Below are 72,089 nucleotides of genomic sequence, written 5' to 3'. Positions count from 1 at the left end.
AGGTTGTGGTGGATGGATGAATACGACACAGGAGAGCGGTGTGTTCGATTCCCATGTGAAAGTAGCAGCTCATGTTGTGTTTTTTATCCATGACCGTTCGATAAAAGCTAACCATGTTGTTATTATTGTAACCGTGGCAACAAAGATCGCGTAATGTTGAGGAAGGACTTATTTTGACCCAAATAACGATCTTTTCCTAAACCTGACCAAGTCATGACCGTTATTATAGAAACCATGGCGACGAAGGTATACGTACACCGCTCTCTGTACAGTCAACATTTTTACTATTGTAACCGTGACAACCAAGGTCCTGTATGCCTGCTGCCATTGGGGCGCTATTTCAGGAGACACTCTGTGGTTGTTCAGGTTGGAGGAGTAATACATATGTTCCTTATTATTAAGGCTGGCTCATTACACATATACTGGTATCAACATGATGGCTGAAAAAGAAACATGTTTCTTTAACAGAAAATATCTTTATACATATTTAAGGGAAAATCTTTGTTTGTGCCATGTTTTTATGTTGAAAAATAAATGTAGGCCAATGTTTTGTCAGGTCAAATAATGACATTTCTATCAGCCTCAAAAATACAGTCGAATATGAAATTTTAATTGTATAAGATTCTTTTAAGAGACATTTTAGCTTTGAATGTCGTCAGCTGATGATTATAAAAAAGCATATAATGGCTGTGAGAAAATGTTAAATCAGAGCTAGATCTAATGATGGTGTACCCAGAAGCACACCATCCACATGAAGTTATAAAACAACCGAGAGGAGCTGAGAGAATAATTACCCAGAGGTCTTTTCTTCACAGATGGAGGCAGAGGTGTTCTAATAACAGGTAATCTAACCTCTCTCCCTTAAAGCTGAAATCTGAAAGTCATGAAATTGCTTTAATACGGACAAAAAACTTTATTAAAGCAGGCTTCATGTACATAAGTGTTAAAATGAAACAAGAACATTAGGAATGATGTATTTATTTGTGTTATCCAGCTTTCTTTCTGTCTGCATCCCAGACCTCTACCTCAGTTACTAATCTGTTTTATTTTTTAAATGACTTTTGACAATGGCCGGAGAATAGAAAAGAAACAGCAATGCTGAGAAAAACACTGAGCTCGTGACAAAAATCCATGTAAAATCTCACAAATAGCCTTTTGTCCTTTCTCCAATAATTGATTGCCAGCTAACCTTTCAAATAGCCCACTTGTGTTTCTTACTTTTCGTACTTTCGTTCTGATGGCGTTGATCCCCAACATACACCTATGTGGATGAACACTGATGGAAAAGCACCTCAACACTGCTGCTTTCAGCAAAGGTAACTCTACTAACTCATATTATAGGAAAGAAGCCTAGTATTTCACATCTAACTCATTTTGGAGCTAATACCAAAGCATCAAATTTCATCAACTGCAACTCTTCATCCCCTGACAAGAGAAGATGGATAAGAGAAGAACTTAAGAATATAAGAGTTGGGGGTGCAACAGAGCCACAGAGATGGTGAACAAGACGGTGGCTGGATGTGGAAGCACTCACTTTAAAACCCCTAAGTTAACAATACCAACCACCATCGTAGCTTAGCGTGTTAGCAGGCTAACATTTGATCATTAGCACAAAGTTGAAATTAGAGTCGAGGCTGAGGGCAATGTCGTTACATTTGCAGGTATTTGGTTATAAAACCAACGTGTACATACCACATAACATACCATCATCAGATTTATTACAATTCATCCTGAAGGGGTCTCTCTCAAATTCAGCATCAAGACATTCCTGTTAAATTCACAAACGGTAACCTCATGATGGCGCTACAGAAAATGTCCAAAGCACCATCAAGTTTCAAATCAAATCATTTGAAATAATTTAAGTCTGCACCAAAGTGGTGTACTGACTGACACGCAAGAGCTGGTGAAAACTTTAGTAGATATATTTAGCCATCCCTGCCCCCCCCCCGTATACGATGCATGTTCAGATTTGTGGATCCGTTGCATCTCATCCTGCTATATTTGCTTGATCTTATGCTGTTACATACACCGTCAGCCAAGTGACTAAAAGCTAGAGGTTAGAGTTGTCTTGGTAATACTAAATAATGTATTGCGGGGGTTTGACCTCTATTCTCCCATATCCTCTCCACTTGTAATCTTAATGCTGGTAGTGATGGGCAGTTAGAAGCAAGCATCAGTAGCAATGTGCGACAGATGCAGCTAATTGGGTTCATAGAGAGCATGCTAATTAGTGAGTGGTAGTTTTTCGGCTTCTTTGACGGAGGGTGTGAACCATAAATATTATTTCAATGCATAAAATGGTGTAATAACAGAGGGAGGTGGGGAGGTGTGCGGGTGATACGATCCAAGAGAGATTTTCAGGAGTAATGAAAGAAGACTCAATTCAGACAAATAGTCGTTGTCCTGAGTGGAATTTCGACAAGCTTCATTATGTTTTGTTATTTCTTTTTTTTGTTGAATTTGTGATGGCCAAGTTTACTTTGTAGCTTGAGGTCATACACAAAAAGGGCAGTCAGCGGAGCAAACAACCAGAGAAGCAGCAGCCAGAAAGGCAGAGTTCAAAAACACGTCCATAAGTCAAAACGTACACCGAGCATGAGACTTGTAGTGGATGAGGCAAGAATCAAAATCCAGAAACAGCCAGAGGTTATACACTAGGAAACAATAACAGCTGAAAAGCTCGTCTGCGAGAAGAACTAAGACAAACAGAAAACGAACAGCTGAAAGGACTACTAGGTTCTAGGAGGACTGACTGGATAATTGAGAACAGGTGATGAGTAAAACTGGCAGGAAGTAAAACTAACTGGAATGCCTGAAGGTAAGTAAATCCAAAATAAAACAGGAAGTGAAGTTAATTACGGTCCATACTACGTCTATTAAAACTCACAAATACAAGTCGCTGGTAGATGAGCAAGCAGCAGCTTAAATTACTTACTTAGATTTTACTTAAATTTTTTTTAAAATAGATGAAACACTGCACAAAAAGGACGCAGCACTGTCCAACAGTAAATGTTCTAGCTCACTAAACAAGTGCCAAACGCCTCCTCAGCTGTATCTTTCATGAAAGTTAATCATTTTATATTTATAAGACCTCTGTTTTGCTCTGATCGGTGTTGGTCTTTAACAGTTTCTGTTTGTCCTTGTCCTTAACTTACTTGTGTACATATCTGCTGTGATGCAGAAGGTGTTGATGAGGATGTAATCAAGTAAAGGGAAATGATCAGCAGCTTATATTGTGCTGGCTTGCTACTATACGTGTAAAGATAGAATTGCTACAGCTAAGCACAGGACAAATCCTTTGTCTTAGGAGGAGGAGGAGGAGGAGGAGGAGGAGGAGGGAAGCCAAATGCTCCCCTCCCCCTCCTCCTCTGTCCCCATCTCCCTCTTCCCTTCAACGCACGTTGTTATTTTTGCAGGTGCATCTGCAGTGATCTATTTTTCTCTTCACATCTTTTAATGATTCATGCTTTGGGGTTTCTCGCCCCCTCATTCTAAAAGCTTAGTGAACAGAGAGAGCGAGGTAGAACGAGGGAGGGACTGATCAGAAGAATAAGCGAGCGATCATAAGGATATGAAGAAAGCCTCGGATTAGAAACACAAAGAATAAAGAGGAGCAAAATATTATTTTAAAGGGAGACTTGTAGAGGGAATGATGAAACGTGTGTTCAATAGCGAGGTGTTTCCCTGTAAATAGTTGCTGAGCAGTGAAGTATTTGCTGGATGTGGTCGGAGTCTCTGTGTCATCCAGCGAGGGGGAAACAAAATTGTAATTTCAGCATAAATGACAGATTGAACACATATGCTCTTCATGTCTGTGTGACAGCACATCGATTAGGAGACGGGCGCTCTGTCCGGTGGCTTTGTGCTTTCACAGTGCAGATAGATCACTAGAAAGAAGGCATAAAGTATTATTCACTGTAGAACCAACATTATGTTTTTTTTTGGACAAACTCAAAAACAGATTCTAGATGAAGTCTGTTCTCGTGCTCTGTGTCTTCCGTTTATTAAAACCTTTCTGGTCGAGACTCTCTCTTCTCCCCTGCGCATTGTTGTTTTTGTTTTTGTTTTCAGCCATCCGACATCTCTTCCTCGCACGACAACGTTGCACGCACGCACCCTCACCACTGACTTCACCCATGAACATATCTCATAGGTTTATTTTGTGTTTTACTGTTTTTATGGTTCAGCCTGCGTCTCCCTGTTTTTTTGTCATGATTCCAGAGCCAGAGTCTTGACACAAGTATTTTAGGGTCTTTATGTAAAAACGACACATTTAAAATCAGTGAGGAAGACACTGGAGATTTACTATGGCAAGGAGGTCTTCAGATACAGAATTAAAAATAGTTTTTAAAAGGGAGGTTGGAACTGGGTCAAGGGAACACGTGGAGGCCTCCAGTTCTTTTACTTCCTGAGAGTTTCAGCATCAACCAGGTCAAAATGTTCCAACTTCACATCACTCTGTACACAGGATACAGGTAACTAAACACAGCATGCTCGTCCTGCTGGTTGTTTCCACATCTGATGTCGACTATTTATTTGAAGTAGCCGGCAAACTCTTTAACATGCGGAACAGGAAGCTCGATGCTTGTGTGGTTTATCAGAGAATGTGTTGTACTAGGAAGCAGATTGTGAATGTCTGTGTTTATCAGGTTTGGAGAGATATGCTTGCCACGATGTTTGAATTGTCTTGTAATGTTACGGTGAGTATATTTTTGATGGACCTGACAGGACTCCATCAGTGCGGCAGGTGCATCTGCGTCGGGCCAGGTCTCAAAAAAATTACTTACTTACTTGTAACGGCATGTTGATTTCTGGCATGGCAGCGGTCAGTGTTGGCCGGTCCACACCATCGGTCCTGGACCAACGCAAGGAGCGCCAAGTTCTGTGCCCCCATGCCAGCTGATCCACTTACAACCATGGAATTAAAAGTGTCCTATAAATCTCGACGTTTCTTTTAAAACAGTGTTCAGCATTTAACTTTCATTTGACGGCGTTTCATATGCAAGTCAATCATCAATCATCTCCTCCAGCCGTGCTTTTATTTTATTGCATCATAGACATCCACAGAAGAGCTCGGTTCACAGAGACCTTAAATGTTTTGGTCGTCGGTTTTCGAATAATATTAAAACAGGTTAAAATAATTCAAGCAAAACTCACGAAAGTGATAAAACAATCAAAAACTCAAGAGTCAAAACAGAGGCAGCCATCTTGGATTGCATCCCTTGTCAAACCTTTTTCAAAGATTAAAAGAAAGATGCCTTCTTGACGTTTTAAGTAAACTGAATCACGACAGAAGGAAACAGTCAGACTCCCACCTTCATTTCTCCTCTCTCCACAGTGTTCACTACAAGTGAGCGTTTCCCCTGATGTGAGGGTGCCGTTGCAGAACCATGAACATGATTGCTTAGATAATGAGCACTTAAATTGTATTGTCATCTGATAGGCCTGCATAAGCTTTCATCATGATTGTTTTTTCCACCATTACTCCATCTATCATTGCACCAATTAATCCAACAACGCAGAACAATGTAGCTTGAAAGTGTAACGCAGCAGCAGGATGCTGGTGGATATGAAACATGACATGACAACCAATACTCAGAGAAAAAAGACTTTTATTTTTCCTTCTCACAACCAGCTTGAAGGATTTTTTTCCCAAATGCCTGGACAACATTCAGTGATGTTTATAACATATACTGTTTTGGGGTCTCATGTGGAGCACAGCACTAAAGACAAGCGTGGCTAGTGCTTATTGCTCCATGTCCCGTTTGTTATTTTTGATATTGAATACAGTAATTAGTTGCACCCAAGACGCTCGGTTAGATTAGGTTTAGCGTAGCCTGTTTCGCCCTGAGAAATTAGCCTTGAACATAGCCATGGGCCATCTCGCAAAAAGATCATATATACAACTATATACAACACCTCAGCCAAAGGAGGTGGACTTATTTAATCATAATTGTTTATTTATTATTAACTGTTATTATTATTAGCAATGAGCTACTGGACACATGAATTTCCCCTATAAATAAAATTATCTATCTATTTATCGTGATGATCTCGGTCCAGGGAAACTCTGTGTTTGGTCTCCACCAGCTCCTGAGGGAAATCTGTCTCTTCAGCTGCTCCACTATGTTCAGCAGCTGCTCTCTGACTGTGTCTGTCTGCTGTCTGCTGCTGAGGAGGTCGTGATCAGGGGCTTTTTACAGCTGTCTCTGCCCGCTACGGCCCAAAAAGTATATATATTCTATTACCTATGCTGATGCCGGTGTGGAACATTAAGCTCGGGATGTCCAGCACTGCTAAATATCTAATGACGGCTTGACTGGAGAGCAGTCTGCAGGCCTCAGTCTGAGAGGACGACAACAGCTCATCACATGTGTGTCATACATACAGCTCAGAACCATCATTAAACACCGTGTTCTTATGGTTAACAAAAATATTAAATTCACATATATGCATACAGTATGGAATACATATAGTACATGCTGTATGTAGATAAAGTGTTAACAGAAATGAGAAACAGGACGACGGTGTCTCGCTCCGCAGGACACCACCGCTGCCGATCTGTGATCTGACTGGTTGGATGAAGACGAGGTGAAAGTGTTCCTCAGTCATTTTGGTTGTGTTAAGCTGCGCAACAACCGCTGAACCTTTTATGTTCCAACCATATATCAAACCGACCCCCCACACCTCTCTTTCTCCCCACCACCTTTATAAAGAAGAATGAACGCTAACCTGCACACAGCAACTAAGTGTGAGTGTGAGTGTGTGTGTGTGTGTGTGTGTGTGTGTGTGACACACGTGTGCTGTATACATTTATATAGCCTTTAATGTTCACCCAACAGGTTAAGTAACTTTAACTCAATAGAAAGAGTTACATTACGCCATTAGCTGCACACCACTCTCTCCTCTGCTCTCATGGTGCGTTCCATTTACCTCGGAAGTCGGAAGTCGGTGGTGGGAATGACGTCACACCCGAGTTATCAGCGTTTCAGTTACCAAATCGGAAAAAAATAGCCAACGGCTTAAAACGGAAGCGGAAACAAGATGGCTACATCTACGAAAGTTATTCTCGGGCTTGCCTTGTCCGGATATAAACAACTTCTGGACAAATATGCGGTCCTTCTGCAACCTGCGAACACGGTGGATGAAGAGGAAACACATACGCACAGAAGGTAGTCTATTTTTTCTTTCTAAGTATTTCATTGTTTACAAAAAGTATCGATCGCCGTTTGATCAGCCATCACTTAATAACTGCAAGTGCTCTTAACAACTGCATACACGCATTTTATCAATTATATATTGATAAAATTGATTTTTCTCAATGTAATATCAGCAGTTGTCTGAAAAATAGGATATGTGGGATATTTGATATAGGTGAGAGAGTTTATATGTCCTATCTCTGTCTTTCTTTTGTAATCCATAATCCAGAGGTCATTCACTACATTTTGGGCCACTATTTATAACCCTTCTCCGCATAAACAGGTCACTGAAAAAACACAAATAAAAAAACACCGGCTGAAACTACCAGGCTACGGTTAGCCGTTGTTAGCACAGCCTGCTTTGTAGTTCGCATATACACATGAAAAATGTAAATTACACTATGACAGCATTCCATATATATACATCTAATAATACTATGTATACACATATAGTGTATTGCATTATTTCTGTGATCATCTTGATTTTATTTGTGTGAAATATAAACATTCCTACAACGGCTCCCAGTTTTCTGTGGAAAAAAAAAAACTATCCATGGATTTTAACACAGCATAATGTTGTAATCTCCTAACAATCCCTAACATCGGGAACGCAAATGACCACTAATCCCATACATTTCATCTGTCCGAAAAAACACAAGTGCCTCCCTTTTCTTTGACCTCTCTCACAACTTAAACAGTGACCCTGAGTGAGCTGCAGGTCTCTCTCAGAAGTCATGTATCACAGCAGGTGGAACAAATGACTGGGTGGAACTACACAGTTCACATGAAGACAGTGTAGTAGCAGTGATTCTGTAAGTAGATGGTAATATATTGTTATATAGGTACTGGCAATAATAATGATAATAATAATAATAAGTGGTACAATCCAGGAAATAATTATGTGCCATTTCTGATGGTCAAGTGTAATGTGATTGTAACTCAGGCCTTGGTAAGAACTTCAACTCATGATGTATCTTTAAAATTATTTAATGCAATAGAGCATGTAGCATTCAAGGTCAGTTACCTAGCTTTGAAAAGCATGCCCACTGTACACATGGCTTCACCATCCTTTGACAGCGTTGCCTTTTAAGCTTTTATTTTAAAGCAAAGAGGTTGCCTGTGCCTGTGTGGACGAGAGCGACGTACAGTTCTTCGGCTGTACCCTTTTTCAGAACAGTCATAACCGTTGTGAAAGTTAAGAGCCAATTGGTTACACTTGGGGGAGCAATTTATTTCAAGGTTCATATGAGGAGGTTAAGCTAGTTCTGTGTATGAATAAGCAGCCCAGTCAGCCAGACTCAAGCTTGGATGCACTTTACTGAGGAGCCATTTTCGTTTTCTATCTTTCATACAGCCTCTTGCCAGGCATAAATACACTGTGTGTCTCTCTCTCTCTCTCTCACACACACAGTGGTTCTATAATGTTAGCTAGACCTCCTTTGTCTCCCTTCTCCTTCATATCTCTTCTCCCTTCATCTATTCATGACTGATGTTGAAAGAATGTACAATGTGAAGCTATATGTGCCAGAATGATTTAGTTCCTTTATTAATGGAAAGTACAGCATCAAAGTGAAAGATGAAATGCCTTGTATGTAAATGATTTCATATGAAAAACAAACATTTTCTTTTCCCCTTAAGCTCATTGCATATGTACGTTTTATCATATGAAATTAGGTCAAGCACATTGGAAAAGAATCCCAATCACAAAGAACTGCGTTTTATATGAGTATGAGCCTATATACAGTATCATCCTTATAATAATAAGGAGAAGCAGCTGTGGAAAGGACAGTATTTGCACAGTGGTATATTACATTGTTGGTTTGTCTGGACAAATATAGACACAGATATTTGTGATGGACTGAATTCTGACATGCACCATTTCCTCCCTGCTCCGTGAGTCATTGGTCAGTTTCTGTTCCAGCCCAGAGTGCAAGAAAACATCAGCCCTGATGAGGGATGACAGGAATGAAAAAGCAAAAGCAACACCACCGTCACTATGATATTTACAGTAAGAGTAAAAATCGTTTCTTGCTCAGCTGATATGTCTTCACATACTCTTGAACTTATTCCTCGGCAGCGTGTACAGTACGTTACATACTGCCGTGCCACTAAACGGCTCCAGGCTTCAAGGCCAAAAAGCGAGTCGTGGGCTGAGGCCATGAGGCGAAACAGGAACATGACCCACAGTGTTAGCAGGCACCCTTTGACCGAACATGCATTTGACCCATGTCTGACCCGTGGTTGACAGCTGAGTCGCAGAGTCACAGCACCGATAGTAAGTGTATGTGTGTAAGTTCTTCCTTCTAGTATGTCAGCTACAACATTGTTTATGGTTTTTTCAACTCTTAATATTATCTAAATGAACTCAGACCCGTCCAAAATTTTTCCATAATACTATAAAAAAAAACCTAATTTTACTCTTCCAGCTCTTTCCGGTGGAAAAACTGAAGGTGTGAGGTCTGTGGCCTCCTCCTCCGCTCGAGAGGTATACGATAGAAAGACGGAGGCGTGGAGGACAGAATGTCTCTGCCCCTACGACCTCCCTGACCACGCAGTTCCAGAAGTTGTCCAACATTTATTTGCCTGCACATCCTACAGCTACATAAAAGTGGGCTGTTGTCATGAACTTTTTGCTGATGATGAGCTGAGAGGATGGGGGGGGGGGGGGGGGGGGGGGGGGGCTACAGCTCCAGAGAGAGGAGAGAAGAGGGGGGGTATAGCTCCGGAGAGGAGAGGATAGGAGGGGCGTGCTGCTCCAGAGAGAGGAAGGGGGGGGGGGGGGTGCAGCACCAGAGAGAGGATAGGAGGGGGGGTGCTCCTGCAAGAGGAAAGGCGGGGGGGGGGTGCTGCTCCAGAGAGAGGAGAGGAAAGGGGGGGGGGTGCTGCTCCAGAGAGGGGGGGGGGGGGGGGGGGGGGGGGGCTGCTCCAGAGAGAGGAAAGGGGGGGGGGGGTGCTGCTCCAGAGAGAGGAGAGGAAGAAGCTGCAGCTGCAATGGTAGGAATCATCACCATGACATCATGTGGCGTGAATGAGCTTCTTTAATCTACCCGACAGTGCTGTAACTGGTGTTAAGCAGGGCAAATTTAAAACACCCCTCTCCCTGAGAACCTACTGATCATGAGGATCATATGTTGTAAATTAGGTGTGGTTGTAAATATAATGTGATTAAGAAAGACTTTAAGGATATTAGTATCAACTAGCTGGTAAACAAAATGTGTTCCTCATTGTGGATTGTCATGAAATCCCATTGCTAGGCAATTGTGTGTCCAGCAGTTGAACACATTTGGTAAGAAGAGGAGGTTGTCAGGAGGTGTGTAAACAACAGCACTAATTAGCGGTGATGGAGTGGCTTGAGACGCAGGCACTATCCTGCTGAAGGACACTACTGTAAACCAGATGATTCCTCTTGTAAGACATGTCATACCGTCATGCAGAAGGCACGAGCCAGTGGGATCACAATGTCTCTCCTTTTTTTTTTTTGGTTCTTTTTATTTGCTAGGTTCGGGTTAATAACCTAACCCTGCTCTTGGTGCAATATCCATCCTGATGTAGAAGTCTTCTCAGTGAGGAAATTGGGAAAACAGAGAACCGGAGAGGTCATTATGCAAGAACAGTGGAGTAACCTCAAGTCCCCTGCAATGCAACTGAGAGAGTCACTATACCACACTACACAACACTACACAACACTACACGACACTGCACGACACTGCACAACACTACACAACATTGCACAACACTGCACGACACTACACAACACTGCACAAAACGGCACAACACTGCACAAAACTGCACAACGCTGCACAACGCTGCACAACACTGCACAACACAACACTGCACAACACAACACTGCACAACACAACGCTGCACAACGCTGCACAACACAACACTACACAACACTGCACAACGCTGCACAACGCTGCACAACACTGCACAACACTGCACAACACAACACTGCACAACGCTGCACAACGCTGCACAACGCTGCACAACACTGCACAACACAACACTGCACAACGCTGCACAACACTGCGCAACACTGCACAAAACGGCACAACACTGCACAAAACTGCACAACGCTGCACAACGCTGCACAACACTGCACAACACAACACTGCACAACACAACACAACGCTGCACAACACAACACTACACAACACTGCACAACGCTGCACAACGCTGCACAACACTACACAACACTGCACAAGCCAAGTAAAGGTGCTAGGCCTGGCTCAGTGAAAGGCCAAAGCAGGTGAAGTGATCTATATTCAAATACATTAATACATTTGTCCTCAATAAATTGTACATATGGACAACTTTTAAATGTTGCACCTAATTACTTTGCCACTGTGTACACATAAACATATATATATTTTTTATCTATACATATGTATACTACATATTTAATCAAGCAATCACACTGAGATCGCGATCTTGCTTACAAGTGAGACCTGAGTACAGTAAACATATTCATATAAACAAGCAGACAAGTATTTATATAAACAACGATCAGAGTATATAGGTAAATGCATTTAAACATACATTCAAATACACAACCAGACAATTAGATGACAACAGGGCATTCTGTAATAGTAGTTAAAAAAGAGTTTAAAAGGTTTTAAAAAAAAAAAAAAGAATAGTTAGAAAAGTTTCTGATTTCTGAATGTAACAGAAGGATCTACGATCTGCTAAGTAAGTACACAACTGAAATACTCATATTTGTAATAATCAGGATTGCAGCTCATCTCGATGCCAAAGGATTAAAAGCAAAGGATAAAAAAATCCCTTTGTGTTCTAAAAGACACTCACAGGCCTTTTGTCAAATCAGGACTTAGCAGAGACTCATTCACGCTTCTATATCCAGTAGAGCTGACTGCTGCTGTGGTTCGCAGACAGCTTCCGTTTGTACAAAACGCAGCCACGAGTTGTGTTAAAGTTCAGCTGCCAGAGAACTGACCACATTACCGCAACACTTACATTCTTACACCGGCTGAGAGTCACACAATTGACTTCAAAGCACTGCTGCTTGTTTTGAAATCAGTAAATGGAGCAGGGCCAAAACGCCTCTCAAGATATGTTTCAGGAGCACACACCCTCTAGACCTCAGGTCACTGAGGAGAAATCTGTCGGTGATACCTCCCGAAGCAGCTTTCAGATACCATGCTGCTCATTTGTAAAGCACTTTGAATTACCGTTGTGTATGAATTTGTGCCATATAAACACACTTGCCTCGCCAAGCAGCGACTGAGCGGTCGCATTAAACTGACACCCAAAGTAATGACATGTTACTTCATTCATTTCTACAGGAAGTGGCGCAGGTTCAAGTCTTTCGGTCATCCTTGTCATGCATGGTGTCTATCTTAGTATTTATTATAATTCAGTTCTGGTGCTTCTTTAATCATAACATCATACGGCATTGCATAGATAGAGACTCTGTGATACAAGTTGTGAAATATTGCTGTTATTTAGCAACCTTTCAACCTCTTCTTGTGTTAAATTACGAAACCATAATTAACGAATGGTGAATTCAAAGGGTGTCAAGGGCATGGAACAGGCAATGTCATCAAAATTGGGTTTATTACAGAAGTGAATATATGTGCTGTGTGGTCCAAAGGTTTGAGACCAAAAATATGGATTATGCTATATGGTTGTGCATTCTCTGAACTGCTCTAATATATCCCTCCACCATTATCATCACATGCTGACTGTTCTTCACATGAATCAGATCCACTGACAAAAAAGGGCTCTGGCAGGAAGACTGAACACATGGATTTGTGCAGAAAAGGTCACAGCATCATGACACAATATACTGTAAGTCAGTAGAGAGCGAATGGAATGAAATGACGTGCAAAAAATGTGTAGTGATCACTCGCAAAATGAATTGAGAAATTGGCATGTTTTTCATTCACCATTCGTTGATTCCAGGCTGGATGGACATGTGACTGTACGGCACTTAGACATCAGTGTGAAAATGTCAGCGTCAAAAGAACCCTTGGCAATTATATACCCATTTTCTTTATGCCACTTTTGGAAAAATCAAGCATTTAAATCACATTTTAGTTGAGAGTTCTCCACATAGATTCTCTAAAACTGACATTTAAGCTGAAGCTGCGAGATGGTCATGGTGAGTGGTGTTGAAACAGTTTGATGTGCCACTTAACGCCCTGAGCTTGCCTGCAGCCATTGACAACAACAGGTGAGTGCGTTGACAGCAGCATCTGGCACATTCTGTCTGTTCTTGGGCTGAATGAATTGACAATGTAGATGTGTGGATGGCGTTTTTTCTTTCAACCTGTCAAAGATGATGCAGCAGTGGACAGAGACAACAACTTACATACTATTACAAACATCTGATCGTATTTAGAAACATGACAGCCTGTATAATTATTTTGTTGTCTGGTAGAGTCACTTTTAGAATATTTCACTTTGGCAACTCAAATACATCTAATAACGATAAAATCTGATATATTGATAATCTAAAACCAAGATGTACAACCTGGATCTTTCACCTGACACACAGAGTATTGAACATTCAGTATTTGTTGAAAAATGTAGTGGTTTTTCATATCTATATGAAAGTTAAAATCTTTAATTCATTGATGAAGAAGCAGAAAAAGAGAGGCCCGAGAGCAGAGCCATGTGGATTATCAATCAAATATTAATCAGCTTGAACTCTGTCTGTACAGTAGGTCAGCAGACAGCCCTTTTCTCTTCACCTCTCCATTAAAATCAAAAGTACAGGGAGCTGCTTTTAGCTTTTATAGTAGCAGCGAATGGAAAGGCTCACATTAAGATCTAACCAATGCCCCAAGCAATTATTTTTTAATGTTTTTTGAAAACAATGGCATCCTGTATACTGCTGCTTCTGGGAGTTAAAGGTTCTGTCTGTGGCTTGTAAACACAGGTTGCAATGCTGCTGCCTCCTCACATGCTCGTGCTCCCTCCGGGAACACAGTAAAGTGCAGGCAGCAGTGCTTGATTTCAACCTTAGGCTTTGAGTTAAGGCAGGCACAGCTGAACAAGCATGTATGACAAAGCAAATATGTGAAATTAAGAAATATTTTTTGTGGTGCTTGAATCTGAGTGGACATGGTGCAACGAGTGCAACAAACATCAGAATTGTTGAAAGTCAATGGAAACTTAATAAAATCAGATTTTGTCATGTAATTGTTTTTTATATATCCAGACTGTGCTATGTGACATGCCTTCATTTACTCTTTTATTAAGTTTCCAGCCCAATTTTAGTTGGATGTTTATAAACTGACAATCTCCCTTCCAACAATAAAGCCTGATATCCTTTACTTTGAAATGAAATATGATGGGTATAAACTCAAGGCACCGGGTTAGTCATTCAGACTAATATTTCAAAGAAAAATAAATAAATTCTTTATTCACATTTAGGAAACAATAAAAACCATAATGCTACTGATTAAAGAAACTGTAGCGTCTCAGGCCACAGACATGATCCCTTGATGAACTACAGATATAAATGTGGAGTCCCGCAAGACTCAATCTTTGTGCCTCTTAACATTTACACACTTGTACTATGTCTGAATCAAGCAATAGTATAAAATCACCAGCCATTACTATGCAAATGTCATCTAAACTCCTTTAGTTATTGTACATCTGTTGTGCCAGAGATTTGGTTTGGCAATAGCTAAATAATAGGCAGTTATTTTTGGTGCAAAAGGAAAATATAGACTGTAAGAGGGCTAAGAATGATTTTACAAACCTAAGGACAAGACAAAGATCAACATCATCATTACTATTACATCCATCCAGATCTCCAGATCTGTCTGTCTGAGGTGGGGCATGAACCCTGGTTTTTGGTGGGTTACATGCCCATTCCCTCCTTTGACCTCCACACCCTTTATCTTCCAGCATGTTACATAGACCTCACATTTGGATTTGTCCAATGTTGTCCCCATTTGTCATGATTGCTTGTAACTATAACTATAATAATTTCTACCTTGTTGCAATACAAGCTGCCATCACAATCCAAGCGCATCACTCAAAAGCACAACTTAGTACGGAGTTAAGAAATTAGCAAATAAAGTATAAAGTTTTGGATATTTTGCTATAAACTCATTCAAAAAGGAGAGAAACTGAAAATTGCATTCCTGTCTGTCTTCGCTCTTCACTCTAGATGGAAGCTGTGGTCTATGAGGCTGCCCAGGAGGTAGGGCAAATAAAAACACAAAATGCTCCGGGGAGGCTGAAGGTTGGACCAGAGTTGTGGTTTGCGATATCAAATGAGAGGAGGAGGAAAGTGATGCATTCTGCAGATAACCACTACATCAGAATCACTCGCTTTGAAGAAGTCCCATCACACAGAACAGCCGGAAGACCTAGCAATGAGTTTAACACAGTTTTTGTCTAGTGGTGGCAATAAAATACACATGGGAATAACACATGTATCACGCACACGCACAATAAAACATTCACACATACCATTGCACAGTGAGTACATTACGTGTCATTGCATGATCCAAATGCAGTGATGGGCAGTAAAGTATTACTTAATAACACATTGTAGTAATATAAGTGAATACAGATGGAAATGACAATTTTGAGGTTTTCGGAGGGTCGACATCCATCTTATGTCTTGTGTTGTTGTTCTTTTAGGAGGCCTACCTATCACACTGTTCAGTCTGCATTCAGGAATCACCTGGAGATTTGCTAAGGCATGTAAAAGCTGTGAACCCTGCAGCTTGGCTGTGAGGAAAGGACTGCTGCAGTACAAGCCTCTGATGGAAGACACATTTGATGTAATGATTAATGTAACAACTCATGTATGCTGTAAAGAAATGTGATTACTTTCTTTTAAAATTTGTGATAAGTAATAAGTTATTGATAACATTTTCAAAGTAAACTGCCTTAAACTGCCTAAAAGAGCATTCTGGTGGTTTGCATGTGTCATCATTTACTGGTGTAACAGACACAAGAGAGAAGACCTTTGATACAGATTCCTGGACTGGATTTTGACATTAGTGTGTGCGTATGTGTGTGTGTGTGTGTGTGTGTGTATGTGTGTGTGTGTGTGTGTGTGTGTGTGTTTCAGTCACAGGCCTCTTTTGGGAAAAGGAGGATTTTTGGGTCAGTGGGAAGTAATGAGCAAAAAGTAAAGTGAAAGTAATGAATGTAATCTGTGTGTGTGTGTGTGTGTGTGTGTCTGTCTAACGGTCACACCATGTTAAACGATGCCATTGGTTTGTTCTCATAATCACTTTCTTATCTGTCAAAGCACTGAATTAGCGTCACATTCTTTTCTTTACCTTTTCTTTAGCATCTAATTTCCCAGTTATGACAGCTGTTTACAGAGAAGGAGGATTAACTCGTTTCATTCTGACCTTTTCAGAAGAGAAACGTTTCTCCAAGAAGAAGAAAAACACCTGAAGAACACCTCGTTTTTCTCACAGTAAATCTTAGCATAGCTTGGTTTTCATTTGGGGAGAAATACGGAACACGTTAATTGCAGGGTGTTATGCAATTTTAAAAGTATTATTAGTTTTATACTCAAAATCAAAGCCTGCATTATGTGTTCTGTTGTGGGGTTTTTTCAATTCGCAAGGGGCCGCTGTCAAAATAATCTTCTTGTACTCATAACATTTTTTTGTTTTTGGGCCATTTCCTGCAGCCAGTGTGATTATGTTCTCATTCCTGACTGACTGCACTACTGGGAAGAGGACAGAGACTAGAACTTGAATATCATCGTTCCTACCTGCCAAAACAGAATGGGCACACACTTAACACAACACACTCGTGTTGTAAATGCAGCTTTACCTCCTGTATGGGGTATTAAAGGCAGTATGAGAGCCACTATTTTGGTAGCCAATCATTTGAGTAAAAAAAAGAAAAGAAAAGGGAATTGTAGGGATCTGTCACTGTTTTACAATGGTGCATTTTTATTTTGGAATTAAATGTCACTCGAAATCACCCTTCTTGTCACTCATGGGCGCATTTTTGTTTGGCTTCATATTTTTTTCTTTCTTACTCTGTGGGTAAGTTTCTTCAAAGGAGGAACGTTTTAGACATTTAATGCAGTACATCAAATAAAAGTCAGGTTTTGGTGTCTGTCACTCAGACCACGAGCTGCTCTCAGGGAAAGCCATTTTGCGCCCACGTCGAACCAACCCACCAGAGGTGCCAGTTCCTCCACTGACAGTAACCTCTATACACCAGACTGCATTGCAGCCGCAACAAGACATCTTTCCAGCACAGGTGTGACTCTTACTTCTTCTCAGCTGGAAACTCGCTCTCACCATTTTTATCTTTGCCTCTGTTGCTGTCTCCACCTACACATACAGCCTGACTGCAGCAAGTCCAGGCGAGCTCTTTGAAAAATGTAGGAAGTTGTAGCAGCCCCCTGGCATCAATAATCACAGCAGAGTCTCTCTCTGTCAGGTGCAATCATTTCATTCTTCAGGCATCATGATGAGAAGCATGACCAGCATCACTTGTAGCACTGTGAAAACTAAAATAAAGACTAAATTGCTGCTTATTGAGTGTTTCACGTTGCACAAAGTTGTAAACAAGCCTGTGGTTTTTACAGAATAACAGCATTTACACACTGATATTAAATATATCCTGCTCTTTCCTCAGACGTGCACACGCAGCCAGACAATGACTATCTGCCAGATGTGCTACATTAAGGAAAAACCCGTATTCAAAGATGACTGCAGTTTCACTCCTGACTCAGTTTTCTCCTCCATCAGTTGTCACTGAAACTCAAACTGTGCCTTTATTTCTTTATTTCTTATTTACCTTAAACATCCATGAACACTGTGAGCTGTCTTACCTTAAAACTGGCATTTTCTGCAGTTTCAGTGTTAAATCATCAACAGCATGAAATCCAGAGCTCTGACCAGAACGCTGGAGCTAACAGCTAATTCTGTACCCCGAACTAAAGGCAGGTTTTCTTCTTGGGATAATGAACACTTTCCACTTATTATGCAGTTTGTGCAGGCACAAAAACAAGTCTTCATGTTGATCTCCTCATACATGGGGTGTAGGCTTTGTTTCAACACTGGGGGGGCACATCACGCAGGGCTCTGGGGAAATTTTGAACATGAAACACTTCATTTCCTGCATTCTGGTGAATTTTTATGCATCAATTTCTGCCTTTTCAGCATCAATTTATGGTGGAAATGTCTCTAATCATAGGAAAAACACAAGTCAAAATATAATATATATATATAGTGCAGCGGGGTTCTCAAATTCAAATGTCCCATGCTATCAACAAATCACAAGCTTCTATTCTTTTTCCTTTGGAAAGCTGATAAAACTGGAATAGCGTGTCTGCTAGCTAGCAAGCTTTTATGGGTAGGCTACATTAATACCTTATGATTTGTTAGAAAATTTGCAACAACTTCTGAATTACCTAGTGACTCACAACTTACTTGGTTTTAGGCCTTTTGAGAAAAAAATATCAGATGTCTCCTCCTCCTCCTCCTCCTTTTGTCCTCTGTCTCCTCCATGGTTATCAACCTGTTTGTGTGCGTACAGTGCCAGAGGAGGAGAGGAGATGCTGTGCCGCTCCTGGCTTAGATCACAACACTGTGTGTGTGTGTGTGTGTGTGTGTGTGTGTGTGTGTGTATGTGTGTGTCTGTGTGGGTGTGTGGTGGGGATAATTACATTTGCCACAAAAGATTCAGTGGTTGTATAGGCTCATAATTCATGCTCATATTTTGGAAGTAAAAAATGACCCCGTGCTAAAGAAAAAAGAGCTGCCCCTGTGGGAGGCATTGTTGCATCTACAATACCCTTTTAAAACCAAAATTAGCGCATATAAGCAGGTTTTATGAGGCGATTGACTCTTTTCACACTGCCAGATGAGTTTGCCTTTCTGTTCGGACTGTTCGACTGCGGGAGGCAACGTCATCACAGGCAGACACCGAGCGCACAGACGGAAACGGGAGCAGGTGAGGGAATATCTTCCCGGGTTCAGAGTGAGCTGCGAGCCGCCTTGCAGACTGGTAAAACTGGATCTACTGCGTCTCATCCCCAGGTGCTCATGTAAAGTGTCGGAGCCTCTGTGTGAGATGCTTCACCTGGAGATTGCATGTTTTTAAAATGTGTTTCCGGGCTGCACTGACACTCTTGCAGGCCCGAGCACAGCTCACTGTCAGCGGAGGGTGTATAGTCACGGTGTTTGTGGTTCAGCAGCACCGTGCTGGGCAGGTGTGTGTGCTCTGGAAGATGTCACAGCATGGAAAAAGGGGGGAAATTAACGTGTTCACCCGGGTGTCATGTTTACATCACTGCCGATCAGAGATGGAGCTGATAAACAGATGTGACTACAGAGTCGGAAATGTGCTACAAGTAGCTCATAGATGCAGTGAACATCCACGGGCGAAGATAAGACAAACAAAGTTGTAAAACATATTAACCATGCATGAATAACATTACATGCTTCAAAAAATCACGCCATTTAAATAGATAGATAGATAGATAGATAGATAGATAGATAGATAGATAGATAGATAGATAGATAGATAGATAGATAGATAGATAGATGAATAGATACTTTATTTATCCCCTAGGTTTATGTAATGAAGTAGAAAAAGCTGGATGAGACAAATTAAATTGCTGCATATTGACAACACTCAGATTAACACAGATTGACATTTTCAAAGTATTTTCAGAATACATGCCAGACATTGAGAGTTGTCAGAGCACAGTCCCCGTTTTGCCACCCTGTCCTTAACAACAATTATATCTGCAAGTGGTGCTGCCATGCATAAGTAAACTCATCAGTATGCCATGTGTATGCATGTGTCAGCTGTTATGATAATTGCTCCCAAGTTGTAGAGTTATGATTCTGTTTACCAGATGAGGTAGCTAACTGGTAGCAGCCAGGTCTTCTCCAATTTGCAGCAAACATTGACATCTCAGAGAGATGTCAGGAAATGATTCTCATCAGGTTTGTCAGTCTATTCAGAGACGGTGTAATGTAGTGTAAGAGGCAAAACACCTTGATAAATAGGGGGCAGGGAAAATCACACGCTATTATCTACATAGTGTGTCTTGTGTTGGTCATCATGACACGCCTTATTCTCTTCTCTACAAACGCTGCAGTAAAAACAGTGTCTAGATAGTCACCTCGGGTCAGCAGGTGGGCCACTGCAAGCCGCCTAATCTCTGTGCCACAACAAGCCTCCTCTATGCTCCCGCTATTAATAACAGCGGTGGAAGGCGAGAGCAAGTGGAGGCAGAGGAGAGGTCTAAGTGGGAAGGCATTAATCAGATGTGGCGAGGACTGTGAGCCAGGAAAGTGCTGGTTGCTTGGTGTTATCAGCCACGAGAGGGAAAAAGCAACGCCTTTGCAGCCGCAGAGTGGTCACTAAAGTATGTGGACACCTAAATATTAAGATTGTGAACATCTCATTCCAAGACCATGGGCCTTGCAGCAATAAAAGCTTATAAACGAGACCACTATAAATGGGATTTCGGGGGCCTGGCTGCAGGGATTTGCTCCCATTCAGTTGTTAGTGAGGCTGGGAACTGATGTTAGGTGGTAAGGCCTAGTGAAGTACAGTCATGATTTGTTGCCGCTCCGCTTTGCTTGCCATCATCAAGGGGGGGAAAATTAATTCTCCACTTTATCAAGGTATCTTACAGGATGATGTCAGGGTGGCTGTCCGTCAGCTTTAAGCTCAGAAGTTGGGCGATGCAGCGGGACAATGACCTGAGTAAATGTACTATGAAAGTAAATCTACTTCAGGGTGACTTCAAACGAAGAAAATCCGCCTTTTGGAGTGGCCCAGTCAGAGCCCAGACTTTAATCCAGCTGAGATGCTGTGGAATGACCTGAAGAGAGCCGTTCACACCGGATATTACTAAGCATATATCGGAGCTGAAGCAGCTCTGTAGAAAGAAAGGTGTAAAAAAAATTCCCCCTGAACATCAGCAGCTACTGGAAACTCTTGTTTGAGGTTATTGGTGCCAAAGGAGATTCGACCAGTTATTAAGTCCAAGGGTTCACTTACTTTTTCCACCAGCACTGTGAAACAAGACTACAATTACGTCTTTGCTCAGATGAAGATCAGATCACATTTTATGACCAATTAATGTAGAAACCAGGTCATTCCAAAGGGTTTTATGTTGAATGCAGGACTTCAACATCAATAATATTGTTACTTTCACTAAGGGATCTGAGGACTTCTTCCACCACCACTGTCCACATAGCTGTAGTGTAATTTGCTGCAGTAAACAGCCTTGATGCTCTTCCTTTACAACTTTTCCATTGCATGAGAGGCGCTAGCGTAGCCTCGGGTTCATGCTTCCTTTAAACATTTAGTAGAGAAAATCTTCTCTTCATAGCGTGAGATTTAGATCATCCTTGTCTGGATCTGCACCATCGCTGCAGATCTGAAGTTACACCCGAGCCTATTGTACATCATGCACCCACCAAAGCATGAAATGTGGCTGTAAGAAATGTGACTGCAGTTATTACAAGCGAAGAGTCAACAATGTGCACCCCACTACTGCCCAGGGATGTTTGAACATTGAGTAATTCAACCATCTGCTCTCTCACTCACTCACTCACTCACTCACTCACTCACTCTCTCTCTCTTTCGTTCTCTCTCTCTCTCTCTCTCACACACACACACCCTTTCTTCAAGACCATCTCTCCTTGGGGAGCATATGCGACGCAGCGATCCAACACTAATTCTACTGCCTCTGCTCAGTATAATCCAATCTGCTCTACTGGGGAAACAGAGGAAGGGGCAGAAAGAGAAGAGGCCCCACAAACAAACAAATAACTCCAGTCTCTCTGAAACTGCATGACTGAAATCTTCCTTTTACACACACACACACACTCCTTTTGATTTCATTGTACCAAATGCATACGTGGAGAGGACGAGCACGGTGCGATCGCATTGTCTGCTTGCAAATAATCTATGGGTCTCTGCCCCATTTTATCAGATACTATACTTAAAATAGATCAAGTAAAAAAAAAAAAAAACAGAATTACTGATTGGGGCTGCTCTTCCTTTGCATGTCCCTCCAGAGATTTTTTACAGTGTAATCATTTTAAAATTCAGGCTGCTCAACTTCCACCAGAAGAGCATGAATATTTCACCCTCTGCAAATGAGGGCTCGGCGATGAATTCCTAGATGGCGGTGATTATGACACGGTAATTAGTGATATGGTTATATGATGATGATAGTCAGTATTGTGCCCCGATCAAAAGCTGTCAATCACAGCTCATGTGGAGCTAATAAACGTGATGAGGGAAAACCAAGAGCTCGTCATGTAGTGTTTATAAAGCCCCGACACACTGGTGTAATGGGGGGGGGGTATTCACCAGACAATGTGTCTGTAGCCCAAATTAAAGATCAAAGAATTTAAGTTATTTTTATATGACGGCGCAGCTTTGACCGTGTCCTGTGTAAATACATGGAACAGTAACATGTAAACCACTAATGAGGTACATGCTGTTATTTATGCAAATCCTAATGATTGACTTGTAAGCAGGTTAATTGCTTTCAGGGTAAAGTAGTGTATTAAACATACACATGCGTGCAGCGTAGATGAGTGGGAATACTGAATGTGTGGAGGAATCACTGATTGCAGCTGACACCACAGTCAGTCAGGACCACTTCAGCTTTGAATTCAGAACATTCACATTTCTATTTAAAATAGAGGGTTTTTTTTGGGGGGGGGGTTTTATACAATTGCATGAGAGCACATGATCCCAATGCTAATACAAAAATGTCAGGACAATGAAATTATTCACCGACAGTGAAATTAGTGAGGATGAAGAGTTCAGGCATTTCTCTTACATGCTAAATAGAATGCCAGGAGCAAAATTTTACACCATACATTTTCTTTCTGCTTCTCTAATATTTCCATTAACCAGTTACCCCCCCCCCCCCCATCATTTCCACTGCAGACTCCCATATCTCTCTGTTCAACTCCCTTCCCTTGAAAATTTTAAATCATGCACCAAGCAGATTCCTGAAAAGCAGGGGGTGGCAGGGGAGAGAGAAATACCTCCAAGGATTAGTAACTAATCCAGGCTTTGGTCTGGGAGGCTCTGGCCTCTGCCTCCTGTCTTTCAAAACACTGGGAGCTCTGTTGGCAGGGTCACCACTAATGGGTGGGGGGCTTCAGGGGTTTACAAGGAAGGAGTGATGGTGTGCTCGTTAGCAGGCTGGGGGAGTATTAGCTGCTTGTGTTAGTTAGTGCGGATTGGCTGGTGTTGGACTGGATGGGTGAAGGAGTAGCGGGGCCACAGCAGGTTTAATCTAAGAGTAAAGGTTATCAGTTCAGGGGATAATTGAGACCAAAACACAATAAAAGGTTTAAAAGTGCGGTTTATTGAGGTTTTAAACTCCAGAGATTTTGCTTTTGTGCAAAAAACGCTAATAAGATCATGTTTGAGAAAAGCTCAGCAGCCAAGTCTGTTTTAAAACTGTATGACGAAAACCTACAGACCACATTGTTAACATGCAGACTTTCTTTCCCCTGAGGAGAAATGAACAGTTGGAAGTGTATTTGATAACATCTGATAGCACTTAATTTTCAAGAAAACGGTTGGCACTAAAATCTACCCTGGGCCTGAAATTAACTGCACATATGATTGTATGGAAGACTCACTGAGCTGTTAAGGCATTTATCTGATCCTGGGTCAGTTAAATCTCAGTTTATCTCTGTATGGTTGAATGAGTGGCCTGAGGAAGAGCCCATAAAGATAATAAAACTTTTGTCTTGCTTCATAAAAATATCCGTCCAGTGTTTGTGTTAGTTTATGCACAACAGCTAAACGTATTGTTGTGACTAAACTGCTAAAATGCTAAAGCTTCAGGTGCTCACCAGCACCCTCTGGACTAGAATACAGTAGACCCTGATTTGCATATAGTGCAGCCAAGATAAATGTAGATAGATTACGATCAGATGATGTGATGAGGTTAATGGAGATGCATATCTGCATAAGTGTCTCTTATCTGGATTTCATATGGATATGAGACACCAGAAAGTACGAGCGTAAATGGGGCCGAAGAGGCAGCGAGTCTTAATAGTCGCAGAATGATTTCATGTTTTAGTTTTACTTATTGTGTTTTTGTCATAAGTGCTGTCCATGGTGCTGAATCTGGGCCTGCCCTGGGTGATCCCTGAAACTGATGCCCAGTGGTGTGCTTTGACTGATCAGCCTAATTTCCCTGCCATGTTGTGGTGACTGAGTCACGGAAGCTCCATCCACTCATGTCAGTTTTTAATCTCGACTGAGTTAAGTGCTTTTGGTTTCTAGAAAAGGTCAGTTCATTTTCGCCTGACATTTCTGGAAGTAGAGTTTCTTTTTTTTTTTTTTTTACAGTGACTTGATCAAAGAAAAGAAACATAACATTTCTTATTAAGTCTGTAATTACACATGCAGTATGTTCTCTTCACTTGGGTCCAGTTAAACAACGTTACAGTGATTATTTTCCATCCAAGTAAATTACCACTTATGGCTCTACATTGGAACAACATAAAATTTAAAGGTCGTCCTTCCTCAGTCTCCAAACTAAGATCTCAACACTCTGTGTAGTAACCCAAGTTGGAGAATTCATTAGTGAGGAAAGTTGATATCTTCAGCAAAAAATTTAAGCAATATAGAATATAAAGGCCAAAACAACAAACAGGAGTCTACTGTATCTCCTCCACAAAGTGCTGGCTAGCCCTGAGTCTGGCACTTCTACATATCCCAGCCCTGCATCACTGCCTCCTGGACATTTCTGTCACAGATCTGAAAAATGTTGAAAATACAAACTCACTAAATTTTAAACTAAACTACAGAACCTGAGAACATATCACATATGTCCTTTCTTACTGCACTGTAAAGGTATATACTGTAGTTACATTTTTGGTACTCAGCCCTGGAACACATGAGTCCCAGACTTTGTGTCATTCAATACATTACACTGTCATATTCTGCTGTTGTGTTGCAGTTATGTATAGTCACATCACTTAGCTAACCGGTCTCCTCTACATTGTTTGTCTCTTGAAATGAGTCACCGCTCACCACCTGCCCCGTTCTGTCTCAGCACATAATTACATGATTGATGTGTGTGGACAAGCAGAAGATGATGTGGCTTGTCATCCTGTTAGACACTGTCAATCACACAGAGAAGAGCTAAACTAGGAGAGAGTGGGCAAGTCTTTGCTTTCGAAGTTTGTCTGACATTCTAATTTAAAAAATGAACAATCAATAGAAGGTTTGCTCAACATTCACCGTGCAGAAAAAGACTAATGATGTCAAACTTGATTTGGTAATGATTTGTAGTGAAGGGGATTAATGAAAAGACCATGAGGAAGCAAGTTTTATTGTATTTACACAGCTTGATTTCCACAGCAGTCAGGTCTCTTGCTTTTTAATTTTTCCATTTGCTTTTAAAAAAAAACAGATCCTCAAAGCTTGAGAATGTCTTGAAGTTGGTGGTTATAGCAGGAAAAAGCTTCAGTAAAAATAAATTGGGCCACACTGTTGTTTTCCTGCCTCTTATAAAGAGCAGCAGCTGAGTAGGTGGTTGGATCCAATGCAAGACAGGTGCGTGCCCTCCCTCTGAGTAAATTTGATGGTGAACAACTCAACAACATCCTATGAACTGAGAAGGCAGCACTCAAAAGTAAATAAATAGAAAGAAAAAAAAAAAAAATATATATATATATATACCGTATATATAACACTGAATGATTCAATAGTACAGCCCCAGGTTATGATTTTATTTTCCCATAGTGACGTGTATCGACAAACAAGTCAGAAGGTTTTCCTCCTCCTCCTTTTAAAGTGAATAAGCAATCATCCCCAGGTGTGCTGGAGAGGTACAATCTTGTGTTACTGCAATAAACAACAATATACAACAGACACTTGTTTTTTTTGGTCTAAGGATACATGCACCACAACATCAAATCTTGAAGAACCATGTTGACAGTGCAATGTAAGCTTGAGGGAGCTCATCCCAAAATTAAACCATGTGCGTGTGTCTCAAACAGCCTAGAAGAAGAAGAGGAGCCCTGAATGAAAAAAAAAATCATTGTTACATCCAAGTGGTTGTGTTGCATTTAGCTCGTCAATCCAGCCAAGTACAATACAACCACTTACAGTATGGCACAATGCCAAAATAGCAGCTACTGCAAAATGATGCTAATTTGTTCCTGTGCAAACAAAAAAACCCCATCTCATAATAAGAATATCCAAACAGCAATGGAGTCAATACATGATATTAACACCAGACCCGTCTTCCTTACGTTTTGTTGGGATGGAACAAGTATTAGCTCCGAAAGATGACGACGAACTTTTGACCCAAGAGAGAAATGTTTTGGATTGACAAACCGAATGCAATTTAACCATTGGGGTTGATTCATTATTTTTTTCTTTAATCCTCCAAAGTGTTTCCAAACTATGACAGTAAGCTGTAAGTAACCAGCCATTTACTGGAGAAACCATTTATTAGGTATCTCTTATTGCAGTGCCACCTCACAGCAGTAACCAGCAAGCGTGTAAAATGCTAATAATTAAACTCTCTTTAGCTTGGTTGAAGAGGAGTAGTTCTTACATGATCTTCTGTCAGCAATTAAACCTACTTGGTAAGGAAGTCCTGCGGCCTCGTGTCGTACCGTGCAGACGATGGAGCAAGCGTGTATGTAGGTAGTTCATACGACGTAAGACACGACTGGGTGCTATTGTTTTTGCTATTGGCAAGTTGTACCAAGACAGACGCAACACAAAGTGTTAGTCTAAGCTGTCAGCCTGAACTAGCTTTGCAGGCTTTGCTCCATTAGTCTATTGTATAAGATGTGGGTAGGACTTAATGTGAGTTCTCTGAGGAAAAGAGGCCATCATAAACCCCTGCTGACATGCCAAGCTATTTTTATTTCCCTCTCCAATTGCACTGCCATTCAGCACAGCATGAACTTTACACTCCGCAGTCTAAAAAAGCGTAGAAAAATGAATTATTACCACAAAAATTGAGAGAGTGGAGCAAGGAGAGAGAAGACAGTTAGGATTAAAAAGTAAAAATGAATGTGCTTGATGGGATGTCAATAAGAATAAAATTTGAAAAATAACAGATTGAGGAAAGGGATGACAGTGTTACTGAAGTGAAAAAAAAGTGAAAAATGAGAAGTCACGAAATAAGAAGCAATCAAATGACAGCTCAATTATAAATGGCTCTCATATCATCTTTTTCTGCAATATTTTTTTCTCTCCAAACTAATATATTACACTTTACGGCTGCTCCACTTGAGAAAAGGTTTGGACAAGACGGAACCAGAAGTCACGGTTCTTCGCAGACTCACAGCAGGCATTTCTGCCCAGCACGGTAAGCTGTCCCCCGGGGTAGACCTCATCCTTCAAGACTCTGCCAGATCCGCCAGAGAGAAGGGGGGTGGTGGGCAAAAGAGGTCTCCGGCTACAAAAGAGTGATGGGTGATGTCAGAAGGGCGCAGTCAAGCACACGCAGCCCCTGGCTCTGCTGGGACATCCAGTTCCCTGCGTGTCAGTGGCAAGATGTGCTTTGCATAACATCTGAAGAGATACGCCACTCACTGTCTGTGTTCAGGTGCCCGACAACAACTAATTCATATTTTCAGAATGGTAGTTTACACCGGGCTGTATGATGTTTACAAGTGTATAATTGAAGGTTGAGAAACTGAAACACTGTCCTTCAGTGGATTATTGTGCATTCAAGTCGAAATAGAAAAAATAAACATTTTCAGACAACTCCTATTCCTTTGTCATTTATGAATGTGGTGTAGCTTGAGGACACCAGAAGAAAACTTGCAATTTCAGAAACTGTTTTGCAGGATTCATCTCTTGAAAATGGAATTCTTTATGTATTAAGAAAGAGATAAAAGAAGAAAACAGTCTCCAATTTTCAGATGTAAATTCATAATTTGTAGCGTACAATGGAGAGCAGAGACAATGTTGTAGGGCCTCTGTTGAATCAGTGGTTCCCACCTGAGAGGCAAACCAACTAGTCTTGGGGGTTTTTCAAGTTCAAGTACAGAGTCCTCCAAATGAAACTTGGGCAGTTAATCCTTGTTTGTAAGCGTGCTTCAGAACAACACATAGAAACCATTTTCCTCTCAGCACAACAATCAACTTTCCAAAAGTGTTTCAAATGACTGCTGCAAAAACAAAACCGTTTTTCTGATTCTACACAACTTGGTTTGGTTTAGGGGAAGATGACAACTTCGTGAAGATTAGGGGATCTGTGTCATCACGGTTACAAAAGTAAAGTAAGTAAGAAAGGAAAGTAAAATTATTAAAGATAACATCATAAAAATAAGAAAAAACAAAAACAAACAATAAAATATAAGCAACATAAAAAAAATAAAAACACACAAAATTACAAACACTAGACCACGCACTAGACAAAAGCTAGTTTGAATAAAAGGGCCAGAGTGGGAATAGGAATGCAGATATAAACAAAGTACTTAAAATGTTAAAAAGATCATTAAATCCTTTTTTGGTCTCTTCAGAAAGCTGGTGAGCCGTATCATTAGTCCCCACATGAACAACTACTCGTTTGGCAGAAGATGGGAGTGAGTGCAGCACTCCTGTTGTTCCCTAACCTTGTCAAGGTCTGGGAACAATTGTTATGACACTTAAAACAATGTTGATCAAGGATGTTGAAATAGAAAGTGAAAAATTGACTCATGTCAAAGTCCAATGTTTTGACCAAGCAGCAAACTGCAAAATGAGGCCAACACGGACGTGCCAAAAACTGCAGTTCCTTGAATGGCCACTAGAGTCTGGCTCCAAAAGCGAGTCAGTCCCCACATTTAAAGCAGTAATAATCATTTTCATAACCTGGTAGAAAAAACAGTTTTGGTCTCTATAGCTAATGTCCTCCTTCATGACAACTGTCCGGGGGGTGAATTGTTAAATAACTTACCCGTCTAAATTTGATTAAGGCTTAAAGTTCTGCATAATTGAGGGCGTGGCTGCTTTGATTGACAGGTGGGTGAGTGTATGCTTGCCATGAACCGGCATGCATCGAGGTCATACACGCTCCACTTGCTCATTTTTGGATAAGCCGGGAGTTAGGTGCAGTCGGGAGCTGCCAAGATGGTGACGGCAGAGCGGCTCACTCTGAGCTTCAAAACCGCTTCTCAGGAACCTGCGGGTGGCGGCTTTGTCACGTGAGCGTAAAACATACATTATGTTGATGTCAGGCATTTGCTGAAACGACTGATGCTACACAGGCTGTCAGGAAGCAGAGATTTGACAGTAATACTTTGGATGCAGGCACTTTATACAGAGTTAATCAAATAAGTAAGTGTATGAGAAACAACGTTTAAGTTCAACATAAGCACTGGAGCTGCAGTAGAGCACTTTATTTTTTCAGCATTATATTTGGTCAGGTAAAATAAAATGTCTCCTGAAATGGAAGGCAGATAACATGAAGATCTGTTTCTGGGCCAGTTCAGTCTCTCTGTGAGTCACTCTTTCCTTATTTTTGAATAGGTGCATATTGTGCCATGGTTGCCGTATTTATTTATTTATTATTTATTTATTGCTTTGTTTTTTTAGCTTGTCACATACAAACCGACTCTGGCAGAGACAGCCTCGAATTTTAAAGTCGAAGTGATACCCATCTGGCGCACCTGCTAGGTGTGGATTGATCCGTTAAGTCAATGTGGCAGGTTGTGCCTGGGGAGAACAGCAGAAAAGATACACACACACACACACTCTGACGCAAACACACACACACACTGACGCAAACACACACACACACTGACGCAAACACACTGCAGACCAAAGTGGCAATCAGACAACATTCATCTCTCTGCAGAAAGTTAAAACACCATTTGAAAGAACATTTCCGATAAGACAATGATTTTTAGTCAGGAAAACACACATTCATCCCACTTTCAATGCGGTCAGACTGTGAACATGCTGCAGTCAGAGAGCAGAAGGTGGCTGGAGGGAGAGAGGCTCGCATGCAGAGCATTGGCAATACCACTAGAAGCCCTCCCCCTTCCCCTCCACACACACACACACACACACACACACACACACACACACACACATAAACAGAGACGAACACACACCCCAGGTCCCCACAAAATATGTTCTTTAGTGCCCTCAACATGATAGAAACCACAGATGTCTCTCATGCCCTGATGATTGCTGCAAGTGGTCTTTTTCAAGCTGAGAAACAAATGTTGCCAGGGTCAGTGAATCATGAAGGTCATGTGATGCATCACATTCGGTTCCCGCCTGTCACCGTGACCCTACTGTGGCCCACTATACAGACAGCCAATCCGAAAAAACTCGAGCAGTGAGGAGCTGGGTTTTGTCTCTGTTTTGGCTTTTGCAGCAGTCTGGCACAGGAACCAGGCTGTCACTCACTTTGTCAGATTTCTACAACAGCCCTCTTCCACTCCAGGGGACTGCAAATGTACCGGAGAATATAAATAAATAAAGCGATGATATTGCTTTTTTGTCCTTTGCTACATTTAACTACAATACTAACCGTGTGCAATCAGAGTCTGAAATTATAGGTGCACGGTATTATTCACACTGAATGGGAATCTGAATCAGTGCCACTGCAGCATTTATTTAATTGTGCTACTTGATGCATGATATTCCTTATTTAAAAAAAAAAAAAAAAGTGAACACTTAAATTGCAGCTGTCAGCCTGCCGAACTGCAACTGCTCAGGACATAAAATAATGCCAGTGGTTATGCTGGAATCAGTGTTGTGTGTGTGTTTCTATTGATTGTACAAGTGCATCCGTTATCTGAGTCTCAGCTCTGATTTTAATCACAATAATTATATCTTGCACAGGTACTGAGGTAATGGATGCATTGAGAGAAGTATCTTAGACTACATGCTGCATTTGGCCGTATCATCAGATGGGGAAATTTCGACTGAAGATGCCCTGAGAAAACATTTCTGGTCCTGTCAGCTTTAGCAGTTTTATGGGAAAATACAAACTGGCAATTCAGTCAGAATTTAAATTTGGCTCTGGATCACCACTGCAATAGTTCTGTCTGCCTTTAGTCAAAAATTGCAATGCTTTTTTAACACTTACATGACCTTCTGTTTTTTAAAAGCAGTTGCTAGTAGTGACAAAGCCGCAGAGAATATCAACCCAACCCTGCAGCTCCTCTGAGCTGAGTTTACAACACATCTACTGCATGGTTCAGTCTTCCAGTCCATGTTTCCAGGAGCATGGGTCAACTGACTTCAGCAAAAAATAAACAAATAAAAAAAATGCTTTAAAAAAAACCTGTTAAACAGCAGACTAATTATCCAGCACCAAACTGCAGAGAATGCCAGGTGTGTTTCCATCAACCTGCTTAAATCACAATTTGAAATTGTGCATACGCCCTCGGGGCAGATTGGAGGCTGCAGTGAGTCGCTATCGGAAAGTGACGAGACTGGCCGGGGCTAGCTGGTTAGCATGCTAACTTCGGTAGAAGAAAAGACGTGATAAAGACAAGAGTTAACATTGGCTTTACTCTGCGCCTCTGGAGACAGCTGTTGGTGAGTAAAGGCATGAAGTTTGATGCTGAACTCACACCGTCTCCTTTAGACTGGTAAGTAAACAGCTGTTAATGTTAACGCTGGCTATGTAGCAATAGCAAAACTTACAAGTAGCTCCTTCAATCACGGGTAAACTAATGCCTGTAAATACTCTGGAAGAGACAGGGGAGCCAGATACATCACACACACGATCAAAGTTAAACTGCAAAGAACTGATGATGCATCTCATCCTCACCACAGCCAAAACATGTGAACAGATGTTGCTGGAACATTTAAAATGTACATGTAAAAATACAATACCCCCACATGTTTTTGTTTGGCAGTGTATTCCAAAATGATTCATATGAGTGCTTTGCTGATTGGACAACCACAAACATCTCTTAGTACTGTGGCTCTGCTGGTAAAAAAGTGTGAAGTACAATGTTCTATGTAATTATAGATATGGATTTTCAATTATATTACAGCAAAAAGCATGACAGGAGATTTTCTGTTCAGCTATGCACAGCCAGAAGCCCAGTGCTCCATAGCTTCATCCCAAGACAGTAATGCCTTCTTGGTTGTTAACCATTGGATTAATAACATTTTCTCACTGGAAAGTACCTCCCTCTGTTGATTATGGGGGCTGCTTGAAGCTTCTTTCTGCACAGGACAGAAGCAAGGAGGAAGTAGAGGAAACGGCAGCTATAAAGTAAAGCAAGTGTGAAGGGAATAGGGCAGTAAAATATATGTTCAATTCTTCTTTAATGGCCAAACACTGAACCTCAGTTTGCTTCAAGTGCTACTCTCTGATGTATCCGACTTAACACCATATATATATATTTTTATATTTGCACATTTCAAGTACAAATGTATGTTTTGTCTTAAATTGTGACAAACATGATTTAAAACATCATTATCCCATGAACCGTACCGTGTTTAGATTACTGCATCTCACTGTATTACGGCATTAGTCGTGGTTTTTGGCTCTGGTCCAAATGGTCCAGAATACTGCAGCCAGGACTTCAATCTGGATCTTGTTACACTGGCATCACTGGGAATGATTCTAGACTTGACAAATCCTTACTGTTTGTTTACACACACTGTAGAAATGAAGGTTTTGCTCTTTTTTATATATATATATATATATATATATATAGGCTATATCCCTGAAATCCCTCCCCCTTGATCCCGACCCCTTCAGGCCATTGAACACAATCTCTTATTAAAGGGTGATTGAGCCCCCAGGATTTGGAACCAGCTTCCATAACGTTGAAATTGAAAGTTCAGAACAACAACAATAACGACATCAAAAAAACAAACAAAAAAAAAGGGTCAAAGTCAGTATTATCAGGAAATGTGCTCCAGTATCAAACGTTAATTATGATGCACAATGTTATTATTACTGATGTATTATCAAGGTGGAGTTTTTTTTATCATCCGTACTTTCTATTACATTACATCATTCTATAACATCATCATTTCAAAAACCGTTCACATGCTTTCAATGTAAAATCCTTATCTGCAAAGTAACTAGTAGCTTTAGCTGCAAACTGGAGAGTGAATGAACAAATGCGCCACAGTAAAGTGCTCCCGAGCCTGATCTGATTATATTTAGCAGGATTAAATCGTGAATCTGTGGTTTACAGAACAGAATATTATTAAGTAATTAATGGCAGATTCAATAACATTAAAAGCCCACAGTGTTTAACCACAAGACTGATCATCATCATGGTTTTCACTATGTTTCCTCTTTCACCGTCTGACTGGCGGAAACATTTAATCTTTCTCTTTTTCTGTTTCCACTGTATTCAGTGCTATGCCAACATCGGCAGAGGAGCTTCTTTTGCTCTTGTCTCAAGTTTTCTAAAAATATCACCCTCTACAGCTGTTGCTGTCAGGACTGACCTGAAAATTGCCAAAAAAAGGGTTTTGACACATGGTATACTATATGTAACAGGCTTTTCCTGCCAGATCCGTCTCTGTGTTTGCCAATAAAGCAACCACGACAAATTGATCTGAGAATGAGAGAGTCAGGAGGACGGCATCTGCGGCTGGGGTATTAAAGCGGAATATCACTGAAATTCAACCTTAATTCATCCGCCGCCCTGTGACATTTGAGTATTTGAGCAGTTATTGCAGAGCAGACTTACTCTTGCCATTTTATCAAGCAAGTGCTCTAGATTTCTTGTACAGAATCCCTATAATGTGTGAGGTACGGGTGACTGCATCATTTAATAATTTAAAAAGTACAGGGCACTTCTCTTAAAATACAGGAACAATATTATTTTCTCCTCTGACAAATTGTCACACAGACATTAAATATTTAACCGAGACTGTAATAAAACTGACTTTTGTGTAACTGTAGAATTATGCAGCTATTGAGAAATGTTGGACATCAGTTAGGCACATTTCAAAGTGTATGTGAAGGCAGAAAAAAAAGAAAAAAAAACCCATCCTGCACAAGAAATCATCAACTGGTGCTGAAATGCAGTGAAAGTTTAATTTCAAAAACGACTCTGACACACACTGCCTCGAGCCATATGTGCGCTGTGCAAGTGTGGACGTGCATGAGCCTAAATGTATGTTACATTACAGTATATGTACTGTATAGTGTTACTACACGGTGCCAGGGGTGTGTGCGTACAGCTCCTGCACACTCTGCCAGCGGGCATACACAATCCTTGCATTTCAAGGACTCGACACCTCTGTTTTGCTACCCAGTCAGGGTTGAGTCACAGCTCCACTCTAACAAGATATCCAGGACAGGGAGAGGAAGGAGAGGTGTATTCTGAATGCTAAATAATGCAAAGAGGGAGAGAGAAAAAACTGCTTTTTCATTGTCTTGCAGGCCCCGGACCCCGTAATGCATCGAAATACAGGTGTTTGAAAAAGGCCAAGCTGATGAATGCTCGTCAGAATCAAACACGGCCGTATTTATTGCAGTATTCATGTATTTAATCAACTAGCTGCTATAATCAAGATATTGATATTAACAATGGATCACATGCCCACTTATATTTGAAAGGTGTCTCTGTTGGTAATGAACCCACAGAGAAATATCAGCCAACTCTGCAGTTCTCCTCAGTTTTTATTTCTTTTTTTTCTTCCAGCTCACTGTTTTGGTTTTCAGCAGTTTTGGTGCAGTCTCTCCGCTCTCATCGGCGTCATTTTCACACACAGCAGACAGTTTTTTTTCAGCGAAGCAGCTCTGAAAAAATTGCTAGCTGTCCTGTCAAGCACCAAATCAGGAGACAGGCGAAGTTAGCGACTTGCTGGTGCACGTAGTGTAGATAAGGAGCCTGATATTTCCCTATTTTCCACAGGAGTTAATGGAGAGACAGGGCTAAATGGAGAGGGAATATTGCATTTACGTTTATTAAGTGGGCACAAACATGACTCTAAATGCATGGTAATATGGCTCCATATCTGCTTCATGTGTAAACAGGCAAGTTTTTGCTGACGTTGCTGAAGTTCCCCATATCAACGTATCATTTATATTGTGTTTCAACACTTAAAGGTCCCGTATAGTATAAAAGGAGATTTCCATGTTTCTTTTTATTTATTATAAAGCAGGTCTAGGTTCTATATTAAGAAATGCACACAGCCTGTATTCAGAAACTGAGCCTTAAAACAAGCCATCAGGACTTCCTGTAACTTTGTGATGTCACAAGAAAGCAGTAACCACTCTCAGCCACACCCCAAGCCCCTCCCACCTGGACCCACCATCCAACCATTATCAATCCCACTAAGGGCAAATTGTTTGAACAGCTTGCCTTACACACATAATAACACACAGTGACATGAAGGCATAAAAATAAGATGTTTGTCGAATATATATATAGATATATATAAAGTATATATGACTGTACGTATGTATATGTATGTATAAATACATACTTTCCAGTGTCTCTCCAAAGTTTTGACTGGTAGTATACAGTATATATATATGTGTGTGTGTGTGTGTGTGTGTGTGTGTGTGTGTGTGTGTGTCTGTGTGTGAGTGTGTGTGTATTTCCTAGTTTCCTGACTCAGAGCACAGGAACAGCTGATAAGGAACTGACAATATCTGGACTCACGTCACGGCGAGGAAGCATTGCACAACTGAACTGGGAGCAGAGCTGCAGGAAGAGCTGTCAGTCAGTCGGCTCAGTGAGTCTCCAGTGACAAAAAGTACAAAGATGCTGCTCCTGCAGCTCAGACCATCTCACAGGCACATGGTGCTTCTTTGATGCTTTTACAAAACACCAGGACGCTATCTAAAGGCTTATGTTGCTTAGATTGTGACATAATTGTCAAAACTATATATATAGACTGTAAAATGTACATGAGACGTGTCAGTATAAAAGCTCATATGTACCGTAACTCAGGCATTTTCCCAGGACTATAGAGAAACACATGTTAAGTAGATGTGTTACTTCCTCTGGAGCTTTAACATCATCTGCTGCCTTTGGTTTATTTAAGGTGGCATATATTCGCTCATGGCAGATCTGCACCTGCCGCACAAGGGCACCAGTTTCCTCTTGGGGGTGCTTCAGTGGCAGATTAAATCTGGAAAATGTTCTGTTTCATCACAAAAATTGTCTAAAGCACCGTGTCACAGAGCTGGCGGCTTTTGAGGCTAAGTGGGAACTAAAAACAGGATAATGTGACAGCAGCTTTATGATCATCAAAATTGGTTAAGTGAAGAGTGGAAAAATGCCTCCCTTCTAAAGAGGCAAATAAAGTGCAAATAACACAAATACAAGGGATCTTCTGTACCTGGTGTCAAGCTGCTGGTGGTGTTATTAGTGGGAGAGGATGTTTTCTAGTCTGAATAATCCCATCACAAACCCGCAGTTCTTCAGCTTGTGGGAAAAGAAACGTTTCAGATTGAGGAATGAATGTGTTGACTTGGTGTCACTGTGTGAGGGTGTCGCAGGAGAACCGGCAGAGAAGGGTCATTGCACTGAAAAACGGACTGAACGCTGTGCTGAACGTATGACTGAATGAGCCGACCTTGTCATGAGTCAGCAACTGTTGTTCTTATGTTTGCCTGACAGTAAATGAAACAAGACACCCTGGAAGTCTTTAGAGAACAGCTATGTTATGGTCTTGGTGGTATGGTAAAAATACTGTTTAGGTTGTTCTCTTTTCTTTTGACAAGAAATTTCCTAAAGTTTACTTTCCTTCAATCTGTTAATGTGTTTGTTTTTTTATTTAAATGTAAATACACTTCTTATATGTTCATAAACCAACTCGGTTGACAGCATTAAACAGTCCTCTTTGTTTGGGTGGCAGGGTTGTTGTGTCCCTACCAATGTCGAGACCAAACCTACGCCCTTGTAAATACCATATTGGTTGTTTTACATTCCCCTGACGACATGACTTTACTGGAAAAAAAACTATCTATGCTTCAAGGCAAATGAAAACAAGGGACAGATGAGCATGAGAACCACTGTTTTGTTGAGGTTTTCACAGATAATCTCACCAAGATGTTCGTGTAACAGCAACCACTGTGAGCTCCTCGCCGTCCCTCCAGCTCTTTAACAGACATTTCAGCCACGCTGTAGATCTCATCGTGAGAGCAAATTAACGAGGGGTACTAAAATTAATGGACAGGAAAGTGTGTTTAGGAGCTCCCAGGAGTATGTAAACTCAGGTTGTGGGAGGAAAACATAATACCCTTCTCCACAAAATGGTGTTTTCCGTCCAGAAATATTCATCTTTTTCCACCATTTCACTTGGCAGAGACCTTGGGTAGTAACAGTGTTGAGGGAGATAGCTACTATAAATATTGCATAAGATTTAAGTGGTTATGGGAACCAGTATAGATATATTCTCTTAATAATATATAGAAATTTGATGGGTATATATATATATGCTTTCACATACAGAAAGACATACATAAAGAACAAAGGAGAGAAATTGGCCTTTAAACCATTTTTAAAGCAAATCGTATGGATCTTGCATCAGGCCATTGCTGGTTGATGAAGCTAATAAGAGTCTGTGATGTTATAATTAACTTTATATATCAACTATTGTCATTTGGAAGAGCCTCAAAGCCTAAGACGCTGCCAATGTTGACCCCTGTGTACAGTGGATGTTGAATGCAAATTCAAACACACAAAGTGAACACTCAGTGCCAGCCTTTTTGCTGGCAATGACACAAGAACATACAGTGTGTTGCTGGTCAGAATTATAGCCATGTCAGGGGGAAACGTTTCCCCCTTTTTTGAAAGAAACTGTCAAAAAGCTTGATGCGAAGCCAAGGCTAAAATCTACACGTCAGGCTGCAGAGGTCTGCAGATAAATCCCCACAGTGAGTGTTAATATCTCAGAGGATTTATCAGAAATGCTCTGTAACTCTTTTCCCATATGTAGATGAGAAAGAAACAGTGTTTAAAAAAAAATAGACCATATGGAAGACTTCCATTACATAACTAACAGTTTGCATGAAATCATATTTTTTTTAGACCTACATGACGGCCTCCATTCACCACTCCATCACTGCACCCTTAGACCTGTGATTTACAGCCTTAACGTCTGAGAAAACAAATGTGTGCTTGGTGGTTGAGAGTTTGATCAGGATTTATGTCCTTGGTCAGACGTATACACAAACCATGCGGCCCAGGGTTTAGCCTCTTGTTACGTTGTGCTGGTAATTCTGCACAAAAGGTATGCAGGGGACGTATTTGCATGTCTAACATCTGCAAATCAAAATTGTCACACAGTGTCAAAACTGAGACATTTCCATGTTTTCCTCTATTCCCGGAGCACTGAGGACTTCATTTTTAGCTCATGACTGCTCATATTTGTTTGCTTGTGTGCGTGTGTGCTAATCTCATTTCAGCTTTTCAGGCCAGCCGAGGGGAGAATTTGAGCATCGGCAGCAAAGCGAGAGAGCCGCAGCTGACCACAGTGACGTAAGCTGCACCGACGGCCCGACCAATGCTGCGTGCACAAACACACACTCGCGCACACACACACACACCCACACACCCTCTCACTCACCTATACCCACATTTCCATGGGGGAAATAACCATCAATTGCTCCTCAGTGTGAGTGTGTGTCTATGTGCGGTTGTGAGAGTAATCTATGTTTTCCAGCTGCAGCTGTGGTTTCTAGTATTTAAGGGACAGGCTGTCATTTCCAGTTTTTCCCCCCTTTCTAATTTATAAATAAGTTCATACACACTGTAAGATTTAATGCTTTAATATATTAAAGGTTGAGTGTGAAAAATAGGTTATTATGAAAGGTAATTTATTCAATGATCATATTACAGGTTCGTATGTTTCATAGTCATTTCAGGCTTAGAGATGTTCCAGGAGCATGCTTCGTGCAACATTAAAAGCAACAATGCAATGACAGATGCCAACTAAAATTGTGCCTTAAAAATGAGCTAATGCACAAATATGACTTGAAGTTTTGAATTCAATCCAACCACAACAATTTATTACCCGGAGGGAAGACTCTTCCATTTTGCAGTTTTGTCCATTAAACCTATCCTGGTTGCTCTGGATCTCTAACTACATAATGACCTGGTTGCTACACCTCTCTGTCACTGGCCTGCTGACAGCTTCAATTAAGCCGCTCATATCGCTTCTGGCTAAAGCCCGGCTCGCCCATCCCCCCACTGCCATTTTACCAGCAATCAAATAACAACTTGGACAACCTGTGCCGAAAAAGTCGAACAAAACGATCTCATGATTTTCACATGAATAGTTTTGATTGCGCTGCTCCGAGCTGGGGAGAGGGAGAGGGAGAGAGAGAGAGAGAGAGAGAGAGAGAGAGAGTGAGAGTGGGAGCGTCGGCGGTCACCTGAGCACACAACTGGGTGAATCATCCAGGCTGCTCAGATGCAGAGTTGGCCACGCCATCAGAAGTCATCATCCACGGAAGGCGACACGTGGAGAGGTCACAGACTATACATTGTTTGTCAGGAACGTATCCACCGCTCGCTTCAGCAGCAGTGACACCGGCATGTTTTAAAAAGCCGTGATTGGCGGGATTTGTTCAGTTCAGTGAGCCGTTCACATCATAACTAGACGACATCCCGCTAAGCAGCGGAAGAGAAGCGGTTACACTCACAGATTCACTCGCGCAAACAAAGACAAGAGAGAGACGTGTGAAGTTCTAACAGCACATTTCCAACCCAGACTTCTTTTTTTGTTCGAATGATCACTTTATTACCACAAGCGCTTCAGGAATATTGTCTCTCAGCAGCTTCGCTCGCTAACAAGTAGTTTTTCAGTTACCAGGACGTGTTCTGTCAGCTCGGCTCACTAAACAGTGCCCACAAAGAAGAAGCAAATATCCCTCTGCTCTTTCATGCAGTCACACAGGGTCAGATTATTAAGGTCACATTATGAGGGGATAAGAATAAAAAAAAGAGAGACAGAGAGAGAGAGAGAGAGGGAGACGTGGTGAGAGAGGGATCTGCTGTACTTTCTTCCAGGGGCTTGTGAACCATATGTTCAGCCCTGGGACACAATAAACAACACAAGGGGCTCAGCAAGGGACGCAGCAACGCGCCGACACATGGGGAGCAGGCGGCAAACTGCGTGCGGGGGTCAGGGCAACACTGTCACAGTCCAGCGTTAAGAAGCAAGGAGCCAAGTTAAGTTTAATTAAGAGCTTCAGTTCAGACGGGTGCATGTTCAGCTAGGATATCAGTCAACTGCAGGACTATTGACAAACTGTCCGATGATGTTAGTACTCATTATTTAACCATAAGTAAATGAGATATAAATGACTCAGCAAAGGCAGAGTTTAGCTCTACTTTTCAGGGACCGGTGCTGCCAATGCATTCTTGAATCCATTAAAGCTAATAAATGAGATTTATTGGCACCATGGTCAGGTTAAAGACCGCCTGTCACACAACAGCTTGTCCTATGATCACTTTGACATTTTAGGAAATACACTCATTTACTTTCTGGCAGCGTTAGATCGATACCACTCTCATGTATGTACAGTAAATATGTAGCTACAACCCGAAACTGATTGGATCAATGTGGCACAGGACAAACGGGGAAGCTAGCCAAGAAACAGCCTGGCGTATTATCATCAGAGAGAGTCAGATGAGCTGTTTGCCCACGTTTCCAGTCCTCTGTGCTGAGCTAAGCTAACCAGCTGCTAGTTGTAGCTTCGTATTTCATGCACAGACACGAAAGTGAGCGAGCGTATTTCCCAAACTATGTCGTGCTAAAAGAGATCATGTGCATGTACACAAGCGCAGCTTTGCAGCAGAGTTCAGTTTTAAAATTAAAAGTATGCCAAGCACATCCAGAAGATTCAGAGGTAAAGTGAAAAACAGAGAGTGAGCACTGAAGCAAAGGAACAATCCCCTGAGATCTCTGTAAAAAAAAAAAAAAAAAAAAAAAAAAAAAAAGAGGTGGATGATGGAGAAAGCACAAGCAGAGAGAGAGAGGGGGAGCGGTATAGTGAAAGAGAGAGAGAGAGTTTGCCTCCAGCCTCAGCACAGAGGAGGATCAAAGGTTTGTGCTCTGCATCTCAATGGACATCCAGTCACCAATACTGATGAGCCAGGGCGTGTGATGCTCCATTCACAGGGTTTCTATCTTATGGGTAAACAAGTGGTCACTGCATGAAAATCAATAGGCATCTTTTGGCCCCATGTTATTCGGCTGCAACGTTATAGGCCTCATGGAAATCAAAATTCAAAGTGAGGTTTGTTTAAGGCTAAAACTAACAGAAACCAGAAGGTAAAAAAAAAAAAACGTTGGCAGTTTTATCAGTATCGAGGACTGACACGACTGTGATCTTTACTCTGGGTGTACCTGCACATTTATCACATCTGCAGCGTTATCACACCTTCACCGGATAAAATTCAAAACTAGAATTTTTTTTTTTTTTACTTTTGCATTCAATCATCCCTGCGCTGTTTGTGGCATTCGAGTCAAGTCTTAAATGCAACATGCTCGTCGTCATTAATTAAAGCATGTTTACCAATAGCACTCTAAAGCATGTATCTGTGTTTTATAGCTGCAGCTGTGTTTCGTGTGCACAAATCCTGACGGCGTCTGCGCTATATAATGCAAACTCACGTTCAATTTAAGCTGCTACAGTAACAGAGAGAGGTTCAGAAACACACTGCACAGCTTGGAATGATCACTGTATTCTGCACAATGGCTGGGACTGTCCTGTGTACAGGCAGGTAAATATGCAATCACTGTGGGAATGTTTACCAGAACACTACTTTGTGCTGGTGGGTGCCCATTGGGGGGCTTAAATCCATTTTTTTTTTGAGTCCATCAATATCAAACAGCTTATAATATGGATAATTTTAAGTCAAATAATTCTGGCAATTATTTTGATTTTTATTTGTGCTTGAGTTTAGAAATGTTTTGTAAAATTGGATTAGAAATCCAAAAGACAAAAGTTTGCATTCAGAAATAAAAAAGTAAATAAGAGTCAACTCAATACTTCCGCAGCCATTCAATGCGTTCAGCGTTGTTTTAAGGAGAAGGACAGCAAAGGGCACATTACATGATTCTTGCCTACTTTGTATTTCACTGCATTGACCCCTTTAACCTGCCTGGTTGAAACATCATACCAACTGTTACTATAATGATCAGAGGATTTGTCACAGATTATGTACAGGAATTCTTTTAATAGTCCTTGTATGTAAACAGTGTAAATACACTTTGTGAATGTGGTTGTGTTGTACAGTTTAAGCTATCCCACACATCCTGGAAAAATGGGAATCTGCAGTGTGACCTGTTCTACACAGACATATCTTCCTCAGTTATTAATGTTTCATATGGAAGATAAACACAGTCTAAAGAGCTGTGTTATTTTACCTGGGGGAGAATATTTTTGTGTGGTGTTTGCTGTTTTCATACCTTCCTTATCAGATGACATAAAAACAAAGGAATCTTTCACTGTTTCATCAATGACATTTTTAACTAAAAAGTCAGTGTAGATTTCACACTGTGAATGATTCAGAATGAATTGATTCTGCAAATTGAAAAATAAATAAAGTAATAAATAAAACTGACAAATACAGTTCATCACATTGTTTCCGTTTCTGCTTGTATTAGAACCTACATAATGTCTACATCCACGTTTTTTTAAATGCTGTAATAATCTTGAAAAAATATGATTTTATTCCCTTAACCACCGACGGTAATGAAGATTTCAGCATTACCTCTCATTAGTGTGCGTTTGTCTGTCGCAGATGGTTGTAAATCCTCTGACGATACACTCATGACCTCCAGTGGGACTCTGTCCTTTTAACTTGAGAGCCTATTAATTGTCTGCAATTATCCTTTGCAAGTGTGGCATCTGTCAGAAGCATCTCTTCTCTTCCCACATGGATACAAATGCCATAGTGGTAAAGGTTGACTGCGACATTCACTATTTATTGCACAGTAGGGCTTGTACAGTCCAAATTTGCCATCACAGATCTAAAAAAAAAAAAAAAAAAGAACATGTCTGCTTCACCAAACCTCATCCCATGTTTTTGAAGGGCAAGATTTTACTTTTGTTGAAACAACAGCTTGTATACAGGAAACTAATGCAGACAGTGCGTTGTCCTGGTTCTATGGATGGAAAAACTATATAATGAGACATTTGTAAACTAGCTTGTTTCATTACCTTGTGTTTTAAGTGTGCTGTTCTGTAACATTGGGGGAATCATCCACAGTTCCCTTCTGTGCATTCAAAATCTTTAAAGTTTAGTGCAAATTTGAAGAAACAAAATTACAGAAACAATAAACTAAGGAACTTATAAGGCAACAATTATAAATATATCAAAAATAGTCATTAGAGAACTATCTTTGTTACAAAAAAGGTACAAAAGTTTTGTCCTGTACCAGTGAGAGCGACATATTTTTCAGTTCCTCTACTGATTTCACAGCCTTGTATCCCAGCTGGTGAAGTACTTTTTGACACACAGTCTGTGTGTATTCTACCATGTCATAAGACAGTTTCAAACGCCAACTCTCCGCATTAGCTGCTGAATCCCTCACTGTACCAAACTTGTGTTTTGCTGAGGGCTCGTTGCTGCCCCGAGTATTTGCATGTATCCAGTCTTCCACGTTTTTATCCATAGGCAGCCCCAGATAGTCGTAGATCTCCTTTGTCTTTTGAAGTGGATTTCTTGCCAAATCCTCATAGCGAACCAACATGTATTTCCCTTTCAGCCAGTAGGGATGGCTGAGACCGGTTGAAACAGAACTGAGAAAGTCTTCGCAGACAACTGTAAGCTGACTCAAGTCTAGATTATAGGGCCGTCTCCCTGTGGCCCTCCAAATACGCCACAGACGATAGGTATCCCTGAAGGTCTCGATCCGTGATGACAGGATACCACGCGGGTCTCTGACGAGTTGAATCACCTTGATATTCAGCCGTGGGTCTTCCACCAAAGCGCGTAGATCTCCAATCTCCGGCACGCGAACAATTTTGATCGCCACGTGCCGCTTCTCCCGGCACGCCTCTGTCGCTAAGGTCATGTTTAGAGTCGCACATTTCTTAACACAGTCCCCTTCCTCCACGTTAACATCAGTGGGACCGAAGGCATCGCACACAGGCTGCTGGCACAATGCTCGGCTGGCACCACGGCGGAACAGTTTATCCGTGGTGTGGTTTGTGGGTGTCGGTTTGATGTAGCTCTCCAGGAAATAGAGGTCACAACCGTACAGGCTGCGCAGCAGGTCCCGACTGGCGCCCAGCATCACGCGGCGGTCCGCAGCATTGCGGCTGTGCGACAGACGTGGGATCAGAGTGGTCTGAACATGATAAAGAGGCTCAAACAGGTAGAATACCTCCTGGTGCTGGTTGAGCAGCTGGCCAACGAAGGAGGAGCCGCTACGGGTGGTGGCCAGGACCAGGATGTGCGTTTTACGCGTGGAATTGATGGAAAAGTAAGGGTAGTCATCGCAGCCTCCACCGCCTGCAGCTCCCCGCTCAAAGGGAGGTTCTGTCTCTTGGCCTCCCAGACCACAGTTCTGGGGGCTGGGCAACGGGCACAGCTGGAAAGGCTTGGAGGTGAGTGTCCGGATGGCCGTGTACTGGATGGCAATGGAGGCCAAGGCCAGCAGAATCACTGCCTTCCAGGAACATTGCATGGCTGAACCACTTCATTTAGATACAGCGGTCCATGCCAGGTCCTCCCTGTGAACAAAGAATTTTTTGTCTTTTTATTCTCAGGAATGATTTTATTTTGTTTTTTTTAGTTCAGGTCTGTGAATATGTTAAACACACAAAATATCACAGGGCAGATCAGTTTGTCTGACGCTACAGTGACGGTGGAGAGAGGAGAGAACGTTACAATACAATATGAATATATAATGTAGCCTGGTGAATATATCAATTAGCAGTGGGACAACTTGCATTGTGTTGAGGGTGAGTCATCAGTGGGTTGATAATGAGCTCTATGTGGGCAATATTTTATTAACGACAGGTGCCAAAAGGCTAAATTCTCATTCACTTTGTTCCTCATGTTGAGGGCAGGATTTAAGATGAACTGTAAACTGAATAAGAACAGAACAGGAGCAGTCCTTAGTAAAGGGTGGTGTGGCCATGAGAGAGAATCATGTGACTTAAATCATTCAATTTGTCTCAGTTTCTCCTCCCGGTGCTACAGCCTAATTTCTGAAAATTAAAATAGATTAAGACGAGAGTTCTGAGCCCCGAACTTTTGGTTGCTTTCCAATCAGCTGACACTGACTGCCAAAAAAACATGCACAGCAGTCTGAGAGCCCAGACCAGAGTGGAGTGGAAGCATAAAACAGACTGTATACAGTGTCTAAAAATGGCAAGACACATTATTTTGTTTGGAGCGATGTTTTTAAAATAGCTTTTACCTGAATATTAGACACTCTCTATGTGACTTTATGAGTTCAAAATGCACCAAAAGTTATATATTCATAATGAGAGACATATAATACTTCACTATACTGCAGCACACCCCATATTCACCCTGGCTCTGTCTTCTCCATCACGTCTGCATCTAATTCAAGGACCTTGTTTGGCCTGATTGGAGAGTCTAAGCATTGTGCTGTGCTCCACTTGTTTATCAGGAAAGGAAAAAAAAAAGTCTTATCCAGCAGCAGAAAGGTAAACATTAGTTTAAAGCTTCACTTCCAATGTCATGTCAAGGGGAAATGATGCTGCAAGTGAAGAATTAGATAATCACAGAGAAGATCCGTCCCATTCAGGAGCTGATTTTTCTTTGAAAAGAAAAAAACAAAAAACATCACTGCAGCATCAGACTGTATTCTGGGGCCTTGATACAGCTTAGAGCTTTTTTTATGCTGTATGGAAAATAAAGGCTCACCATCATCACTTCAGAAGCCATGCGTGAGACTTGTAAGGTCTCAAAAAAAAGAGGAAAAAAAAGAAGAAGAATTGATGCATGTAAGGTGTCTCTTGTGACTCCATGTGGAGAATGTGGAGGTACTTTAAATACAAATGAGAATAAAAATAAAATAAAAGGAACTGCTCCAAAAAATAAAAAATAAAAAAACCCTCTTTCCCCCTCTGCATAGACAGACTTCAGCCTGACAATGTTGACGGTTTGCTTTATACTCTGACAATACAAAATACTGACTTATGTGGCCACCGACGGCAACACAGGCGACTTATGTTCTACAGACAGCATCAATGCTTTCTGTGTCATAGGCATTTTGAATGAAAAAAAAAAAGAAGAAAAAAAGCCGACTATAATACACTGCAGCGGGAACAGGTTAGGAGATTTTCCGCGATGCAGACATCCTCACCACTGCTGCGATAAGACAACACAGAACAAATGAACGCATCCCACCCAGCCGCAAGTCTTCAAAACATGACTGTACGGAATAAAGCCTCCTATTTAAGAGGGTAAATGGTAATATTATGGGACAAATTCACACTTGTTATACCGTTGTACCTTGTTGGTAGTTGTAGTATTCTCATGATGCGCTGTACGTCCATGAATCGCAGCTGCTTTCCCTTTTAGTCCTCAAACGTTTCCCACCGTGCGCTTCTTCTCGGGTGTTGGGGAGAGAATAACTGCGCCGGGCAGAGCCGTATTTCCCATGTAACGGTGATGGTGCGAGTTGGGTAGAAGTGAACCGGCTGGCTTCAGATACAGGCAGAAAAAGGAGGAGAAAAAAAAAGTGGTGGAGTAACGTTGAAGCGGTTGTATTACTGTTGTTGTTGTTATTATTGTTGTTATTAAGGAGCCGGGGCGGTGAGGCTGGACTGGCCGAGGGAAAGCGAAGCGACAGCCGGGCTTCCCCTCAAATGATGCGCAGCGGCTGCGAGTGTGTGAGGTACACAAGGACCGACTGTCTGGACCACCCCAGACCCCTCCCCCTTTCCACCTGCCTCTCTCTCCCCTTCTCTCTCTCTCTCTCTCCCTCTCTCTCACACACACAAACACACACACATCATCCTCAGTCGCTTGCCTGCCACATCACACACTCAGACCTCCCCCCCTTCCTCCCCCTCCTCCTCTTCCTCCTCATACACACAAGCATATCAGCTCTTTCCACCCAACCCAGTGATTCCACCAACATTTTTTTATATTTGAATAGTTTCAGCATGTTTGATTGTTTTCCATGAAACTATATTAAGATTGTTTTTTTTTTGTTTTTTGTTTTTTCATGAGAGCCTCCTGCAGGTTATTTCAGCTCACCACCAGTCTTAGCAGGCTGCATGTTATCCACACCTGGCTGATTCTACTTAGAGGAAGATCCGGTTTGAGGGATTTCGTGGCAGTCAAGTCTCTCCTCTGACTTAAACGTGAACTCGTCACATCAACATTACCGCCTCGGGCTCTGTGATTCTGCTAAGCCCTGTCTCCAGGGCATCTGCAGCCCAGTCACTGATACTGGAGTGGGTGGGCCGGTATAATGAACAGGATATGAGGGTGCAAAGTAACACGCAGGCTGTCTGACAGGAAGCCAGACAAAGACATCTTTGGAGAATGAGTGAAGGACAAACAGTGGAGCTGTAAATCCATGTATTTACAGCTTATTAACATCTTCAGAGACTTTGCAGATTTTTGTTAAAACACTAACATCTATAATCACTGATAATCAACTTTTGCAGTTGGCTCAATAGAAAGTGAGAAACCTGTGACCCTTATTATCAATGACTTAACATTTACAACTGAAGACTTGATGGTTCACAAGAGGAGTCTTACCCTTAATGACTCAAAAACCAGAGGGATTTCTCACAACCTGGCAACCCAACAGCTGTTCCCATTAATATCTTCAAACTGATCTATAAAGAATTAATAGATGATTTGTTAACGACTAATAAGGTCATTACGTTACACATAAGTCCTTTAGAAAGGAGGACATTAATGTGACTGACTTATAGAATTCTCTATGGTGTTTTTTTTGTTTTTGCCATTTTAGTTTTTGTCTTTCCATCATGAAAGATTTATTGTCACTGCTGAGTAATAATTCTCTCAAATGTCAACATCCCTAGAAAAGCCATCATGTTTTCAATTTGACTACTTAGCATTGTGGAGTTGTAAAAGGGTTTCAAAAACCGAAAGGGTCACAGAATGTTAAATTGTCAATGAAATGAAATTTAAGTTACTCAACAGGCTTCTTTTTTTTTTTTTTTTACATCACAATAGTAAAGATAGAGCCCATGAGATGTAGTCAGGCTTTGCTTTCAGGGGGGAACTGGACCGTTTTGAGGAACTTGTGAATCCAGCAGACGGGCTATCATGACGGAACCCCGAGGGAATTGGTTCCCGCATTTCGATGGCAGAGGTAGTGAGATTCATCCCGAGATGCTGGAGATGCTCTGGATGTTGACGAGCTGACATGTCACCAATTCCATTTCACACAGGTGCTGAACAGCCGTGTGACGCCAACCTGACTCTGTCAATGAAAAGAAGCAGCAGCTTTTTTTTTTAAACTGTATTCTGAAGTAGCCACTGGTGTGGCGGCAGTATATAGACTATATCTTCCCCAAATGCCTTTGCAACTAGTTTAATAAATATTTAGGTATAAATATAATATAAAATAGCAATAAAATAATGAAAACTACACGTAAAAGTATCAGCGCAGGTTTTATCATTGTACAGTAAAAACCTCAAAATTTAGTGATTTTAATTTTTGGTACTTAAGATAAATAAACAATAAAAAAAACATTATATTGTCTGAAAGTAAAAGTAAAAGTACTTATTATGAGGGATGGCTTCTGTCAGAATGTTGTTTCATTATATTAGTTTATTAATATTATTATTATTATTACAGATTCATTTTAACATGTAACCAGCATTTTAACATTTAAGCTTCTCAAGGTGAAGAATTGTAAACACTGCTGGATCATTTGTACTGTGCATTATGATTTTTAAGATTATAATGTTTTGTATGTAAAACCTTAATCCACAAAGAAATACATGGTAACTACAACTCTCAAAGGAGCTATTTATAAGTTTTACTATTGCTACATAGTTAGCATTAGCATTAGCAGCTGTTTACTTCCCAGTTTAGAAGAAACATTGCGAGTTTGGAATCTACCGCCGTCTCCAGCGTCGGAAAGCAACATCAGCGTTAACTCTTGTCGCGTCTTTTCTTCTACCGAAGTTAGCATGCTAACCAGCTAGCCCCTGCCCATCCTGTCACTTTCCATGACTCACTGCAGTCTCCAATCTGAAGGGCGTATTATATCCTCTTGCATTATAAAGACATTAATGGCCCAAGCTCTTGTCAAGTGATAATCACCATCACCCGCTCCCGGCAAGAGACCACACTGGCAGCAGAGAAAACTTACAAATAGCCCCTTTAAATAATTGTAGAGGAGTACAAAGTAAAATTTCTCTCTGAAATGTAGCGAAGTAAAAGTATAAAGTAAGACTCAAAACAGTACAACAGCACAATTTCTTCTTCTCTACCTCTCATTTACCAAGTGTCACAGACTATTCCCTGGGTGACGTATATACATACTGCTCACTTGTAGAGGTGGGGGGCACTATCAAAGGAAATGGTCTGCCCCAGCAGGTCTTCGATTGCATCTCTCTTTGTGCCTGCTTACAGTCACATTTATTTGCCCTTTACCGCACGCTCTGAAGTTGCTCGGGTATTGTCTTAACCTTGCAGATGAAAGGCCCCTCGGATGAGTTTGTAGCAGTGCCACAGGGATGCCGGTGAGGCAGCAGCCATGCAGCTCTGATTCCATAGCTGTCCCCTGAGCGTTGATGTCAATGAACCCAGCTTGTGGAAGTCTAGTCAAGGGACACGCTCCCAGACTGAAAGGGGGGCATCTGCTGCAGTGCGATAGCCTTTCAGCACATTATCAAGTAATAAAGAGTATTCTTCTTGACCACGATACAAAAGGACTTGTAATAGATTCATAACACACCGGAATAAATAAAGTGTGTGTGTAGGGGTGGGGGTGTTGGTGGGGGTGGTGGTGGTTGCTGGCTTTGTTCTTCTCTACCCGTCATCTTAGTGCCAGTATGCACATGCTGACAGAAGCTGGGTTTTTTGTGTGTGGCATTTTTTCTTTCACAACTCGGAACTCGCACAAGGATCGTCTTGTTCTTATTTCAAAAAACAAAAAAAACAAAACAGGAAGAGGCAGAACACAGTATCTCAAAGTATGAAAAACTTGTGTGTGAAGAGAGGTTCCTCTAACCACACATTTTACAAGTATGTGTGTTTTAACACATATTTCATCATGTATTCTTCCACTGGATGAACACATTTTTCCAATGCTGAGCTTAAGAAAACAATTTTACATTATATTCAAATTTACATTACACATTTTGGAGAGACAGACAGTACCAGACTGATCATGAGGGACCACGGTCGTTAACTGAGCTGTACATAATAATAATCTACGTATGCACATTAACATTCTTGGCTATTGCAAAGGAAACTGAATCCAAAATTCAAATACCATCAATTATCTCTCTCATGTTGTCACTTGTGTTACAGTAAACTGTGTCTTGTAAAACAACGAACATTTCTCCTTAACATGTTCTGAATATAGCAACGTTTGAATGTTAACGCAGTAATACATTCACACAAAATTGTTCTTAAAGCACAACACTGAGGATTCTGCTCCATAATATTTTGTATGAGAACTTTAGTCTTTTATATTCTCATTGCAAACCGCACAGTTGACAAGGTCACGAATGCAATAGTTGGATGTTGAGCAGGATGTGAGCCCTAATACAGCGTGGGTGTCTCTGATGGCGTTAAACCCTGTAGGTTTAACTTGGCAAAATCATCCAAAGCCAAGTTAACCCTACAAAAATGTACTGTAAGTATATACTAGCTGGTGAGGTAACATTATGACCCGAGCTGCAGCTGGCTGACTACTGCAGCTTTGCATGGTGAAGCTGGTTCTTCTTGAATTTCATCAAACAAGCCAATCAATAGTATTGAAGCTGAGCATCGATTTGTCTAAAAGCAATTCAATCATTCTCGTGATTCAAGCTTTGAGGGAAAGCAGAGAGCTGTAGTCCAGCGAGCCGACGGGCTTTCAGTGTGCACTCTGTGTGAGCCTCCACTGTAGAAGCACACAGCTTTCCTCTGACCTCTCAGTTCTCTGGCTGTGTGCAACTTTGTCAACCACCTGCTTAACAGTAAAAACACTAACATGTCATAGAATTATGACTTGTAAAATGATGAGTTAATGAATAGTTGAGCACAAGGACCACTAATTGGTGTATACTGAAGGTTTCCTCTAGAAAAAAAAAAATCCCTGTGGGTGTTTGATTAATTGATTATGTTTGTTACTTTCAGTCTCATTTCAGTCATTCTGTCCAATCTAGCCATGTGCTGTTACAGAGTTAATTAAATTTTGTTTTTTTTGATGTTTGTAATTGTGGTTTCCAATTACACTGCCACTAAATTACATGGCTATTTTGTGATTTGGATGATGCCATTACCGTATGTTTTGGGAGCCAGATCAAAATGTTCTAATTGCTGCTTGCGTTAGGAAACGGAGGGTTTTGTAAGTGCCTTCATTGGAATGTCACTCATTTGCCAAAGAACTACACTCAGTTGGTAGATTCTCCTTTTCTTTCTCAGCGCAGCACCTTGCCAGTTGCCAGTTTGTCATGCATTTTGGTGCTGATGAAGAGAATAGGTATTGGGTTAGTGTTTGGTATTCACCACAAACAAGAACTGGCCAATCTGCATCCCCTACACTGAATATGTAAGTGACCTGAAAAAGCTCCCATCTCGTCAGTTCTCCAGCAGCAATGCTCCTGCTGTATGCAGGACCATCCTGTTGGTCCCTCAGGATGGGCTTTATGCAGTGTAAACCCACAGAGCTTTGGCTGTCAGTCTGCTGTACTGGCTCCTTTGTCAAAGGTCTCCTTAATCAAATAGACAAAAAATATCCCGTCTCTCCATGCATCCATATGTATGGGGTCCCCGATTTGATAAACGACCTCATAGGCTTACAGTAATAACAGTATGACATTTGAAACATACCCACAGTGGTTGCATACACACACACACACACACACACACACACACACACACACAGGTAGACACAGATAAACCATATGCAGCTGCAATGAAGATCTTGAGCCAGTTTGTCACTTGAGTTTCTACCTTTCTCAGGTGATTATCTGAGGCTAAACAAATTATCTTTATGAAAGAATACAAACCTTTCCTGTTTGAAAAGCATTGTGAAATAAGATCAAATCTAATAAAAATTTTAACAATGTGGTTCAGTAAAAATTTTCAGCTGAGGTAATGCAATTAATGATTTATATGTTGCATAAATGATGATTTTGCAAACCTTTGTGTTATTAATTTCCTTTTATTCTCAAAATGGTCAAATAAATGTATCTCTCCTAAACCTTTGAGTGTCTCTGCATGTGTATATGTGGGTAATCAAAAGCAGGGACACAAATCTGTTCACTCAAATTGAGTAACCACAAAAGTAAAACCATGATATTTTAGTATCAAGACCTTGCGTTAGAAAAGTTTAAGTTAAGGGTCTGGGTTATGCATGCAGCCAAAATGCCTCCAGGAAAAGAAAATTGATACTAAGCAATAGGATGTGCACAGTAGGATGTGCAACTTTCCATTTTACTATTTTTGGAAAGCACTTCTATAGAAAGTTTGCCTGGATGTTGCAATAATATTGTAATATAAAGAAAATTTTGGGCTCATGTGGCCTCCTATGATTCACACTGGCATCAAGCAACACAAACATCTGGAAGAATCCGCAGGACATCTGGCAATCAGAGACCCCCCTTCAATATCATCAATTAATGCTCTCAAACCACAAAAAACTTAAAGTGATGTCTGCACATTTCTGCATCATGACTGAATTGAAAGCAGGACCCTGGCCACGTGCCAAGATATTCATTATCACAACTCCTGCATACTTTCATTACAACTCTGATACCTCGCTTAAATATCCTCCACAGTCCCACACGACCAGGCATTTAAGTCAACCCAAAATTTGGAATTACTGTAGTGTCTCCGTGAGCCCCATTCCATCCGTCACCAGTAGCACCGCTGCTACAGAGACAGACACCCCCACCTCCTGTAACCAGCAGATATACACTGTAATAATGCTAATGCAATACAAACTCCACTGCCAGCAGCAGATTAACGAGAGCTTCAGATGAGTAGGGCACATCTTTATCCTTATCCTGTGCCCTTAATCATTTGGTGTGCTCAGCGCTGGATGGTTGGCTGGCTGGTGGACTACAGCTGTTGGCCGGATGGCCAGCTGATAGCAGGTGGAGCAAACGGTAAACTGGGGTAGTGCTCAACCTTTCAAAATAAACTGCAAGGTATTGGTTTGGGCTTGTTACAGTTAAGGAATACAGAAACAGAACTTTTCAGCATTTCCCCACCTTAACATTTTCTTAGCTGATATTGAATAAACTATTCAGTATTTCACAAGAAGTGAGTCAATATTATGTTTGTTCTGATGAGGAACATCTAGTATATGCTTGATACACTTATGCTACACTTTGAAAGACTTCACAAATGTCAAAACCCACTTTTAGATTACCCACTTCCATGGCAATTTGTATTTTTTATTTGACCACAATCTGAACTGCAGCAATTCCAATATTTGAGTTTGGAGATTTAGTTTCTCCTGAAAATACAGCTTTTTGTATTAATATAAAAGAGGGAATAAAAGCCTGTAAACATATTTTGAGTTCTTTCCCTTAAAGTGTGGCTTGTGATGCCCATCATGATAACAACAGAAATAGCAGATTTCGGGAAATATGGTCATTTGCATTCTTACAAAGAGTAACATGTCTGTATGTTAAGTATGCAGATAGATCCTAGAAGCAGTTTATTTAGCTTAGTGTAACCTTCAGAAACAGAGTTTCATTATTTTTTGATTTCGCTTAAAAATTGATCATTTTGTTTTTCCTGCTGCTTCCTGGTTCACGGGGCTAGGATTGTTTGTTTGTTTGATTTATGTGCCTGCCAAGTTTATTCTATTGTCATTGTTCAACTAACGCACAAACGAACAACTAGTGTAAGGAGAAAGCAAGCCCCGCCCCCTTTCAGGTAGCAGTGCGGTAGTACTCACTCAGCCAAACAGCAGAGCAGGGTACGCAGGACGAATCAGATTAGTAAATTAAAGTAAAGTAAATCTCTGTTGGTTTATTGCTCACAAGTCGGTTATAACCATTTAAGAAAAAGTGTTTGGAAGAGATACCGGAAGTAACTGAGACGCCCAGAAGCCGGTTGATGTGGTTTTACTGTATTTCGACCGTCTTGGCGAGTTCATCTTCAGCAAAGCTAATGTAGCTAACGGCGCTGGCCTGTGTTGACGTCGTCACGCTGCGTACAAGAGTGTATGTGTGTGTGTGTCTGTTTGCAAGCTAGCTAATGTGCTACACGCAAAATACAATGGTTACTGTCGTGACATGTTAAAAGCTTTATGATTCATTAAAGTGGCGCATATTTCACTGTTAGCATGAAGAAAATGAATGTGAACCGAAGCTGTATTGTTTGTTTTGTAATTAATTAGGTATTTTACATGTGATATCATTACTATCCAGTAAAACAAGGTTGGGGGGAAAAAAGTGTTCAGTACCAGTGTAAGTAAAGTTTTAAAATGTTTGAAGATAAAACTGTGACCTTAATCAAGATTTTAAGGTGTGAAAGAGATTTCATATTAAATTGTATTTCAGTTCATAAATTAAGGACAAGCACTTAACAATTCATGGTTAAGATCTGTAATCAGAGTTGAAGGTTTAAAAGAGCTAGTAATCATAGTTGCATGGTTAAAAGCTAAAAACAGTTAATAATTTATTTAACATGGATTAAAGACATTGCATAAAATGATGAGAGTTGAAGCTACTACTGTCACAGAACTATGTTATAAATATAGTATCTATAGTGTTTTCTGAGAATATAGATTTAATCTACGATATGGCCATAAGTGATTGTAATTTTATGACTGTATAAAATAAGGGTTTTATATTGTTATGCAGGGTAGGGTTTTGACATCGCTGGAAACCCCTTGGACTCTGGAAAATGGACATGGGATTTTCTCCCCCGACGAGGGAGATGGCGAGCCAGTGAGAGATCTGATTGTGTCTTCCATCGGAGAGGGAAAACTATTCCTTCCTCATTGTTCAAGTTCACCGGTGTGGTAGGATTTGTTAAAACTTTATCCTGATTTTGACTTACTACAAATAGGATGCACCCAGAAAAAAAAAGACTCTTACAGGAACTTGAATAAACTCTTTTCAGTCTTCAGTCCATGACTACCTGGTTAGCATGCTAATGATTAATACAAACGCTAACATTGGCGTTGCTTTGGCATAGTGTTTCTTCTAGAATGGTAGGTTGACAGCTGTTAATGCTAACGCTGGCTATATAGCAATAACAAAACTTAGGAATAGCACATGTGTATGTATGTAAATTGTGTACATACAGGGAATTTGACTCCAGTTAGCATTGCTATGAGACGCTTACATAGTAATTGAACATAGAAATGAACATTATAATGATCAAATAATATATAATATATTAATGAATATAATATATTAATTAACAAATAAAGCTTGTGCTATTACCATTTGTGGCCACAGTGGCCGCTGTTCAGTAAAAGATACATAAACAAAGACACAGACAGAAGTGAGTAAGGATTCAATCTTATCTAACCCTTAGTAAGAAAATAAATAAACATATTTTCCAGAATGTTCCTAAAGTTTTGAATGGATAGTGACATAATTCATTATGTCGGTAGACTGGATTTGTTCATTCACCCACATACTGTAGGGAGAAGTTTTGGCTCAAAGACACTTAGGCTACTCCTCATGTTGTGACATGGAAAGTTTGAAATCCTCATACAACAAATTAAATATGTACAACTTTTCTGAAATCATTTTAAAGTGCACATTTTCTTCATTGGCAGCAAGCGCGAGTTATCAGTCTGTCATGGAACCACGTACCTCAATGAATCGCTCAGCTCCTCTGACTGGCATGCAATATGCTCGTGGGATGCCTCATTTACGTGTGACAGACATCCTAAATGCTAGATTAGAGAACCGTGCCTTATCTAAAAGAACTAAAAGGGAATGAAAAGCTCTCCGGTTAAATCATTCTGTCCCTGCAGAGTACCCATCAAACCCCCTTATTTTTTATCTTATATACTGACAGACTAGGAGATTATGTGTAATTATGGAGATAAGAGAAATTAAAGGGCTCTGTTCTTATTGACCTGCCTAATGCAGTGGACTAAAATCTGGGTCCCTGAAAGCCCTGTTTGCGAGTGGCAGATGTGCATTATCATGACATATTTTGAGAGATGATTTAAATCAGCATGTTTTTTTTCTTTCTATCTGGCACTGGCTCGACTTTCAGCAAATGAAATGATGAACAGGCGAAACACCTCAGGTGGAACATGAGTTAGTGTTCAGGAAAGCCAGGATCGCAGAGATATAAGATTCTCCATGCAATAAATGAAAGTCTGCTTGATAATACTGCATTTCTCTAATTTGATTCACCGTTTAAGCAAATAAGGGCATAAGAACACAACTAGATGGTGAGGACACGATGGCACATCATTATTGGTTCTGCAGTTTTCTTGATTACCTGCAGGCATAGTATATATTTAATTTTCTCAGCAATACTTCCTGCCCATATATCTAAAAAGGAAATTGTTTTATACAGTACATATAAGTATAGGCATTCGCGGGTTGCGGGGAAAAGTGATTCATTATGTATACTTTGTTTCAGGGAGCCCAGATAAAGGCTCCATCAAGAATGTTACATGTCTGCAAAACACATACAAAGCCTATTACAGCCTACTCATGAAGACCGTTTTTCCAGAACAATTGTCAATAGCATGAAAACAATTGTCAGTAGGATCATCTCGTGCTATTGTCAGGGCTGACCCACATTTTTGTTTGTTGCCATGGTAATCAACGCCAAAAAATCGCTATTTGAATATTCTCACTGGGCTCCTTTGGAAAGGAAGGAGGGCAACACACTGCTCAACATAAAACAGTACACATGACTGTACTTAAGAAGTGCGTAGGTTGATGTGATTGCTATTGCTTTCACCTCATATTTAAAGTTTTTTCTTATTTTTTCTTTTGGAGATAAATTTCAGTTTCATCTTTCTCTCATTATCCAAATGACAAAATGTCTATGATAGAAACACTTTGAGCCAGAAACTTTGTCCATTCTTAATGCACATGCACTAAAAGCTTTAAAAGCCATGAGATAGTCATTAATATCGTATAGTGTCAAACTATGATACACCGTGCCCCTAAAACCTTGGAAGAATTCTTGCATGTTTCCGTTCCCATCAGAAACAGAAATTCATGACAAAGAGCTGCAGGCCTTGATAATTCATAATGCTCTGTAGTACAAATGCTTACCTTGGATGAAATAATTGACCGGGAGATGGCAATAGGCAACACGCATTTTGAATAAAAGTTTTAAGTGGAGAAACCCAGATGAAACAGAACATCAGACTGAGGTGAACTACAAGTGCTACAGGTCTGCACTGAATTGAGTGGCTCGTTGAATTATAGCCACGTCGGTGAGAGACACTTGCATCAAGGAATTGTCAATTCATAGTAAATGATTATACAGTTAGCTTTGGCAGAAATGACTGTGCTGTTTCAGAATCGGAGAATAGATTCAGCTGACAGAATAATCCACTCAGTAAACATGCATGGGCATACATTTAGGAGGAGGTTGGGGTTGTGACAGAAGCTGAAGCAGTAAAGCACATGGGCATGAGTGTACACCTGCACTGCATATGACTGGATGTTACTGGCAGCACAGCTGTGTGAAGGATTCTGCAAAGACCTAATACCAAACAGGCAGTACAAGCACGACGTCTGTGCTTTAGCTGAATGCTAAGCTTAATTCTCTCACTTACAGCTAGCCATTTGCTAACCGTTGTCAGCTGCTTTAGTTTATTTTTCTTTCTTTTCTCTAGCTCATACGTGTGATGTAAACCGGCCCGATTCCAGCTTCTTTGAAATTATCTTAAAATGGTCAGTGACTGGATCAGAAGACAAAGAATTAGAGTTGTGAAATTATATTACAAATAGCTCAACAGTTCTACAGTGCATCCGTACAATTTAAGTCTATGTTTGACTGATTGATGACTGATATTTTCTAGATGGCCTTTCAATTAAATTGATTTACATTAGTGGTTCTCAAACTGTGGGGTGGGCCCCCCCTGAGGGGCATAGAGACAGTACAAGTGGGTTGTGGATGACCAGGGGAAAAACTGTGTTGAAACGTTAGGAACACACTAATATGGCCTTAGTTTCTCTATCTGACCCATCGGAGCGTCTTCTGAAATATGACTCTAATGATTACAACAATAAACACAGTTTATTTTATGGAATGGTTTGGTTAGGTTTAGGCACAAAAACATCTTGGTTGGAAATAGGGGAAATAGCTTGGGGTAAATTAAAGTATTTTGTTAAGGTAACAGGACCTGCGTCGTCACAGTTACTATAATAAAGAAGCAGTTGAGGTTGTGGAACAGTCATATTTGAAAGAAACAACATGACTGTTGGTTTGAAGTGGAAAGTGAATAGTGGTCTCCTGTGTCAAATAAGTGCAATTAAAGTTTGCTGAATGTCCTTCAGTTGGTTGAAAAGAAACATTAATGAAGTGTTTGAGATTATCTTGTATACACATTTTTACCGTACGAGTTATTCACAAACTTTATAATAATGTTTAGCCCCGACTAAATGATAGTGACCTTAGTTGACAGAGAGTTGAAAGAAAAAAAAAGGTTTAAAAGGAAATCATACAACTCTTACTGCTTTAGATGTTTTTTTTACTTAAACTGAATTCCATTGCTGCGAGTGTTAGTAAAGATTGCTTTGTGCTGACCCAGATATGCCATGAGACATTCCTTCACAAGTTCACAGCTGTGAACACAGTGAGACAACTTATCTACATAACATTTAATATACTCTAAGTGTTGGACGTGAACAGCATAACTATATAGTTATTCTGATTTGTGTAGGATCCTCAGTGTTCAATGCTTTCATCCATAAAGCTAGATAAGTAAAGGACATTCACGCAGACATTCATTTTGACATCTTCTATGTCTCAGACACGAAAACAGGAAGCTCAGGGGCAGAGAAAAGGAGAATAAGGCCTAACATCAGGAAAGCGGCTCAGTTATTTGCTCTTAAAAAAAGGGTATGTAAAATGTATGATTATGTTTCATTTTCCACAGATTCTTGATTTTTTTTTCTTGTCATATTCTTCAAAAAGGCAATTTTTTAACTTAGAAAACCACTCTCTGAATTCTTACTGCTGAAGTCTCAGGTAAACGAAATCTAACTAATCTACATTAGACGCTCTGCCATCGTCAGCTTGTGAACTTTACTGTCTGCTTGCAGCATTGCGCTTAGTATGGAGGAACAAAGGCACAGATCAGAGAACTCAGTCAACTTTGCTTTTTGAACAGCAAAATTATTTTACTTGTACTCTTCACACACACACACACACACACACACACACACACACACACACACCTAACCCCTTGCGCTAACCTAAACCTTTAATTCTAACCTGAACCCTAAAACCAAGTCCTAACCCTCAAACTGCCATTTAAACGTGTGGGGTCCCTACAAAGCTGACAGACCCCACAAGTATAGTGGACTACCGGTTCTCAGACCCCACGAATATCGTAAAACAACATGACTAACTCTTTCAAAAATCTAAAACACAAAAGGCACAGTCCTGATCCAAGTGTGGGCAGAGTGCACAGGGATGGAAAGGAAAGTGATTTGTATCAGCTATAGCTGGGGTTGGGGGGGGGGGGGCTGATTCAGGTGTCCGATAGCTGCCACCAGCTCTTTGGTCCTCTCTGTTTCACACAAATATGTGACAGCCCCCTCCTCCTCCAAATAAAAAAAAAAAAAATCCTTTCATTGAATAGCTGGGACCGGGATGAAAAGGAATGAGGTCGAGGAGGGGTTAAGAGGAGGGAGGGACTGTACACAGACATGAATCCAAGACGCAGACGGCGTTTTACCCAATCCTTGCCCAGAGCAAGCTCCCCTTTCACCCAACAACCTCTTTCTGTAAAGCTTCCAGCGCTCCCCCCTTTGCCCAGCCCATTTGATGCTCTTAACCCCTCCTTCCTCTGGGGAAACCATTCAGATCAGCAGCAGCAGCAGCATGAATGTGAGGATGTGCAGGGGTGGCTACTCCAAGTATATCATTTACATGTGTAGGGAGCACCCATCCACAAGATGCTGCCTATAGGATCTGTGTTTTCTTGTCCTCCTCATTCAGTGTCACTTTAATGCTGAAAAGAGATCCTTGGGCTTCTCTTTATATGAATAATCCTTGTGTGTTTAGTTTAGTCAGTGATGAAAGGAGGCTGTGTTTGAATGCCTGCCCCATAAAGCAGTCGGATGGTGAAATAAAAGGATGTTTATACATCAGCTACTAGACAAAGGTTGAAGAAAATGTTTTTAATTGCAGACAAGGTTGAAAATAAGCGAGAACACAATGGAATGCTATCCAAGCGGTGAAAGCCTGAACGATTATTCAGGTTATATTTGAAAAATCAAGTGCAGGGCTGTTGTAAAGTGTTGGTAAATTGATAGATATTTCAGACAGCAAATTGAAGGCATGGCGGAGCACACTGCTCCTTAGTCTTCAGTCATTTCCATACATATGCAGATGATATATTGCTTTATGTCTACTTATCTTAACCCAAACCTGGAGAAAATGGGTGGAAAATTGCACAAATAGATACAAATAAATAATCAACTAAAATGGCAGTCAGTAGAGACCATACAAGGCCAAACAATAGTATATAGTTCTGTGAGATACAGATTATAATCTGGATTTTTAAAATCAAGATCCAAACACTTGACGAAAGTGATGAAAAAAAAAATAAATGGATCTGCTCCTTTAACCGGATCAGCAGCAACATGTTATGGGTTACTTCCCACGCCCCATCCCTCCACCAAGTTTAGTGCAAATCGGTTCAGCACAAAAAGACAAACCAACAACTACATAAACATAACCTCTCCGGCTGAAGTAATAAATACATTCAACCATCAGTGATGTAAGCGGCCGTTTGTTTTTCTCATGTTCTAAAATCTAAAATGTTGTTCAGCATTGATCCATAGATGAGGCTGAAAAATTTGACTTGATTCTAGGTTATGAGAATCCTGACACCAAGCCTGATATCACCGCACTAACAGAGAGGTCGAACTAGCTGCCATTATATTTACAGCATAGGTTGAGCTCATTTTCAAGGCTGTCCATATTTCACTCCGTTTCTCATCTCTGATCCGCTGGGGTACATTGCACTTGAAAGACCTAAAACCGGGTTAACTTGAGGCAGAGTTCTCCTGCAAAAACATACGGCGCTCATTGCGCATAAGCAACGCATGAAACAGTCAATGCCTATTGAATATAACTGAAAAAAGACATTTTTCACTGTCTGTTCAGGACCCAAGGTGAGTCTTTTCTGAAGGAGAAATTATGTTCTGGACTCTGGACAGAGTAGATACACTCATATTTACTTACACATAGAGGTATAGACTCTTCATTTCACCTGAGCAGTTGTTTGGACTGCTGAAGGAATGTGAAGCATCTGGGGAGAACCCACACATATATGGCCCTGGCACTTTTTAGATTACCTCTTAGCTATAAAAAAAAATGTCAGAGAATGTTATTATCAAAGCAACTTTTACAATTTATCAAAAATAATTAGCCTACTGTGTTTTCATAAACCCTATCCGTCTTATATTGGCCTCCAGATACATCGCGCTGTAGGAACAGGCTGGTACTTACTGTATGTAACTGCCCTCAACTGTTTCTCATTTTGACTATCATTATGCGGTGAGTGCTCATCCAGATTTCTTTCCCTTGCAAATAATATTTTCCTTCTATATATTTCCTCTTGCCATTGTATGGTGCTATTATTTCCATTTGCTGCTATGGCAACATTGCTGGACCAAATCAGTAACAGCAAACATCCCGAAGCAGTTTAACTATTACAGCTGCAGGGGGAGGACGAGATTTAAAATCAGTCTTATACATCAACGTGAAATTAAGTGATTTACCTTGAACACACCTCCACAGAAACTCCATTATGTCATTGCATGGGTTCTATAACAAGTACATTTTTTATATTTAAACCAATCAATTTCTCCAATTAATCACCTGTAAAATAATGCCCTGATGCCATGTACCTTGTGTTTATTGCTAATACTCAGTTGGAAATGTTACCTTCTCACCATGAGCATTGTTAGCATGACATTAGTGCTGTGCCTATAAGTAAAGCAGTAGTGGAGCTGCTAGACTTGTTTATTTCTGGTGTGTCACCATTATTGCTCCAGTGGCAGAGCTGCTTAGTGCTGCTTGAGCCAGTGGTTTCCTGTGGATGGAGCGGTGATGCTGATCCAAAACTACAAAGCCTGGATTTTACACATCACTGCGGTGCAAGAGCAGCATCAACATTTCCAGAGACAAAGTATTAATCTGAATTTTACATTAATTATAAAAAATGATAATATGTCAGTACTAAGCATTGACTACATACCACATAGTGGGGGCAGATAAGATCATGTGTGACATGCTCTAAGAAATGTAACTGCTCTTCATTGAACCGACTTACTGAACCCAACAACCAGAGGTCTGCTCTTGAGTGGCACCTTCGAAAGGATTTTTTTGTGTCTACCTGCGGGTGTCATTTCTACGGTTACCTGCACTCTCAAGTGAAGGTGAAAACAAATACCACAGAAATTTGGAAATCTGTGAAGTTTATTTTAAGTAAACTGAGTGCTGCTGTCTGGGTGGCCATTACTCAACTATTTGCTGACTCAATGCTAAAAGGCTACATGAGGGAGTTTTTGCTGGTGAGTGTGTGTGTTCTTAAGGAAAAGCATGTGTGGGAAAATCCTTTATTGTGCATGCACAAATACACAAACACTCACTGTAACACAATGCTGCATAGTTTGTTTACAAGTTTAATTTAAGGATAAAGTGCTTCTGTAACTTCTGCTCACTTAGTATTGTTGTTTCAGGTTTGTTAAAGCTGTTTGTTGACAACAGTGAAACATTGTTTTTCTCCAACATTCAGGAGTCATGGCTGTACACTTACTAAAACTACTAAACTGTAGTTTTTCAGCTTGCTGGAGTGTGAAAAACACTCGTAACCTTTTAACCTTTCTTTTGTAAACTCTCATCACATGCGGATTGCTGGTTCTCTAGAGTGTAAATCCTCTGAGTCCTTGCTTGGCATTTTCTATGTGCAGGCATTATACACTACTGGAACATGTGCTACACATGTTTCAGTCTAAATGTGCTCGGGGCTGATATTCAACATCTGTCAGTCATGTTCATTTGCCTTGGGTGAACGCAGTCTTATCTGGATGTCTGGTGGTTGAACTGATAAAAAAATATATAAATGAAGGGTGTTAATTAGCATAGTTAACTTAATGAAGAACATCTAGTCGGCTGGTTTGTTTTTTTTTTTTTTTTTTTTTCTTCTTCTTCCCCATGGCAGATTTACACTCGATCCTCAGCATGTCTGTTTGCTTTGATGGGTAAAAAAATCCTGTCTCAGCTTTTTCTAAGCAACTTTGGAATCTCTCCACTGCACTCCTGAAGCTTTTTTAAAAACACCCCCACGCACACACACACTGTGTCACTTTAATTTTTCCATCTGCTCTCAGCTCCTGCTCCTTTGTGCACACTGCACTGTCCCTTCAGGGCTACTTTACATCAAACATTTACAAGTGGATGATTTTAAAGTGGCAACCACTTACAAAAAAAATGTCACTCTGGTCTGCAACTTTATGAAACTGGCAAATTTATGCTGAAGCAACAAAACTCTGGTACTTCATTATGTCTCCCACAATTACTGTGTTGATGTTTGGATATTTGCATTTAGCATCTCTTATGCACTGTTTATATGTAAATAACAAATAATAATGGCAGTGACAGCATGTTGCTTTCTGTTGCATTGCTGCTGAAATGCCACAAAAGCAATAAGCCATGCAGGTCAAGCACAAACGTGCTGAAAACTGAAAAAAAAAAATGGAGATGGAGCATATTTTTGTTCATATCTACAGGAGCAGTTTTTTGAAGAACTTCTGTCACCTTTAATTTGCAGGAAAATACACTAACTTTCAAGACAGCATCTCACCCAGAGAGTGATAACTCTGTGCTATTCAGCAACAGACAAGATCAATACATAATACTGTATCTGCAACCAAAGCAGCGTTACACATTTGTTTTTCCACCACCCTTCAGACAGCAGCACAGGATGACACAGGATACACTGTTTATTTAGAACATTTGTTAGAAGAATTTTTAGTCAGCTTTGATCCATCCAAGCACACTAATGGGTGTGGTTAGATGCCCTGCTTTTTAGGGTCACTTTGTCTTACTGTCTTTTGGTTTTGGTTTTAACCTTCTTCTGGCTGGTGGCTCGTTTTCCTCCTTCCTCCTTTTCTTTCCCTTTTCTTTCCTCTATAATATCACCCAGCTCATCATTCACCCCCACATTGATCTTCCTCTCAGCAGCTGCAGCAGCATCCTGGTAAAATGATCATGATATAAATAGCAACAAACAACATTTGAGTGTGTTTTTTTTTTTTTCAGTGTCCTGCCCACAGACGAAGTGAAAGGGGATTGGAACGAAAGGGATTAGAGTAAAAGTGGAATTTTTCTAACTGGCTCTCTGTTTTAGATGGTATGTGTGCCAATCACTGCCCATCATGCCCTGCCTCAACATTAATATTGGTCAGTACAAAAATGTGAGCACACATATTAGGTGTAGCTCAGAGTACTCAGTGAAATAAACAAATCTTCTTCTACCCTAAAAGACACCTACTTTTGGATACAGCCATATTTAAAAGACGCATGTTACGAGAGTCTCGGAGGAGTAAGGCAGCAAACCCACCCGACCTCCAACCACAGCTGCTCCATTCTCAGCTGTGGTTTGCACAAGGACCCATTGAGGGCTCAGCAAAAAGACAAAGCATGTTATGTTGTCATGGGATAGATGGAATTCTTTATTTCATTAGTGATAATCTACTACGTTTTGTGGAACAGCACTGATAGATTTTCTGGCCTCTCAGGGGCAGCAGAAGAAGTTGACTGACATATTAGTGCCTTGTGACTTGGATATGGGATATGCGTTAGCAAAAAGTTGCCTATTTACATATCAGGCAACATTAATATTCATTTGTGGTTGTGTTTCTGGCCACCTTTTGGTTTGGCCTCGACTCACCGGCTAGTTGCCAATGTTGTCTGTCTGCTGTTTGGTGCTGGTCAGGTCACAGACCGATTTAGCTTCCTTAGCTGCTGGACACGGGCCTGTTCAGAGCGTTGAAGCTTAACCAGACAGTAAAGTTGTGGGCTAAAAACAAACTGAAACAATTTGCTGGGGGTTATAATACGCCCTCTGCGCAGTGCTGTGTCTTCAGATTGTAGGCTATGGAGCAATAGCAAAACTTAAATGGCTCTGTTGAGTAACTTTTAGTTGTCAGTGATTGAAGTTGTACGGCACTAAAGTGAAAATCAGTGAATCTAGGAAGAAATGATGACGCTTAAGGGAGGCAGTACATTTATTATTAGTAATATTTGTACCTTTGAGTAAAGACATGTACACTGTTGTCATGTCGATGTCACTGAGGGGCTCACAGTCCTCACATGATGCAAGTGTGTGGTTTCATTTACTGTTTGAAATCTGAATCTGGTGCAGGAGATCATACGAGGACAAAGGATAAATACTAACACTTTAATCTCCTGTTTTTAAGCTTTTTTTTTTTTCTCTGACTGGATGTTTGCCTACTAACAGAGAGATGACTCAGCTCTACTTTCTATACATACAGTTGAAAATACATCGCACCCTATATTCATGTTGTGTGTGAATAAAATTCATGTGAATGCTCCCTCAAGTTGGAACAGTAACTCGGAAATATGGCATCAATTTTTTGCTGAGTTGTTGATGTCATTTACGCAGAAACATGGAGGATGAGAGTAAATGTTTGGTTGATGGTGAGAATGGTGCAAATTCAATTAACTCTGGAAATGGGACCATCCAAGGAGCACATGAATGCAGCAACAAATTTCTTGCTATTGTAATTGAGGTGTGGCCATAAGTTCCTGAAAGGGAATGTGTGGGAGTTGTTTCCACTCCCTGTGAAAGGAAATAATTAAATATGGTGCCATCTCCTCACAGATGCCCTCTCTCCCTCCCACTCTTCATCATGACTACCATCCCGGGCATCTCTGAAAGCTGAACTGTCAGATATGGACTCAGGGGTCACCAGAGGCTTCAGGGCATCTCCACTGCAGGAATACAGAGAGCCTTGAAAAAGCAGCTGGCTACTCAATTCCTACTGGGCAAACCTGTTGATAGTGATCTTCACTTGAGAATAAGTCTTCTCTTCATTTCTGGCTTTCAGTGATAAGGAACAGGATATATTTTTTCCCCCCCTCTTTTTTTTCTGTGGAATAGTTTTGTGGTCAGCTGCTTTGAAAGGAGAATCTGGCAGCTGCTACTTTAAAGCACAGTATGTACTTTGCACACATGAAGATTTTTACTCATTAAATCATCACGTCCTAGGTGACATGATTGTAATAAGAGGTTTAGAGATAAGATTAGCTGTCCATACGTAAATGTGTGCTGGGACAGGCTCCAGCTCCACATAATCCTGAAATGACAGGATGGATGGACGGGAATAAAACTGGACGGCTGTTAAGTTATTCCACATGTGGACTGGACTTAATAACAAAGGAGAAACCACCTCTTAACTACTGTAGCTTCAAGTGGGCACTAATACGTTCGGCAGAGGTGGAAAAAGTACAGAAATTTTGTATTCAAGTAAAAGTACCAATACTTTGATGAAATATTACTCAAGTAGAAGTAAAAGTACTCATCTGAAAATGTACTCAAGTAAAAGTAAAAAGTAGTTCATTTGAAATGTACTTTAAGTAAAAGTTACTTAGTTACTTTCTTTGTGAGGGGTGTGAGGGTAGTAAAAATAGGACAAGGGGTCAGAAATCCAAAACTATTTTGTTTTTAATTAAAGAACAAGTGTAACAAATGTAAGTGCAAAAACAACAACTTCACAACAACTGAACTTCTTGTTCAGTTTAAGTAGCAACTTAAAGTTAGTTGTTTTGTAAAGTTAGTCACTGTTGGTTCTGGCGCGTATTTTTCCCCTGTAGGTTGAATTGTTATTTTTACTCAGTAACGGATAGGATTTATAAAGTAACTAAGTACAATACTTGAGTAAAAACGTACTCAAGTAAAATACAAAATACCGATTTTAAATTGTACTTAAAAAATACAAAATACACAAAAAAAGTATTCAATACAGTAACGTGAGTAAATGTATTTCGTTACTTTCCACCTCTGACGTTCGGTCACATTAACAATGTGTGAATCCACCAGGACTTGTGAACTCAGAGAAACAGCTACAAGTCCGATTTTATTGCTGGATCCAACCAGGCAGAAAACCCCCCACAATATTAAAAGGGATTTCGAAAATATACTGTCAAGATATTTGTGTATGGAGAATTGAGATGCAGTGCATTTGTTGAATAGTAAGTACCACTGTTGTCAGATTCATCAGATAGGAATAAATGAATATATAAAAAAGTTGAATGTAACTTTTTTTTTTTACTAAAGTTTGAGAGTTTTAACCAGATTCCATTTTAGAGTAACTAATCACTTTGTCTGTGTTTGCAGTTATTTACCATGACATTGTGGTGGTCGCTTATAGTGCACAATTATGGTTCAGTTGAGTTGGTTTTTCTGGTTGGTTTTGTGTTCACACTAACTTTGGGTTCATTCAGCTTTGATTTTATTCATCTCAAATTGATAATGAGTTTTATTATTCAAGCCTGAAACTGGACCTCGTGTCATAATGGTGAAAAGGCAGAAGCAGCTCCAAACTAATTTTCACTTGTTAATGTAGCAGGGAAGATTACAGCAGTTATGTGGTGCACCCGTTACCATGGTTACCTAATGAGCGTGCGCAATTATACAGTATAGATCATTCCCATGACCAGCAGAGGGATGTAACCATGGTATAGCTTTGAAAGAGCACACATCTACCAGAGTTTGATTCACAACTTTGACACCAGCCTGAGGCTACATCCACACTAATATGTTTTAGATTTAAAACACATCACTTACGTATGCTATAGTTACGCCTGGCGTCCACACTACTCCGGAGATTTTTTAAACCCCTAATACGTGGACTTTTGGAAACACCGCTTGCCCTGTTTTAGTGTGTAAACTCAGGGGTTTCGTTTTAGTGTCGACAGGCAGAAACAGAGACCTTTGGAAACGATGACGCAAACATCCACATTCACCACATTGATTGGGTCTGATCGGTCATGTCTACCAGTGGTGAATGCAACGTGGTTAATGAATTACAAGCGTTCTGACCTTGTTGTCTTTGCTAGCAGCTGTTGTGTTGTTGAATTCTGCATTTTAATGCTACTGCTGCCTTTGCTGTTCCTCATTCCTACCATTTTCTACAACTAACCAACTGCAGAGCTGATAATCTGCTTCCTGTTCACACCGGCATATAAATGCCTAGTGTATGTGACTGGTCATGTGATACAGAGATGAAACGGTCATCTGGACGGAAATCGTTTTTGTTCTAAAACGCTGTTTTAAAATGAAAATCGATTATTGTGAACGTGGCCTGAAATAAACAAAACTTTAGGGAAATGCACTAGAGTGTATTTGAACCACATGAATATTGGGTGGTGAAAGTATCCCAATATTCATGTGGTTCAAATACACTCTAGTGCAATACTGAGATTTTTTAATTTAGAAAAGTGAAAACTTTTTAGCTAACTGCAACTCCGCCAACAGCAGCACTACACATAATTTGGCACCACAGCTATTTTCCCCAACTTCAGTTTCCACACGAAATCCCAGGGTTCTCCTTTGGAGATGTCACTTCAGTGCTTCAAGTTGGATTTTGACGTTATTATTGGATGAAATGGCAGCTTGGCGATGTTTCTGGTTGTCAATCACATACTGTTACAAAGGGTTAATGGGACGAGACAGCTCCTTTCAAGGAAGTGTATCCGGCGCGAGCTAAGAAGATGCTTTGAAGACTGTGACCTTGTCAACAGCATCGGCAGCGAGTGAAGAATGATGGACTGCGGTGACACGCCAGGCCCTTAGGATTCCTCACAGCTCAAGTCAATCGCTGCTTGTTCAGAGATGGTATGCATGCCCTTGTTTTGCACACAGCCCAATGTGCCTCATGGATGTTATTTGGCTTGAATGTGTGTGTGTGTGTGTGTGTGTGTGTGTGTGCGTGCGAGAGAGAGAGAGAGAGAGAGAGAGACAGCGAGTGCCTTTGTGTGTCTGTATGAGCATCTAGCCTGCAGAGAAGAGGCTGATCAGGCCTTGAGAATATCCTCTGTGACAGCACATCAGGACTAGCCTCTCTCTCTTCTGACATCCCCCTCTCATTACTGCACTGCAACTTTTGACTGTTCATTCATTGTGTTTTGTCCAAGTCCATATCTTGAACGGAATGAAGTGACAACCCATGAGCTCTGCGAATTTAGAGGCTTAACCAAAAGGGAGAGATGGAGAAATTCAGTGTATGGGCAAAAAGAAAAAGTGATAATATAAACAGAGTAAAAAGGTTCTTATGAGTTTGTGCTAGATTGTATTTCATTCTTTCATGACTCTAGTTGGAGAAAGAAAAAAAAAAAAAGTGACTGCAAAAGATCACTTTCATCCTATGATGAAATTATTGCCTGAAGGTAGCAATGATTTCCAGGATGCTAATTGTCCAAGAAATACAGGCAGAGTTGTCAATGATAACTGAGATGTAGCTCATTATGAATTCATATCGCTAAAATGCATAAATTGATATTGTTAGAGCCATTTGTATTTGTGTGTGTGTTTGAGTAATGCACTGGTTGCCACAGTAGGTGGCGTATTGAATGGCAACACATGAAATGTACAAGTAGAAGAGGAGGCAATTACTCCTCAGGTGTGTTGCTTACCGGGGAGAAGCACACAGTTTTTGACCGTCGCCGTTCAGAGCCCAATGTTTAAGCCTTTTGATTATTTTCATGTAAGTTATTGGTATAACGTATGTGAGTGAAGACCAAAGGCTGTTTTGTTACACGGTAAATAAATACATCATAATCGGAAGCACAAGTCGGATGTTTTGATTTATCTTATGGAGCAACCTCATGACGACGCGTCAATTACGCATCCCGGTAGCAGCCCCTCATTGTGGCTTAGGTTTATTTAGTTGAACCCAAGTCATTACATAAGTCAAAAACTAGGCTTCAGTTAGTTCGTTTGCCATCGCTTCATGGAGGAAGACTAGACGCTGGAGTTCCAACATTTGTTTAGCAGCCTGGAGGTTGTTTACAACTGCGTTCTTGGAGTCAACAGCTGATTCATTCATCAGGATTGTACGTCACGGCGCCCACCGCTTGCAAGGTAAAGAGTAGCGCTACCAACTTTATGGCCATACTAAAAGTGTGCACACAACTCTGTGAGTGTAATCCCAATGCATTGGTCGCTAAAACAACCCTGATAAACTGAACTTTTTCTCGTTACTTTCATCTTGGATTGCGTTGAGGTGTGAATTAAAAGACATTATGGACGGTAAACCAGACGTGGCTGCCGCGGAGCCCGCAGCTGCTGCAGCCTCTGTGGAAGAAGGAACTGTTAATGGGACAGAATCTGTAAAAAGTAAACGGTTTATTACATTAACACACAAAGCTCTTGTTGCAAAGATAGAAAAGTTACAAAATGTTGAAGAGGACAAGGACTTTCTGCGCTTCCTGTGGTGGCCTGAGGGCAATGTGAATCAAGAGATTGAAGAATTTCGAATGACAGTTCATTTGTTTGGGGCTGTTTCTTCCCCAAGTTGTGCCAGTTATGCACTCAGGAGAACTGCAGAGGACAATCAGGCTAACTTCTCATTAGAGGTTGTGGAAACAGTCAGAAGAAACTTTTACGTTGATGACTGTTTGAAGAGCTCGCGCTCAGACGAGGAGGCAGTTGTCATGGTTCAAGCTCTCACTGAAATCTGCCAAAAGGGAGGCTTCACTTTGACAAAGTGGATCAGTAATAGCCGGGCAGTACTGCAAACCATTGAAGAGGAGCACCGAGCGAAAGATTTAAAAGAGCTGGATTTGGATAGAGATGAGCTTCCAATCGAACGAGCTCTTGGGCTGCAATGGTGTGTGGAGTCAGACACATTCAAATTTAAAATGATGATGAAAGAACAACCACAGAGTAGGCGAGGAATGTTGTCCATAATCAGCTCGGTTTATGATCCTTTGGGTTTTCTTGCCCCAGTAACCCTCCCAGCCAAGGTTATGCTGCAAGAGCTCTGTCGGAGACGTTGTGGATGGGATAACAACATACCTGCAGACATCGGCCATCAGTGGAGAAGGTGGCTGGAAGACCTGAAAAGGTTGGCAGTACTCAAAGTTGAAAGATGCATTAAGCCAAAAGACTTTGGACAGCCTGTTAAGGCACAGCTGCACAACTTCTCTGATGCTAGTCAGGATGGGTTTGGTACTGTTACTTACCTCAGGATTGAAAACTGTAAGAGGGTCCATGTTTCTTTCCTTTTGGGTAAGGCAAGAGTTACTCCTCTAAAACCAGTAACCATTCCCCGTCTGGAGCTTGCGGCTGCTGTTTTATCTGTGCGGGTAGATCAGATGTTGAGAGCAGAATTGGAGCTGCCGCTAGATCAGTCAACTTTCTGGACAGACAGCACTGCAGTGCTCAAATACATAAAAAATGAGGATAAACGTTTCCACGTATTTGTGGCAAATAGGGTAACAACTATTCGAGATGCAACTCAAGTCTCTCAGTGGAGGTACATTAATACCAAGGACAACCCTGCAGACTATGCCTCTAGAGGTATGAAGGTTGGAGATCTGCTGAATGGGGTTAGCTGGATTGAGGGCCCAAAGTTTCTCCTTGGCCCAGAAAAGGATTGGCCTGCAGACATCACAGAGGTCACAATTGCAGATGAT

At 40.8% G+C, this 72,089-nt stretch overlaps 1 protein-coding gene across 1 annotated transcript; it reads right to left on the bottom strand.

The window, feature by feature from the left end:
- Positions 1-42,254: 42,254 nt before the first annotated feature.
- On the bottom strand, positions 42,255-46,983 carry LOC130174075 (carbohydrate sulfotransferase 1-like). Its single transcript, XM_056383687.1, has 2 exons — positions 46,535-46,983; positions 42,255-44,778 (listed from the first exon to the last, which is right to left on the bottom strand). Exon 2 carries the CDS (start codon positions 44,730-44,732, stop codon positions 43,446-43,448), a length of 1,287 nt encoding a protein of 428 aa, XP_056239662.1. The 5' UTR covers positions 44,733-44,778; positions 46,535-46,983; the 3' UTR covers positions 42,255-43,445.
- Between the last annotated feature and the right edge of the window lie 25,106 nt (positions 46,984-72,089).

Source organism: Seriola aureovittata, chromosome 1, assembly GCF_021018895.1.
Source record: "Seriola aureovittata isolate HTS-2021-v1 ecotype China chromosome 1, ASM2101889v1, whole genome shotgun sequence".
In the NCBI taxonomy this organism is placed as follows: domain Eukaryota; kingdom Metazoa; phylum Chordata; class Actinopteri; order Carangiformes; family Carangidae; genus Seriola; species Seriola aureovittata.
Note: the sequence above shows the minus strand (reverse complement) of the source record. Positions and strands in the feature narration are given on the sequence as shown.

What these genes read in the sequence shown, in the direction of transcription:
- LOC130174075 (XM_056383687.1), bottom strand. Translation starts at nt 44,732, where the DNA reads ATGCAATGTTCCTGGAAGGCAGTGATTCTGCTGGCCTTGGCCTCCATT.